Source organism: Phocoena phocoena, chromosome 4, assembly GCF_963924675.1.
Source record: "Phocoena phocoena chromosome 4, mPhoPho1.1, whole genome shotgun sequence".
Classification (NCBI taxonomy): domain Eukaryota; kingdom Metazoa; phylum Chordata; class Mammalia; order Artiodactyla; family Phocoenidae; genus Phocoena; species Phocoena phocoena.
Window position 1 is genome coordinate 69,169,726 of NC_089222.1, and position 60,948 is coordinate 69,230,673.

Below are 60,948 nucleotides of genomic sequence, written 5' to 3' on the forward strand. Positions count from 1 at the left end.
ACAATTTGAATCACATTTTGACAACCTTACAGGGCTGGGTGGATAAAAATTGGAGTTGAGGACCTGCTAAGGTGGCAGGTCTCTGTTTAACTCCTGCATATTTTTGGTTGAAATTTGAAAGAGCTATATCCTGGAAGAGAATGTGCACTCAATATAAACTGGCTCTTTCAGGGACTGTAGTCCACTTCAAATCAACTCAAAAATTTTCAAATATACATGGTCAAAATAATCAGGAACACATGGCCACAGAATGCATGAATTGCACCCAGCATAAACAAAATGTAATAGAAGCCTATGCAAGGGAGCTCCAGATATTGGAGTTGCTAGACCATTTTAATTATTCTTAATATATTCAAATAAATAAAAGATGAAAATCTATAGAGTAGAAATTCTGCAATTAAAATATTTTAAAACAAAATTAATAATTTAACAATAGAATTTAATAATTTAGACACAGTTAATAATAGAATTTAATAATTTAGACATAGCAGCAGCCATATGTGAAGAGATAATAGATGAGAATTATCCAGTGATAAAATTTAAGAAAATATGTGTGATCCAAGCAATTCTGACCTAACTATATTTTACTGATATTCCTGGAAACAATAACAGTGTGTAAAAGAAGCTAAAAGCACACACACACAAATTTTCAAAGGAGCAACAATTGGACTGAGAGCTGAATCCTCAACAAAAGTAATAAAATAAAATGAAATAAAAAAGTGAAGTATACTTTTACAGTACTAAAATAAATAAAACTCTAGATTGCTATACCCAGAAAAACAAAATAAAACAAACATTTTCAAAAATTAATGTGAAATAAAATTACCTTCATATAAATAAAAATTATGAGAATTTTTCTTACAGACAAGATGAATTACAAGGAGTAATTTTCAAGCAGAAAGAAAATAATTTCAGATGGAAGATCAGAGATACAGGAAGGAATGAAGAGCAATAAAAGTGGTCAATATCAGGCTGAATCTAGTAAACATTGACTATATCAAATAATAATAATGTCTTAGGGTACATAGAGAGAGAGAGAGAAAGAGAATTAAAATATGTAACAATTGCATTGAGATGAAATGTAGTGGTAAAAGGAGTTAAAGTGTTTTAAGTCCCTTGGATTTTTTTTTAAGGTAAAAGTGACAATTAATTTAGACTAAGTCAAGGACATTGTATTCCTAAAGTATTCACAAAAAGAATAACTACAAATAATTTTCACCTAACAGAAAAAAAATGGAACCAGATAAATATGTAATCTCCCCAAAAGAAGCAGAAGGTGGAAACAAGAAAAGAGAGAGGAGAGATAAATAGAAAGCAAATAAGAAGCTGACAGATTTTAATACAACTATATCAATAGTTATATTACTTATAAGTAGATAAGTGCTCTAATTAAAGGAAAGATATAAAAATCAAAAAATAATAATATACTAACTGCAAAAAACATTTCTAAAATATGAGTACTGCAAGGTTGAAGTTAAAAATTTGGAAAAAGATATAGAATACAAACACTAACCAAAAGAAATCTTTTAAGTTCTATCTGTATCAAAGTAGACTTTAGTACAAAAAAAGAAAATTTAGAAATAAAGCCAGACACATCAAATGGTAAAAGGTTACCCACTAGGATCATAGAGAATAAAGACATAAAATATACATTTTGCACAGTGTCATTGTATCAAAATATGTGAGAAAAAAATAACAAATGTACAAAAAGAAACAGACAAATAAGTGACGGGATATTTTAATGCAGCTTATTCACTAGCTGATAGAACAAACAGGAAAAAGAAAATCAGTAAATATAGAGAAAATTTGAACAATGTGATTAGCAAACTTGACCCTATTGAAATATATGGAACATTGCACCCAACACCTGCAGAATACACCTTCTTTCAAAAACACTTGGAATATCCACAGAAAATGACTAAACAAAATAATTTGAGAACACACTATTGGCATTTTCTTCTAAAGTTGAAATAACATGCCCTACCTTATGACAGAGGAATTCCACTAGTATATTAAAAAAAAATCATACATAGAGGCATCAAAAGACACATACAAAATTATTCATAGCAGCAGTATTCATAATGGTCAAGAACTCAGAATTACCCAATAGCAGAAGAATGGCTATTTAACTGACAGCACATTTATACACTGTAATAGTATATGGTAATGAAAGTAAACTACAGCCAAAGGCAACAACGTATTCGAATATCACTAACCTAATATTTATCAAAAGAATTCAGTCAAGGATAATATATACTGCATGTTTCCACTGGTACGAAACTCAAAAACTAAAGGGTTTAGTAAAAGCTAAACTAAAGGTAATATGAGAAAGCAGTATTATCATTATGTTTATTCAGAGGGAAAAAATAGTGAATGAAGGGAGAGTGGGTGCTGGCAATATTCCATTTCTTGAACTGGGTGATGATTACACAGATGTTCTCTTTGTCATAGTTAATTGAACTCTGCAAATATGTTTTCTCTGTGTTTTTTTCATATATGTGTCATACATTACAATTATGTATGGGAATGTATAACTATATATGTATATATAAAGAAAAAATATATGCATATATGTATATACATATAATGGAGTAAGAGATGACATTACTTTCTCTAATTGAAGTCAACATACTACCAAGTCTCTGACAACTGGTAATGGACAGCACTTGACCTTGACAAATAAAGGTGTCTCAAGCTCTTCTTTATAAAAATAGTCTATTTTGGATAGTTAGACTAGATATAGCACCAGCTGTCCTCTCTTCTTTGGCCCGGATCCCTCCCCTCACACTGTAGTCAGCATCTCCTCTAAATTAATATTGAACACATATTTAAAGGCTATAATATTTAACCAGTGCTAAAATAGTAGGCTTCATAATACAGCTACATGACTTGGTTGAGGCTATATATAAACTATCTGAATGTACCTATTCTAGTCCCAAAACCAATATTATTTCCTTTAAGTGAAGGTTTCATATCTAACATTCCTTTTATTTTTGATTCTCTTGCCTAAAATAATTTACTCTACAGACTAGGCATTCATCAAATTTTTGTATTAACCATTGTCATATGATTTTTAAGGTAAAGTATTAATATCTACATGTTGAATAAGAGGAAAATAAAATTTCAAGAGATAAACTACCCATGAGCACACAGGTAGAAAATGGCAGAGTTCATATTCAAAGTCTGACTCCACAGCTTAGGTTCTGTCTTCCAAGTTCTGTACCCTCCCTAAACAGAAAGTTAGACTCAGAACTTTTTTTTCTTAGTCCTCTCATTAAGACTCAAGAACATGTTCACAAGAGAAAGGACAAGAAAAATTTCCTCTTCCAAAGAGATTTGAACTAATTTTTTTACACATCTCAACCCACTCTGCTACTCAGAGTTCTTTACTATAAAACTCTTCGGTTTGCCATGCAAAGAAATTCCAGATGAGTCCCTACCGTTGATCCTCCAGACATCCCAAACATGTCTAAATTCTCTAGTTTATGCTAAAATATAAACTGAGTCCCTAATACATAAAAATGAAGTTTGTTTTTCTACCCCCAAAATAGAAATTTAACTTTGCATCATGTGAATTATTCTAGTATCGTTATTAAAAACTCATCTTTTCATCTGTGTCTCTTCTCCCTCTAGCTGGTGAATTTCTCAAGAGAAGAATGTTTGTTCTGATTTTTCTAATCATTTTCAAAGCACTTAAAACAGTGCCTAGTACAAATAAACATTCAGTTAATGTTTTTTGCTCAAGTTTTCATAGAAATGAAGAGAATTAAGTCAAGTCAAAAGAGCAACAGGAAAATCCACTGTTGTGTCTTTATTATTAAGGTTAATTTTTTTGGCTTAGTTTATGCTAAATAATCAAGGTCATTTTCTTTCATTCTCACATGCTTTTCATGTGTCAACATATTTAAAAAGGATGCTAAAAATCACCCCTAGTAATATGTGTAGAAATATTTCCTTAAGCAATTATATTTGCAAGGTTTTTCCACTTTTACCCTAAGAATTGGTAGTTGATGGAACAAGGAGGGCCAGTAATAACAGTTGCTAATGGTAACATATCCTGAGGACAAACAGGAGGGAGATCCTGGGAAGTAGCTTGGAGAAAACCATAGCGTTAAGGGAGGATATCAAAGTAAAAATAGAATACGTTAGAAATCACCATCTTTCGTTGAATGGCTATCCTGGCAGTCAAAGTCCATAAACAGAAGCCACTTGAGCCAAGACTTCCTTTGAAACCACTTCTATTTCATGGAAACTAATTTTTAACATGCTCAGTGGTTTAGGAACATGAAGAGTCAGTTTACAAATCATTATGCACTTCATGAAAAGGAAAAGAAATTGTCAAGAACCCAGATTTTAAAACCATATAATGGAGTTAAACATTAAGTCATGTGACAAATTAGACGGACACCAGAGTAATTTCAACACAGTCAAATCATCAGCCTTCAATCTTCATAGTGATTATGCTCTCAGCTTACATACATCTCTGCATTACTGTGGCGTCTTAATAACATCTGTTAAAAATCCTGACATGTTGGTAATGTGAGGAGAGAACATCCTTCAGTGTACCTATGCCAATAAGCAAATGTCTGTTCTAGTTACTGAGGTTTTTAGTCTTTCTGACTATATATAGCTCATACTTCTCTGATCTCCTTACTTCAGAATAGAGTGTATTGAATAGCTCAATGAAAATCAGCAAGTTGTGATTATTAACTAATTCATATGTTGGTTTGAAAACCCAGGTCTATGATAAAATGGAGTGAGGCAAGTGTACAATAAATCTGGATTTGGTAGGATAATTGCATTAAATTTATCTTAAATATAAGGCAACCATCTTGTTATTTGTTAAGATATTTTTTTATTTTCCATTTCTGATATTAAGAAATTATACAATTATTGTATATTCTGGACCAAATATAATACCCTCTTCTTCTAGAACATGCACTTTAATCCACAAACACCTCTGTATGTGTTTCTCATCACTGAGTACTTGTACACATCCTTCAAATCTTAACTCAACTCATGTATCTCCTACTTTATGAAACCGTCGTCCACTCCCCCAGGCAGAGGCAGTTAGGCTACTTCCTTTACGTTACCACTGAATTTACAGCAGCCGTAGCACTTGTTATAATAGTGTGCTTATTTTTCTCTTCTTTTGGAATGAGTTTCTCAAGTGTAGAAGTGGCTTGTTTAGCCTAGCTCTGGAACACAGTTGAGAAAAATAATAATATATTAAATGAGCCAATCTGTCTTCTGGATCTTATCTCCCATAATACCTCACACCAGTACCATGTATGCATTTCATTATGCTTCAGACACAGAGGAATATTTACCATTTTAAAACCTTTCACACTTTTTGTTACAATAGTTTGGTTCAAAGAGTTGTTTCAGTCTGCATGGCCCATCTCTTGACTGAGACAGAAGACATTTGTTGATAGACAGTACAGGACGCCTGTTCTCTGTCGTCTTTAAGGAACTCTAGAGAACTGCCTCCGTTGCCAGAGCTTCTTCCATCAAGCGTCTTCATTTCGATCACTGCCCAGTCCTACGGTAACTTGCAATTACTTCTGAGAAAGACCAACCATTCATTTCCCTGCATATTAGCACGCTGATACTTTCCAATATGCATATTACCTGAGAGTGAGACCACAATTTGCTCAAAGTTCAAGACAATCTCTACACTGTATTGGGTATGTGATTTGGAGCCGGCAACTTAACTTCACTTTGTCTCGTCAGCTGAAAAATTATGATACTGAAAGTAACCACCTCAAAATACTACCTATTTTATAAAATTCGATTGAATGTGAAACTGTGATGATAGTCACCATTTACTGAATACATATTAAGCATTTACATTTGCTTTACATACATTATTAAATTTAATCATCCCTACAGAATTACAGGATAAGTATTGGTATCCACTTTCTACAGAAATGTGTGTGTGTGTGTGTGTGTGTGTGTGTGTGTGTGTGTGTAAGAGACTATATCTAGTATAGTAATCTGGTCACAGTTAATTGAAATATGACAGGTTGGAGTAGGGAGATAAGACCCCTCAACTACTATGGATTTTTATCAAGTGTAATAATAAGGTTGTTAAGACAATAAACCAGCAATCAGCTTTCAATTGGGAACTGTTTTTTTTTTAACAAAATAATGTAAAATCTAAGAATATGTTAGCAAATAGTCTGGTTTTTCATGCCAGTTCTTTGGATACTTTTCTTTCCAAGCACCATCCTCCTACTTTCTTCACATATCTTACTCCACCTGGTAAAGGAAAATAATAATTTCTATCCCCTTGTCAGATAGAGTATGCGTGAAAGGTGATTCCAGGCAGGACATGTTCCCTATGACTGAAATAGAGCTCAGAATGGGAAACTTTTACCTTGATAACTTGAAAATAGGGGAAAGATTCTAGAAGTCATGCACCAAAGATTAAAATACAATGGCAAGTAAAAAATCAAATAGTCAGTCCAAGTAGTAAGGTACCCAGTGGGAATCAGTAACAAAACAAACTTGTGATTTGAGAAACCAGAAAAACTAAGGATAAAAATTTGCGGAGTAGACAAAACGGAAGTTATCTGGAAATGTTCCTGAAATGGAGCAAGCATGGCTCCAGTAGCCAAACCCAAGGCAGGTAAGGGTTTTGTAGGTCAGGAGTGTCTGATTGAGCCTGAGAAGAACAGAAAGCATACTTATCCTTCATATCAGGAGATATGAACAGTGTATGCCAAAAATAAAGCCACCTTTTCAATTTCAGTTTCCATGTATTAGCTTGTCTACTTGGTCTGTCTACAGGCTCCTAAGAAGCAAACCTCTTCTTGAAGCAGATGCAAGCCTGTCTTTTAAAAGAAACATTTGGAGAATCAAAGTTTTTTCTCTGCCCCAATAAGGGTGGTAGAGAAAACAAGCCTTCTGAGAAAGCAAAAGCTAATTTTTTAAGATGGTCTAAATAAGATGAAGTAATAATAAATGAATTATACTGATTATCATGTTTATACTCCCTTTTAATGTTTTTGAATTTAAGCATAAAATGCTATATTTTGAACGTAGAATCAGTATTTTTAAATCAACTAAGTAAATACTAAATTAAATAAATCAATTTTTGCTTACTGAGTTAATTCAATCAATCAATAAAGCTTTCATTGTAAGACATTAAATGTAGAAAAACATTTCTACACTTACTTCAGAGTAGTTCGCTATACTAATAGCCCTTGCATTCCAAATCTCCAGTTCTACAGAGAGCTTCCTATCTGAGATCTTGAATTCTTTGGACCAAGGTAAACAGATACTGGGCCAGATTCTATATCTCTACGTCTAATTTTTCCTTCCTTAATCTAGCCTGCCTTGTTTCTAAAAAGAGACGTTTATACACATATATGATCAGTATATCCTCTTCCATACACTTTCTCCTAATTTTCCCAAATACTTTCTGCATCCTAGCAGAAGTTTTCTGGAAGAAAAGAAAAGAAAGAATGAAAAGATACATGTGTAATTCTAGGTAACTTGCTCTAGTTTAAATGGTGAGTAGACATTACTTATATTTAGGAGGTTTATGATATGTAGTTAGAATATGGGCTGTGAACACATCAGGTTTGAATCTCAGCCCCTACCACTTACTAGCTGGTGAACTCTACTAAGGCATTTAAGCATTGCATGCCAAAGTTACTTCTTTTCAAACTTCTGGCTACTAGTAATACCCGCCTCTTAAATCTACTTTGAAGATTAAACCTGATATGGAATGTAACACTATTTGCAGAGTACTGGCTCTGAGGAAGAACTGAATAGATGTTAATTGTTATTACTGTTATTACCAGATGTCATATTTTGGTAATATAGAAATGAGCTATTCTTTGTTTCAATTTCTTTTGCCTTAGTCTAAATATCACCCTTCTGTACACAGGAACAGGGGGGTCATGAAGCTGTTTAGATTAGATAATCATAACCAAATAGATAATTAAATACATAGATAATTTTTCCTCAATAAGACAAGGTTCAATAAATCATGATTATTTAATAGTGTTATGCTCAAAGATCTATGAATAAAATAATGAAGGGAAATATGTTATTGGGAGTTTCATTGCTTAGTGAACTCAGAATCTTTGAAAATGTCAACATTTATTATCTTGACTGATTTTTACTTCCTTCTGTTTGTTTTATGTAAATAATGAAATTAATATTCTTCCAATAATTTAACCTATTTTTGTTGTTATTTCATGCTAGACTTTAAGTATGAGTAAAAAACAAAGATGAGATGATAGTTCCCCGGTGCTGTTCAGAGAGGATTGGACAGAACTGGGAAGTATTATGGGACAGACTGGGAAGAGGATGGTTTTTCTCCCAGATTTGACTTTCATTGACAACTCTCTGCACAGTTAAACTCCAACTTTACATTCAGCTTCATTACCATGTCCACATTTATAATTAGATTTAAGGCTAAAGCCTACATTGTAATGAAATGGAGATAGTTCTGCTTCACTTTGGCAGGTCAGTGAATTCTAATACCTTGGCAGGCAAGTGAGTGAGAGTTTATTTCAGATAATGAGCAAGGTTCACAAACGCTGAAACAGAAGTTCAATGTGAAGAGTAAGAAACAGTATTTTTTTTTAATATTCTAAGAAATATAAAGGAACAAGGCTAAGCACATGTGATTTCTATTCAAGTAAATAGTTAGTGGTGATAATGGTAGGTAAGATAATTTTAGGGCTGGACTTTATAGCTTCATTTTTTTTTTTACAGCCATGGAAGCTGAAAGATGATGTGAATCTTGAATATTAAAAAAAAGTTACTTTTGTTCCTTTATGATTGTAATCGTGTGGACCTTAAGGGCTTCTTCTAGTCTTGGCCTGTGGATGGTAAGATACATCCTTATTCAAAAAACATGTGTGCACACACCTACTGTTAGGGTGAGATCTGTCAGCCACTCTTCAGGCAGCCTGGCAACTAAAATAATATGACAGAAGGTAAATCTCTCAAATTGTGTTTAAAATATGCTTCTATATAACTTTTGCTATACCATTTGGATAGCACCAATCACATGGAAATGTCATTATTTTTCAAATTAACCATTTCCTCGGCAAGACCTTAAATTACATGAAGATGTGGGCTATCCTGTACAAACTCTTTACCTTATACCTTGACTTTCTCAGGACCTGGTACACAAAAGACTCGAAGGAGTGTTCTTCTGTGGAAATGAACACTCAATCATGTAGTCAATGTAGGCATATTTACAAATAAGCAGTTACTTGAGTTGGTAAGTCAAGGACATTTGACAATTGGAAAATTCCTTCCAGATGAGGATCTGGAAGCCCAGAAAATGTAGGACTTGTCCAGGACCTGCACAGGACAGGGAAGAGCCAGTCTCACTCCCCAATCCCAATTACATCAGTCTGTGGAGGACCAAATGGAGGCAGGGGGAGGTCATTGTTCCAGTAAGTATCTTACTTCTAATCTGCAAAGGGAAAGCCTGTGGGGTACTCCTAAGTTAAATCATGCTGGCAGCCAAAAGTCCAGTTTTGCAGAAGACCACGGGATATGAAGATTCTGCATGAAGCAAAAGGTAACTTGCTTGCCTCTGCTAAATATCTACTCACTTCCTGTGCACAAAGTCATAAAAACATTAAAAACGCTAGTGTGTGTGTTTGTGTGTTTGAGAGAGAGAGAGAAAATGAATGAAAGAGAAAAAGATTTGGATAAGAAAAGATTTCCCTCAAATTATATTAACTGTATGAAAATAAATTAATAGCATTTAGATTAGACATAAACGTTAACTTTACAAAAATAAAAAGGAAAATATTACCTTTACTAATTCCTGACTATTTTTTTTATGACTGAAACCTATTGCTATTCCAGCTAAAATTGACACTTGTCACTTTCTTGGCACTATGCACTTTCTATATCAATAAAAAGTAATGGCTAGGAATCTGGCCTCTGAACCATACTGAACCTGTTGACTAACCTCAGTATCCCTCAGTTTCCTTATTTTCAAAATGAATATAGTAAAAGGATTAACCTCATAAGATTATTGTGATGATTTTAAATAAACTAGTACATGTAAAGCACCTTAGAGCAGTATATGGTTCGTGGTGAGTGCTCAGTAAATGTTAGATATGTATTTAAATAAATAAAATATGTATCTTAAAATGTATTTCCAGTTCCTAAACATTGAGTTATAAACCCTTCCATGTACCTCCTAACTTGAAACTTGAAAGGAAAGGAAATTCAGAGTTTAAAGAACTTCCAAATCATTTGTACGTCATTCCTTCCTTTGTCCTCAGTTTGAGTTCATTATTAAAAAGACAGAGAGCTACCATGAAACATTTGTTTTAGCTTGAGAAAACAATAAAATCAAACGCAAAAAATTATTACTGTAGAGTTATCTGCTTGTGGTTTGAACAAAGCACTGTTATTTAATATATGGAGGTAGTCATCAGAGAGATGAGTGAAATCTGACAACAAATATTCTTGCCTAGGGCTTACATTTATACCTACACATGTCTACCCCCATTTGGAATGAAAATATAAGTTTGTGAGCGAATATAGTTTAATAAGAGAACTAATTCTGAACCAAAAGAGATGAACGATTGTATCAAATATTACATGTATGTTTTATTTGACCAGTGTATCTGCCTAGGTAACAAGATGTGAATTGATTATAGGGCAAAGATGAGCATTATTAAATGAAAACTTAGTTTGACTTGCCCAATATGTCTGTCAACCTCACTAGGGTATATGTTTTATATTTTAAAACTTTCATATGGTAATAACTTTGATCAATAGATGACAGGTTATATAAGCAAGCTACCTCTTTTTCTATTTGAAAATAAGTCTGTATATACTTTTCAATTTGTTGTTAATAGAATCAAAAGGCTTAGGAGAACATAACTAGTTCTCTAATCTGAGATTAGAAGTGATAATCATTTCTTCAACACCTGTAATAGATCTGCTTTTTCTTAAGTACATTTTGATGTGGAGGATCTTCTTTGAGGGAAATAATTCTATCGTCAAAACATCTAAATAAAGTGTTATTGACAGTCTTTTTGCTCCTATTGAATTCAAATCTCTCTTCCTGTATTTTATGACCCAAGATAAGGATGAGGACTCTATAATTTTTTTGTCCTTCAAATTAAACATATCCATTCTTCTAAATGGTTTTTAGAGTAACTGTTTTCCAGGTGCCACCCTGACCTGGGTCCCCACTTTGGGACACTGTAGTTTACCTGTATCTCTCTCAAAGTATGATACACTCTGACAAGCATAGAGTAGAGTAGGATGATTACCTTCATCCTTTGGATATCATCATGTTGATGTCAAAAGGTTTTACGCATCTCTATTATAGTTAATTTGCACTGGGTGTTTTTTTCTTAGAGTAAAGTTTTGCTGTATCAGATGCCTAAGAGAATTTAATAATCCTGTTAGTGGCTGTATGGTCAGGCCACCCAAAATGGCTCTTCTCTTGCTTTCTGTACATCCCCTGCTCAACCAGTCAGTGCCTGCTTCACCTACACCCTACTTACATGACTAGCCTTCCTACATACTTGCCCCAGGCCCCAGCTAGTGACTGTTCTTAGCAAAGGGGTGATGAGGGGCATACCCTTCTGCTAGTTTCCCGGTAACCAATGAGCCCACCTGACATCAATTCCCCCATAGCTGGTAACATCTCCCTGCCCCCGGAGCAAAACTTGCCGCCATGTCTTGACCTGCATCCGCAGCACCGGTGGGGTGTTTCTCCAGGACCTTGCTTCAGACATGTAAGCTCCCCCATCCAATAAACCATTGATATCTCTGTCTCTGACACCAGCCTCTTACTTCAGTCTTGAAGCTGGGCAAGCACAGGGCCTGTAGACCTGCAGGGTGCAGCCCAACAGTGGCATTTCCTACTTACTTAAGAGGTTCCAGCTTACTTATCCTAGTTACCACAGTATATTAAACAAAATTTATTTATTTTGTGATGCCTGAGGCTTCTTCCCAGTGTGAACTCACAGAGATGAATTTAAGGGATGTATAGTTCAGAGACATGACTTCTCCACAATGATGGAAGTTGATGGCCTAAATAGATGCATTCCAGGAATGGCAGGGATACCCAGGACTGTCACACTGACTTCTCAACATCATTGGTGTAACACAGTGGAAAACAGTGTTGAGGAAGGTTTTAAGAAGAGGTTTTGGAGGAGTCACTCATGAACACAAATCCCAGCTCTCGCATTTATACCTGCATGACTTTGAACATATTCCAAACCTCGTTTCCCCATGATTTAATTTTGGATAATTCCTACCTTGTAAGATGTGTCTAGAATTAGATGGAGAGACAATATAGTGTAGTTGTTAAAAGCATAAGCTTTAAGGTCAGAAAAATTTGATTTAAATCTTGGCTTTACCACTAACTAGTTTATTCGCTTTAGCTATGTTTTGGTTTCTTTGGTAAAAAGAGAATAGTAATTTCTCCTTCACCGTGTAGAAGTGAAAATTTAACAATAACATTGTCACATGGTAAGTTCTCAATGAGTTATGCTGATTATTGCAATGACTGTTTAAAAAACTGTAATACAGTACCTGTCTCATAGAAGGTCATCAAAAATGGTTATTCTTATTATACAGTGTCCACCCCTATAATTTCCTATAACTTTAACTTAAAATAATAGTTCCTGACTCAACATGAGAGACAAACACACTTGATATGATAATTGGTGAAAAACTTTCTAGAATATCAGGTGATCCATTAGGAAAAGAAGCCCTAAAAACAAAGATGCAAACACGAGCTAATCAAGGGTTGAATTCCTCACAGGATAGTATGGAGTCCGTCCTGGAGTTATTTGCATTTCAACTTTGCCTTCCCTATTAGAATATATGTTCCTAGAGAGCAGAGTCACAACGTCACAGACACAGCAGAATCCCTTGCACATCCAATGGGACAGGTAAATACAATTCTTTAATATTCAGCGTTTTCATCTGTATAATGGTGTTAATAGTAGTTGCTCTATTATCTAAGAGTATTGCATCACCAACAAAACAATTACTACAGCAGTAATATAACTTATAAACAGATTTGTAAATTTTGATGTGCTATTTGCTGATAGGTTATTATCATTATATTAGTACCTCATTGTACTAATATAATAATCAAGTGATTTTCTCCTGGAGTGTGTGTGTGTGTGATAAAATGACAGTTTGGTCTTCTAGTGTAGCTTCTGGTGTTTCCTACATTTCCATGTCCTTAAATTGATCAAGTCAGTAATTTGAACTGTTACAATTTAGCAGATAGAATCCTGTAGTTAATGTAACCAGTAGGGGTGATCTTAATAAAGGAAGGGTGTAAAGGGTGGAGGTATCAAATGGCAAGGGCATTCCATCAGGGTCAGCCAATGTTACGCAGTAACAACAGTTCTTGAAATAAGGCCAACGAGTCTAATCGAGGCTCTAGGCCCATAAAATAAAGGTGAAAGCCAATGCACTTTGGCTCAAAGGTGATCTGTAAACCTCCAGTTTGTTTTAAAATCTCCCACAACTGCAACTACATAAATACAGTGTGCCCTAGACATGGGATACATCCAAAATCAATGCAGGGACTTCCCTGGTGGTCCAGTGGTTAAGACTCTTCACTCTCACTGCAGGGGGCCCAAGTTCGATCCCTGGTCAGGGAACTAGATCCTGCATGCCACAACTAAAGATCTCGCATGCCGCAGCTAAAGATCCCTCACACCACAATGAAGATCCCACATGCTGCAACTGAGACCAGTGCAGCCAGATAAATAAATAAATATTTTTTTTTAAAAAATCAGTGCAGACCAGAGTAACATGAGGAGTTCTATAGTGTCTAGAGGTAGAAATAAGTCTTCTGACCTGGAAATGTGGAAATGTAGCCTTTTGGAGTTCACTTCAGGATAAATACAAGGGAAATATGAGGAGGTTTGTGAATGCAGTTCTTACACTTCTGAATTTCATCATTAAAGGGATGATTTATACAGATGAAAAATGCAGTGGAAAAGGTAGGACAGGGCTTCCCTAGGGGCGCAGTGGTTGAGAGTCCGCTTGTCAATGCAGGGGACACGGGTTCGTGCCCCGGTCCGGGAGGATCCCACGTGCCGTGGAGCGGATGGGCCCATGAGCCATGGCCGCTGGGCCTGTGCTCCACAGCAGGAGGGGCCACAGCAGTGAGAGGCCCGTGTACCGCAAAAAAAAAAAGGTAGGACATAGCTAAGAGACAGGCTTTGCAAATTATTTCTATAATATGAGTGCTTTATAAGCTGTTTTCACGTCTAAAAAATTGGGATGATAATAAATAGAATATTGTCCAAAAAATGTAAAGGAATTATTGAAATATTGTTATACAGCAAAACAATCATAACAATATAAGGAAGAAGACTTGTGTTACCTTTTAGTATATAGGAAACCACAAGACAACGTCACTTTCACAAAATCATGCAAAACTTTTAACTGCTTTTGAGACCATCAGGGATTTGAGGTCAGTAGATAACCAGGGTTAATAAATTTCAAATACTTGCAGTTCCTCTGAGGGGAGAGAGGGCATACAAATAGTTTCACCCTTGGTAGAACATTTGAAGAAAAGGAAGCCAACGTAAAAGTGGTGAAGAACAAAAGAACCGTTGAAATTTTAACAAATTTTTAAAGTAAATGTGTCAGTGGCATGAGAGTTTAGAGTTCCCAGAGGCCCAAGATGTAAGTGAAATCCTCATTCATTTGCTAGGCCTATAATATATTAAAATTAAACACACACACACACACACACACACACACACACACTACCAGAGATTAGAATAAGAATAGGAAACAGTAAATGAATTTAAAGCTAGGTCAATAGAAACTATTTCAACTGAATTATAGGGAGAAAAGATGTAAAAAAAATCAGACCTTCCAAGAGGTGTAGGACAATATCATATGATCTAACATTACATGTAATTAGAATAACAGAAGAAAAAAGAAAGAATGAAACAAAAAATATCTGAAGAGATAATGGCCATTTTTTTTCCCAAAATTAATGAAAGAAAACAACCAGGAAACTCAGAAACCCTCAGGATGAATATAAAGAAAAACACAACTAAGCACATCATAAAGCACATCACAGGTGAAGAGGCTTCCAGTCAGACTACACAATACTAAAGAAAAGCTATCACCTCAGAATTTTACCATGAGCTATAATAAAATTTTAAAATGAAGATAAGTTAAACACTCTCTTGGACAAAAATACAATGAGACATGTTAAGGAAAGTTCTTCAAGCAAAAGGAAAGTAGTACTACTTGGAAATGTGAATCTAAACACACACACATACACAAACACACAAAAAGCAGCATCAGCAATGGTAAATATAAGTTTAAAAATTTTTTTGAATCACTAAAAATTATTAACTGTGTAAAACAAATATAGAAAAAAGAATTGGGTTTATAAAACAGAAAATTAAAATGTGTATGATAATACCATAAAGAATGAGAGGGATAACATGGAAGTATACTATTGAAAGATTGTTACACAATATGTGAAGTGGAAAAATATGATTTGAAGGAAGGCTGTGGCAATATAATGATGCATACTATAAATCTATAGCAACAACTTAAAAATAAAACACAGGTATAAACTATAATCCAAAATAAAGTAGAATAAGAGGAAATAGATGAGACAAAAAATCCCAGTTTTTAAGACAGTAGTTTTAAAAATAAGTATATCATGTTAAAAAAATAAAGTATATCAATAATTGCAGTAAATGCAAATGATCAAAACACACCAATTGCAATTTAGAGATTGTCAGATTGGGAAAAAATTAGCAGAAACCAATTCTATTCCGTTTATAGGAACACATTTTAAATGTAATGGTATAGATTGACTGAAAGGAATATGATGTGGGGAAAGATATACCATGCCAAAAATAATCAAAAGAAAGCTATATGAACATATTAATATCACACAAGGTAAACTTCAAAACAAAGAATTTTATTAGGGTTAAAAAGATAAATTACATAATGATAAAGAGATATGCACCTAATAAAGAGCTTAAGCATTCATAAAGCAAAAGCTGATAGAACTGAAAACAGAAATAGAGAAATTTCTCAATGTACTTGAAGATGTCAGCAAGTCTTCTTTAGTAATTGAAAGAACAAGTAGACAAAAATCATTAAAAAAATAGATTTAAACATCATCAGCCAACTTAACTTAGCTGAGAATTATAGAACACGCCACTCAATAATAATAGAACGCACGTTCTTTTTAAGCCCACATGAAATGTCACCAAAGTAGACAGCTATATTGTCAGCCATAAAATAAATCTTGACAAATTTAAAAGAATTGAAATAAAACAAAGTGTGGTCCCTGAGTACAAAACAATTAAATTAGAAATCAATAACAGAAAAATATATGGAAATATCACCAAATGTTTGGAAATTAAATGACAAATATCTAAATAACCAATAGTCACAATTTTAAAGAAAATCAGAAAAAGTTCCAAATCAAATAAAACCTGAAAACAGAGCATATCAAAATGTATAAAATTTAGCTAGAGCAGTGCTTAGAGGAAAATGTATAGCACTAAATGCCTATATTAGAAGAAAAGAAATATCTATAATCAATAATCTAAGCATCCATGTTAAGAAAATTGAAAAAGATGAACAAAGTAAACCCCCATCAGAAAAAAAGGAAGGAAACAAAACATAGCCAAAATTAGTGAAATAAAAGGATGGAAATCGAGAAAATCAATGAAAACAAATGTTGATTCTTTAAAAACACAAACAAAATTGATAAAATTCTAGAATAACTGATCAAGAAAAAAAGACTGAAGAAAAAGAATGCCAGAATTAAGAATAAAATAGAGGATATCATCACAGATTGTACAAATAACAAAAGCAAAAAACAGAATATATAAATCATTTTAATTTAATAGTTTAATGAAATGGACATATAATTTGAAAAATGCAAACTATAAGAGTACACTCAGGAGAAGAAGATAAAATGATTAGCCCTACACCTATTAAAGAATTTGAAATTTTAGTTAAAAACCTTCCCACAAAGGCAACTAATGTCACAGATGACTTCATTGGCAAATTCTACCAAACATTTCAGGAGAAAATAACACAGATTCCATACAAACTCCTCCAGGAAATAGATGAAGGTTGTTATGGGCTGAATATTAGTTCCCCGCCCCCCACCAAATTTCTATGTTGATATCTTAACCCCCAATGGGATAGTATTAGGAGGTGGGGGTATTTGAGAGGTGATTAGGTCATGATGGTGGAACCCTCATGAATGGAATTAGTGCTCTTATAAAAGACACCCCAGAGACCTCTCTCATACTTTCTGTCATGTGAGGACACATTGAGAAGTTCATCATCTATGAACCAGGAAGTAGGCCCCCAGTAGACTCCAAATGGTCAGACACCTTATTCTTGGATTTCCCAGCTTCCAGAACATGAGAAATAGATGCTTGTTTTTTAAGCCTTCCAGTCTATGGTATTTTTGTTTTAACAACCTGAAGGGACTAAGACAAGGGTACAATTCTTCCCAATCATTTTATGAGACCACCATAACTCTCATACCAACACCTAAAAAAATATATTTTAAGGAAGTGAAAAGCCTATCTCCCTCATGAATAAACATCCTTAAAAAGTTTTTGCACTCCAAATCCAGCAATGTAGAAAAAGAATAATACGTTGTGATCAAATAGAGTTTATCTCAGAAAAGCAAGGTTACAATTCACTTTCAGAAAACTAATAACAGAAGGGAACTTCTGCAGCCTGATAAAGGGCAGCTATAAAAACCCTACATTATCATATTTAATGGTGAAAAATGAAAGCCTTCTTCACCCCAAGATCAGGAACAAGGCGTGGATGTTCACCCTCCACTTCTATTCAGTATTGCACTGGCAGAGCTGGCTGAGGCAATAAAAAATTACATACAGGTTGAAACAGAAGATACAAAACAGGTTTTCTTCCCAAAGAAGAGAATTTTATATACATAGAAAATCCTGTTTAATCTATAAAAGCCTACTAGAACTGATAAATAAGTTTACCAAGGTCAACATACAATAAGATCAATATACAAAAAGATCAATATACAATAATCAATTGTATTTTTGTAAACTAGGAATGTCCACTTGGAAATTGAAATTTTAGAAACTACATTTATAATAGCATCAAAAAACATCAAATAATTAGTGATACATTTAACAAAATACATACAAGATTTGTACAGTTTTGAAATTTTAAAACATTGTAAAGAGAAATCAAAGATCTAAATGAAAGAGAAACATACTACGTTCACACATCAGAATACTTTTTTTTTTTTTTTTTTTTGCGGTATGCGGGCCTCTCACTGCTGTGGCCTCTCCCGTTGCGGAGCACAGACTCCGGACGCGCAGGCTCAGCGGCCATGGCTCATGGGCCTAGCCGCCCCGCGGCATGTGGGATCTTCCCGGACTGGGGCACGAACCCGTGTCCCCTGCATCGGCAGGCGGACTCTCAACCAGTGCGCCACCAGGGAAGCCCCAGAATACTTTTAAGATGTCATTTTTCCTCCAATTGATCTATAGATTGAATAAAATCCCAGATAGTTCTTTTTTGTACATTGATAAGCTGATCTTAAAATCTATACGGAAATGTAAAGGACCTAGAATAGCCAAAAGAATTTAAAAACTTCTCGAAGGAAACACAAGAAAAAAATCACTACAAACCTGAGTGAGGGAAAGATTTCTTAGGGTACATAAAGCATGCTCCATTTTTAAAAGATGGCTAATTGTACTTCATCAAAATTATAAATGCCTGCTCTGTGAAACGAAACTATGAGAATGAAATGACAAGCTACAGAATGGGGAAAAAAATTGCAAAACACAAATCATAAAAATTCTTGTATCTAGAATATATAACGAACTCTCACAACTGAATATTAAGCAAAAGTTTTAAACAGACGCTACACCAAAGAAGATATACAAAGGGGAAGTAAGTACGTGAAAAGATTCTCAACATCATTAGTTTTTATGAAAATACAAATTAAACACAATAAGATACCAGTATACATTTATTAGAATGGCTAAAGTTTTGAAAATGGCAATGACTGTCCAATGCTAGCAAGGATGCTGAGTGATTGGATCTCTCATACATTTCTGGTGGAAATGCAAAATGGTAGAGCCACTATGGAAATCAGTTTGACTATACCCTATCAAGTTAAACATACACTTGCCACGTGATCTAGGAATCCCATTTCTATGTATTTGCCCAGGTGAAATGAAAACATATATCCACTCAAAGACCGCTATATTAATGTTTATGGCAGCTTTATTCATAATCACCAAAAGCTGGAAGCAACTCAAATTTTCACCAACTGGTAAATGAATAAGCAAATTGTGGCACATCCATCCAATCGAACACTCTCATTATTAAAAAGAAACCAAGTGCTGATACATTTAACAATATGGATAAATCTCAGTCAGAAGCATTATTCTAAGCGAAAGAAGCGAGACACCAAAGACTATATACTGCATAATTTCTCACAGCCTTCTGGAAAAGGCAAAATTATAGGGACAGAAATCAGATTGGTGGTTATCAGGACCTGGGGGTGGGTTAGAAGATTGACTGTAAAGGGCAGGAGGGAAATTTGGGAGGCGGGGTTATAGACATGGTCTTTATCTTGATTGTAGTGGAGGCTACATACTGTCTACATTTGTCAAAACTCATCAGACTGTGCACTTTAAAAGGGTGAATTTTGTGTATGTAAATTATCCCTCAATAAACTTGACTTGACAAAAAGCATTAGGAAGTATGGCATAAGAGTGTGGGTAATGGTGGCATTTGCAGTCACGTTGATCTTTACAAAGGAACCCATTTGTATGTCTCAGCGCAATTTTGAGGTTAAACAATGTGCTGGGTCCTTTATCTCTCAGGGTTTGACCAGAGGTAAACACAATAGGAGATTGTATCCAGGAAGCAAAGTGAAATGTCAGTGTTTGTCTCCTAGGTTCCCTCCCCTGTAGATCACTCTTGACTACCTGTGTCCCTTGATGAAATGTTCCACTTCTACCAGGCAAATTTCTCCACTAAGATCCCTCTGTTCTGGGTCCCTGTAATCTCACTTTTAATCCTTCAGGTTTAGGAATACCTGGCTATTAATGGGGTTTCAGTATACTGCATGATACTTTCTGGTTCCTCCACACCTGCCCACATTAAATTATTCTCAAATTTCTCAATTTGAGTGTGCCACCTCTTTCTTGCCAGAATCCTGACTGATAAAGAAAGCGAGATTCAGCTCCTATTCTCATCATCAATTTTAAGCTGTGAGCACTTGGGCTATCCCTTTCACATATTTGAGCTTTAGTTTTCTCATCTGTTATATATGAATAATAATACCTCATTAGCAAGGTTATTATGAGAATTAAATAATGATATAAGTTTTCAGTATTTTTTTTCTTTTTCATGTTAATCTCTTCATCTATTATTGGGTGTTTATTCTCTTTCTATTTCTTCATATGCTTCTATTTTAGTCTCTCTTTTAAGTAACAGAATTTCTTTATCATGTATAAATGCATAAGTCATTTACATAGGGGTTTATAATGTGCAGAAGCCCATATGAATGGCTTAAATGTACCATGGTTTTGTTCCTGGAATAAACTGTTGCTAAAGAACAGTTAAGTCAAACTTTTGAATTAGGTCAACAAAATCCACAAATAGGGTGGAATCTTTGGACTGTCTAAGCAGGGACAGATCTGGAATAAATCAGCCACAGATATCACTTGTCAGCATGCTAAGGGAGGCGTTTCAAATAAGGGTAGAAGGTACGTCAAGAATATTGGCTTCTAGTAGCATTATGATGAATCCGTTAAATCTATATTGAGAGTTTCCAGCATGTGGATTCGAGTTAACGTAATTGTTTTATGGCAGTAATGTCTAAACAAGGACACGATTAGGCTGTATTTTTATCTTGACTTGTGAACTATCACTGCCAACTACTCAAATTTCAAGCTTGTTGAGACATATGTTATCCCTGGAAGCCCTTCACAAAAATGAAGCATTTTACTGTCCCACCAATTCAGTGTGCTCCGGTCAGTTCTCCATCTAGATCTAAATTAACCATGTACTAGTTCCTATACAAGCGAGTAGCATTTTAAATGCCTTTTAAAGCAAAACCAAAAAGAACAAATTTATTTCTATTTGTGCAAAAACGTAATCTGATTTGGATTCTCTTTTCCAGCTTTTTAAATAGTGAGACAGAGTGAAGTCGTGGGAAGAAAACTGGGTATGGAATTACAATCCGTGTTAGAAATCTGGCTCTGCTGCTACTTCCTAGCTGTGTGATCTCATTAACTCATGAGACTCAATCTCTTTATCTGTTAAATGGGGATCTACTGGTGAATTAAATGAGCTAATAATCATCTGACAACATATTACCTTTAGGACTTAATAACCTATAATAACTTATTTTTTATAATTTGTGTATGTAAAGTTACAAATGTGATTAGTAGGAAATGGGAATGAAGGAAAATTTCAGACACAAGCAGGGATGTTTTGGTTAAAAGGAAATTAAAATACTGGAGAACAAGAGCAAGATAAAAATGATTACAACGACTGCATTTATAGCCCACATGTCCAGTTCAGTATTTATAGGTTTGTTAGTGACAGCCTTCCCAGTATAGCAATGTTAATTACAAAGTAGCTGTCAGTTTCACTGACAGGGCTGCCGCACCTGACTGAGGCTGAAACTACTCACCATTTCCATACATGATCATTTATTTAAGGGTCCAAAATATACATCAATAAATCAGTTTGCATTTCTGATTTTGTTTCCCTAAATCTTACTTTGAAATATCCTAGTGACTTTCTTTTTAATAAATCTTAGTGCATTTTATTTCCCAAATATGATTTGTAATTATCAGAGCTGGACTAAAACCTCAGGAAGAAGTGATGGGTCTAGGGCTGAACACAATACTAAATGTATACTTAAATTTTCCGGAGCCCATGCTCCTGTTGCTACTTAAATTCCATGATCAAAGCAGTAGATAGAATAAATATGGAGAGGAAGGACAGGAGAGGGAAACAGAGAAAGAGAGATAGAGACTGGGAAAGACAGAGGGAAAAGGATGAGAGAGAGAGAGAGATTGAGGAGAAGCTTGGGAAAATGTTCAGTGGAAAATCTGTAGAAATGATGTAAGAGAAAGCAAAGGCAGGGATTGGAGTAAGGGGTGTATAACTGAGACTATAAAAACTCAGAGCAAAATCTCACCATCAGAGCTGAGTTTGGGAGAAACTGCACAGACAGGACTCTAAAGTGAGAATCTCCTGATTTTTCACAAGGTAAGTTGAATATAAAAGCTGATAAAGAGTTAGGCTTTTTCCTTTTAACTTTTTAAAAAATTTTCACATACTTTTTAAATGTTTTGATTTTATCTTGATTTAGCTAAAGTCAGAAATGTTTTTGGAAATATTTTCCTCTCTAAAAATGAGTAAAAAATCTAAGATATTTTTGTAATGCAAACTTAGGGTGGAGATAATTGTTTGCTCAGGCATTTTATATTTATTACATTACTTTTGCTTTTATATTCTATTTTAAAACAGAGAGAAAGGGAACTCAAGATAATAATCCTATAGTGTGTTAGATGTATTAATTTTGCTTTCATCAAATATATCCAGTGTTAGGAAATTCTTAAATGTACAAAGTAGCCTCATTTTAAAAACCTAGCTAGAAAAGAAAGTTTTTCTCTTATCTGTATTTCTATTACAATTGGAACTTAGGAAACATCCCTAAACTAATAAAATTCTGTATTCTATATTCTTCAAACCCATATTATCATCTGATTTTATGCTTACAAAACTCAAATAGGCAAGTATAATATTAATAACATAGCTTAAAGTAGACTTAGATCAATGTCTATTCTTCAATATTTGAAGTGCTCTTACTATTAAGTTATTGAATTAAGAGTTAATCTGAAACATACATTTGAAGTCTGTTTAAGAAGAAATTTAAAATTTTGTTTCAGGTTTTGACCTGTGGAAATAGTGTACACTCAATAAATTCAGTTCTAGCAAAACAAAATATAGCTCCTTTGAATTACAATTATAGATATTATAGGTTTAGGAATGAGATTATTATTTATTTATGAGTTATCTTTCTAGAAATTACATAATTTAAACAATGCTTTATGATGATTTCAGTGCTCATGTAAGCTATAGAATTGATAGCACTATATTTAATGGTCTCCCACAAGCGTCAGCACATTTTGTGTCTTCTCTTTACTTTGGTACTACTCTTCATCACTCTTCATAGAACTTTTCTAAGAAGAGCTTCCTGCAGATATGCATTCATCTCCTTTTTCTAAGTGAATTGTACTGTGGCTTCATTCAATAAGTTATTTAAGGTATTTAAGGTTATTTGCTTTCGCCCTTTATTTCTCAGGGTTTTAAACTGATTCTGATACAACGAATCATGGGCAGTAAAGAAGCAGATATGTTTAGTAGACTAGGTATGGGGACCTCAGGGCTATAATTTTAACTTCTTATTCAAATACTTTCAATGATTTGGACATTAATTAATACAATTAGATTGGTTGAGCTTGTCTCAAATGAACAGAACTCAAAGTAAGCAGTCTCAAAATATTACCCCAACCGTGTCACTATGTAGTTGTGCAACTTCATGCAAGCTTAAGCACACAGTAGGGCTCGACAACATTTTGTTATTATTGAAAGAGATGAAAGAACTAAAAGTGCCGGTGATACTGAATGTGAGAATGACCTGGGGAAGCTCCCATATCAGTCACTTTTCCCTATATTAGAGAATGAGGATTCAGTATCACAGAATCTTGGGGCTAATCCTTAGACATCATCTAACTTAACCTCCTTGCCAATATTTCATCCACTGTGATCTCTCCACATCAGACAATGTTTGCTTAGGTTCAATGGTGTTATCAGAGGAACACATGCTTTGGAGTCAGGAAACCAGCTTTGTAATCCCAGTCCTGTCTTCAACAGCTTTTACTCAGCTTCCTAGGGGCATTTTTCTCTCCTCAGTAAAACTAGAGTCCGTGTGGGTACAAATGATGAGTCACAAGTTCCCTCCTAACCCTAGGCACGTCTCTACACAGGCCAACTCCCATGTGCCTAAAGATCTCTCTGACTAGAGATATTTTTAGCTGAGTCCTCCTTCTTTCTGCAAATAATTTTCAGGGTACCTCTCTGGAGCAGTGGTTAGCATCACCAGCCAGTAATTGCTGGTGCCTTGGCTGGTTTGAACTGGCTGTTGCTCAGCCTTGCCTCTTCTCCCTTATCAATGCCTCATCTGCTCTGGTCTCAGAACAAAGCACCCGCTCCCTCCAGAAACAACCCCTCTTCCATGCCTCCTCCTCTTAATCCATTTTACATCTCCCCTTCATTTCCTCTCCCTCGGACAAGTTAATTACCTCTGAGTCTGGCTGTCTCCATCTATTGAGGGTGGTAAATTCCACAGTTTCTAATGAGAGCCTCCTTCCTTTCTAAAACCCTATGTTCCTATGACACATAAGACTCTAAACATGTGAAAAATGCACCTTTAAAATATCACCTGGGCCACCCTGAGAACTTGGCTGCTGACCCACCAAGTGATAGCTGTGGCTTTCCATGGACCTCTCCATGGACCTTTCCATGGACCTCTCCATGGCTTCCCTGTAGTCCCACTTTGGTGGTTGCATTTCCTTGCAAACTCTGACTTGTCCATCCATGCTGCGGCACTAAGAGGTTTAGGAAGTGACATCTCCTCCTCTACCTCCTTGGCAGTCCATCCCTCCCTGACTGTTCCCATGCTTGTGTAAGGTCTAATTCCTGTAACAAGCTCCTTAATTCCCATAACACTCAGGCTGGCTCTGCTTCCATGACACAGCCTGACTATGCTACACTGTCAATATTACAAAAACTATGGGAAAATCATGACTGTGACAACATAATTAGTGATTTTTAAAAAAATGTTTAATAGAGATATCTTATGAACTATAAAACAAAATATAAATGATATAAAATCATATTAAAATTCAATTAAAATTTAGTTTTGTTAATATAATTAGAGTTTGAAGAATAATTATGTTTTAAGTATAACAGATTTCTTCCCTTTGTTTTCTTCTCATTATAATATTCTTTATAGTTGTATGCTAATATTTTCATAAAATATTGTGGCTGAAATTAATGATAATGCATAATATACTGTAACATTAAATGTTAAGAGTGATTTCCATTTATAACTCTCTTTAGTAAAATTTCCTTCCCCCAATCAATATTACTTTCTTTATTATATTTTATTTTCTATCACCCTGCTATAATTCTATTTTATTAAACAGTATATATAAGTACAAAGTGGGGTAAAGGGTGAAGGAGGTGGTAGTATTCCACACTACCCTGATGCTAATATATGCCATGTTTAACTGCAGTTATCCAACTTTACCCTTTGAAAGCCTTTTTATACCACATAAAAATGACCTCCGTATCAAATGGCTAAACAGAATGTTTATGTGCAACTCTACCAGTTTTTCCCTATCTCTAGTTTTGAAGATTCTTATTTTTCCCATTATTCATTATTAGAATTAAAGAACAAATTCCCTTACCAGAATTGCACACAATCATACACCAAGTTCTCTTGTCTTTCTAGATAACATAGTTTTACATGAAGAAACTTATAATAATTCAGGGATCTGAGCACAAATTAGTGTTTGATAAGGAGAAATCTGAAACTTTACTGGTATAATGATTAGGGAATAATGATGCATGTCTCTTTCATTAGAATGAGAATCTGTGATGTGAAACATTAATGGACATACCGGGATTTTGGCATGAACTTCATCATATATTACTGTAGGTGTAAAACTTGGGCAAATCTCTTCCCATCTCTAAGCCTAAGTTTCCGTATCAATAAAACTGGGAAGTTAATACCTGTCCCACATTTCTGTTTACCAACTACATAGGGCTGCTTCATTCATTCATTCATTCAACACATAATGTTGACTCTCTGCCAGGCGTTATGTTCGTTGCTGAGATACAATAGTGAACATGTCATAGTTCCTACCGTCAAGGAGTTTACAGTAACATTTAAATAGTTTGTTAAACATACATACCTGGGCTTCTTAATAGTGGGATCTTACTAGTGTTATTGTAGGTTTCTGCCTTCTTAACTTTGTGCAAGAAAGATACTAGTAGTATGATTGAGAATTCCAAATAGAAAAAAAAATTGAGATATTTAACAACAAAATTTTATGATTTTGGAAGGCAGTAGTGTCTGAAAAAGAACAAAAATGTTGTCAGACAGAATAAAATCAGTTAACACATGTATACCAGTAAATAATCATTCTTCCTGATTTTTAGCATTCAAGGAAATTCATTTCAAAGAATTTTTTTTTTTTTTTTGGCTGTGTTGGGTCTTCGTTGCTGCACGCAGTCTTTCACTAGTTGCGGTGGGCGGGGGCTATTCTTTGTTGCAGTGCGCGGGCTTCTCATCGTGGTGGCTTCTCTCATTTGGAGCACGGGCTCTAGGTGCACGGGCTTCAGTAGTTGTGACACTCGGGCTCAGTAGTTGTGGCTCGCGGGCTTAGTTGCTCCGCAGCATGTGGGATCTTCCCGGACTAGAGCTCGAACCCGTGTCCCCTGCATTGGCAGGCGGATTCTTAACCATTGCACCACCAGGGAAGCCCCCCAGGGAAAGTCTTTTTAAAATGCAGGTGTCTGCCACATTAAGAACACCTCACCCATAAACATTTGACTTTATAAGCAATCTGTTTTGGAGATGGGAAAATGTTTATACTTTTACAAATAAGTTATACTTGAAGGAGCATGAAACTGAGAGTCTGACAGCATTACATTGTTGTTCTGGCTCTTCTTCTAACTGGCTATGTGGCTTCGGAAAATTAACTACTGCCAACGGAAGAGCAATGAGAAATGAGAAAGAATACATTCCTGACATTTTCATTTCTTAAAAAAAAAGGAAATGTTAAATTTCTCAGTCTCAATTTGCACCTTCCTTTCAAAATCACACTCAAAATATAAAGCAAATACCCATCACACAATCTACTGAAAATAGCAAATTTCATAAAGAGAATTTTAAACAAACGGCTAAACACCATGAGTATTTCTCAGATGTATTTCTGTGAGAATGATATAGATTATATGTATGCTAGTGACAAAAACTACCAGTTGTAATTCAGTTGCTCTTGGGTGAAAATCCTCAATGATTTTAAATCTAGTATTTGACTTTATGAGGATCCAAAACTAATCCCCACTTCTGAAGTTATAAGTGCCAAAGCCACACTTAGTTCGCTTGTTTGTGGAGCCGATTGCACCATAGGCAGTGGAATTGCAGCACCAATAAAGAAGAGACTCCAGCGTCCAAGTCTCTGCTTTCTAGCAGGAAAGTGTCTCAAGCATCTGGTTGCTTCTCTCATCAATGAAAACTAGACACAAACTTAACACCCTGTTCAAATGTCACTCATTGAAATATCAAGATTATCTGTATCATGTCAAACTGTTATGTATCCTCTTGATTGTTTAACATAAGCTTTGCTGATTGTCTCTATGAATGGCCCCAGATTCCCTAGGTGGTGGTTGAGTATAAGCTTTACTTTCCTTGGAAGGACTTGTCATCAAACACTTGCCTTCAGCTCAGAAATAATCATTTTTATACCATGTAGTTAATCTTTCCATATTATCTTATAGTTTTCAAAATGTTTTCATGCAAAATTTAGAGTCTCCATTGAAAAGTTCACCTATGATAAAATAAGAATAAAAATGATGCAGTGTTTTTTCACAGATACATGTATATCTTTATATGTTTTAATAAATAATATTAAATATGAAAGTAAATGTTTTTATTGCTCTTATCTGGCAAACAAGGCAAATCCATAATGATTTGTGCTATTTGTAAATTAATTAAATAATTTTAAATTAAACAAAATTAATTAATTAAAATGTGAGTTCATAAAATGAGTTTTATTAGACAATTTTGACAGTTTAAGCATCTTGCTCAAGGTTACCAAGCATAGCACGGACACTTATCCCTATCCTTCAAGCCTAATTCTGAGTTTTTCCTCACCATCATAGAAATATTTTTCTGATGATGAATGTCCATTTATTGACTGAAAATTTTTATTTTTAAAATACTCATTAGTTTATCTAAAGATTTTTAGAAAAACATTGTGTGAAAAATATATGTACATATGTGAAAAAATATGTGTATATGTGAAACTGGTGGTGTTTCAGATATCTGAAAATTTCTATTTTCAAAAATTCCTATTTTATAACCCAAATAGGAGCTTTTGATAATAGTGATTTTGTATCCACTAATACTAAGACTTGTGAGTACTCTGAAAATATACAAATGATTATTTTCCTTTGATAGACTATTAACTACAAATGCAGAGGAATAAGGAATCAATCAAATCTTTAAATTTTTTAACATTATGTGATTTTTAAAATTTATAACTGATAATGTGTTAAATATCGTACAATGCTTTCTTTCTCTGACCCCATAAGAGCAGATATAACTGCTGCATGCTAGGGAATCTGGATCCTCCCTCAGCTCTAACAATGTTTGTTTTGAAAGTATGGGGGAATTGAGTATACTATCTTAAGCATGATGAAAAAAAATCCAAGTAAACATTTGAAAGTAAATAGATATAGCATATTTCATCCATTCTGTGCACATTTGACATCTCTGAAGTTGGAATGTCTTACACTTGATAGCATGGCATAATTTAATCGGTAGCATTTTTTCTTTCTTAAAATACATTTATAAAATGGGATTGCTTACCATAAATAAAATCTTAAAATCAAAGATTTGAAGGCCCTGTCTTTTCAGCTAGAAATACTTAAAATTCAAGAGGAGCATATTTATGTGAAAACCTAGGTGCAAAATCTTATGTATAGACTCAGCTGATTTGAGGGACAGCAGAAAGGTTTTCCCAGCCAAACCTACACCAACTATTATCATTACCTACATACAGAGTCTGTGCTTCCACCAGAAAAGAGCCGGATTCAGAAACGGACTTTACAAAAGCTAGAAGCAACTTTAGAGGTCAGGGAGGCTAACCTCAGTTTACTCAGTCTAGAGAGGAAAGGGTTTGTCCAAAATCATACAGTGAATTAGCAGCTGAGCCAAGGCAGGGCCTGAGTCTCAGAACCTCTAGATCAGGTCTCTTTCTATCACAGCGAGCCACACAGACTGTGTTAACCACTGCCCCTTTTAGGCCCGTCTTTAAAATAAAAAATGATAGTTATTCTGCTATCTACTATCCTGGAAGCTTTCGTCTATTATCAAAAAGACCTGGGTGACCACGACTTTATGGGGCAGGGTAAAGGGTAGATTGAAGAAGAACTTACTCCGTTTTACAGATTTACTGCGGGACCAAGATGATCCACCACTTGCCTAGAAGACCACCCCCGTTTTCAGAGAAAGAAGATTTGGGGAGTGTTGTGTGCAGGTACACACGGTCATTTCCCAATGTCAGAACTAGAGACCCTTCATAACATGTCCTGTTAAATCTCACTTAAATGTCTGCAATGCCAAAGCAGAAGAAGAGGATTAAAAATAATAATAATTACTTTTTCAAAGTCCTTCATCTTTAACTAAGGCTTTATTTTTAACTTCTGTTGAAAATAGGGTGGATAGAGTCTATCTGGAATAGTTCTAATCAAGAAATTATCCCAGAAGTTATCAAGAATCAACCCCCAAACTCAGTCCTTTTGTGAGTTTCTAATGGTTAGATCTACTATCCCTAAGTCAGACGTTGTTGAAGAGAAATTTCCTTCGTCACCTGAGTGATTTGTTTTTCTTCAACACCAGCCCTCAAAGGCAGATAGTTTGGATCAGTGGGAACCAATCTTTTCTTTTTCCCACAGAGCCCACTTGAGAGATCATTCTTCACAGTAACAATGACTCATTGCAGCACTGATTCTCAATAATGCAAACATCTTTCTTCATTTTAACAGACTTCTCATTTAATCCTAGTTTAAATATAATTAAACCAGTTACTTTACTGCTGGACTTTCAGAGCTTAATCTTCTTATAAGGCAGATCCCATGCCCACTGTCTCTTTTGAAGCTCCTCACATTAGAGGAATGTTATTCAAAAATTACTCAATGAAAAGTATAGCTGTACTAAAAGAAATTGCAAACACCTCCATTATCATGTATTCACACAATGAACATCCTTTGAGTGTTCTTTCTGTGATCTGGAGTGTACATGGGGCTGGGTAGATTTTTAGTCATGGGCTATATTTATCCACTATCAACAAAATAGGAAAATGGAGCTGAACCTGGTCTTTTCCTTCCCTCCCTATAATTTCCTCTGTTTCTAATTTTGTAGCAATCAAGTTTCAACTAGTTAATCAAATGTCTTTTGTGTGGCAGGTGCCAGGGTGTTTGTTTTCATTAGTGTACCAAATGCCATATTTAGGAACTTGGCCTTTTCGTTAACTGGCTGCAAGCATGGCTTTAAACCATTAAATGGGTGTATTTAAACTCAGCATTTATTTTTATATCTCCCTATCCAAATAATCAGGATGTGGTTATCTGTAAGATGATACATTATGACTTTTTTCCTATATACACCCAAGCACAAAAATATATGCCTCAGACATAATCATCAATATTACAAACACTCATCATCCTGTACCTTTTATAAGATTGCAGAGATGAAGAGAAAACTGGTTAGTAAAATGTGCATAAAAATAGTTGAAGGCAATCCACATGGGAAAGCTCATAAAATTGAGCAATTTCACACTTTGTAACCTGTTTTTAGCAGGATAAAAAAAAGTGGAAGAAAAACATCACAACGGTAGTTTATCTTTGATTGAATGAAAGAGCTATTTAAAAAAACAGATATGCCAGAAATACGAGCTCATTGTAAAAATACACTTATGTTTTTGACATGTGTTCCCTTTTGCTGAGGGAAGTCAGAGACAGCAGCAAAATCAGAAGGAAGAATGATTCAATGGCTGATTTTCTAAAGAAATAAGTAATGCAGTGTTTGGTTGGTATTTTTACCAGATAACTTTTACATTCATGCTTGTTATTTTTCTCCTGTCTCAATTTAGAGAAATAATCATGATTAGCTGTTTTTAGATACTTATCAAAAAACTCAAATATTAAATATAAGTTTGTCAGAAAGAGAACACAGAATGTACTGCTCCCTTCCAGAAATTGTGGAATACAGAGAAACAGCTAGTGAACAACATTGCATGACTAGATTGCAAAGTAGAGTAATTGATGACATAATGAAGAACTAGTTTAGGCTGCATTACATGAAAATTAAGATTATATTTGATAAATAAATGTTATAGACAATACTAAAATATTTTATCTCCGTTTTAAGTATTAATACACATTTAATACAGATGTTACTCTGTCTAGGTCTTATTTGTCTGTATTCTAGCAGATACATTTATAACTAAAATCCACACTGAGGTTTCACAATAACACCATTTTAAGGAAATGTCATAAAGAAAATCTTGGATCACACCAAAGAGAATGTAGTTATTAAAGAAATATTTAGTAATGTCTCATAAATGTTCTTTCACTTAAAAATTATAAATGCTATATGGGATAAAGAGGTTATACATGAATTAATCCAATCCTCTCAAAAAGTTCTTCTGAGGTCAGAATTACTCCTCATTTCACAAATATGGAAAATAAAGCTCAAGTAGGTTAAATGACACACTCTCAACGTCACACTATTACTAAAGTAAATATGAGTCAAATCCAGTTCTTCAGATGGATCCTAGGATCCCTTTCTTTTTGCTCCCTGTAGGTTTCCAAATGGTTTTTTTTAAGGCAACAGAAGTTTACTGAAACTTCTCATTCATGAAGGATGGCCTGGGGGACTTCCCAATGTCATGTGCTAAGTGGTGAAGTCAAGCCCGTTCTGTTGGTAGCTCACAGCCCGTGAGCTTCTCCCAGCAGGGCAAGGCCTTCTGCTTTAACCAGTGGCAAGACTGGCATCCCGCAGGCCTGATCTCAGTTGTAGATAAGCTTTAATTGGATTTATAGTTTTTTTTAATGTAAAAATTCATAAATGATATACCTTTGTGCTTACTACACAGAATTAACAAATGTAATCTTTTAACATGTTTGCTTTACTATGTATATAGGGAGAGATAAAAACTGAGTTCCTTATGTTTTCTCCATAATCTCATATACTCCCCACCCTCCCCAGAAGTAATCATAGTCATGAATCAAGTTCCATTGGTTTATATTTTAATTATATGTATAGATTTCAAAATATATGAAATTGCTTTACGTACTTCCAATTTAGGTAAATGGTAGCATGGCATATGTATTGTTCTAGAACTTCTAATCTCCCCTCAAATCTGTTTTTTTAAATCCTTGCATATAATAACATTCAGGTCATTTGTTTTTAACAGTAGATAACATCCATATTTAATTTATTTGCGTAAAGTCCATAGTATGAATTTACCTCATTCAATCAATCCATTTCCTCTTGAGTAGGGTACTTGAGTTGATTCGTTTTTTTACTACTATCTAAAATGAAGCTATGAACTTTGAGATACATGTCTCCTTATAAACTTTGGCCCAGTTTTACTTAATTGTGAGTCTGTTTTTAAAATTTTATTTATCAGAGTTATTTAAATGTTTCAAATGCTAATCTTTCTTTTTTATATCTGTTGAAAATATATTCCATTTTTAATTTGTTTTTTATTGTAAATTGTTTATTGTATTTATCATGTAGAATTTTTCAATTTTGATATAGTGTAATTCGTTAATTTTTTCCATGAGATCTACCTTTTTGTATCTTGCTCAAGAAATCCTTACATATCACAGGACATAAAGATAGTCTCCTATTGGAACTGTGATGTTTCTGAAATTTTGAATTGAATTGCTTTTAGACTCAGCACATTCTCTCTTGCTCACCACAAATCCCACCAGGCCTTAGTCTCTCATACCTAGTCAATTTAACACATTTCCCCTTAGGTACATGAGGTTGTAGTCTGTGGATTAGAGAGTCAAAGAATAAAGTTACACAAACTAGATTTTTCAGACTTGGCTTAGAGTTAAATTATGATTATAGCTCTACAACCCCAGTCTAGGTTTCCATGAAAATGAAGTCTTGATAGAATTCATTCTGGGAGATTGACAGCTTCTATTAACTACTATATAAGTTTTGCAGAGGTGCATTCCAACGTATAGTAGTTGAATAATTTGGTTTATTACCTGCCTATAACAAACTTTATAGACATTTTTGTTTTCTATCTTGCCAGACTAATCAATGTTAACCCTGATGTGTATGACCCTTAGATGCTGGACTGGAGATTGGCAAGTGCACATTTTATCCTGGCTGCGACGTTGGTGGTCTGGAGCTCAGGAAAAGTGCTCTCAGTGGATGTCACAGCAGAGGTAATGGAAACTAGCTTAAGGGACCATACTTCTTTTATGAACATAAGCCATTTTGACTAATGTCAGAAGCAGGTGTTGCTGACAAGTAGGGAGAAGGTTTGATAACACAAAAATCAAGTAAATAGGCATTTCTTTCTATACCTTGTCTTCACCGTGGATTCAGAGAAAACCAGGTATCTAAATGTTAAAAAAAAAAAAAAAAAGCTGTAAGTAACAACAAAGATTTGTATTCCATAGACCAAAAACTATAGGAGAAAATTCATTATAATTTCAGTCATATTTATAATTGAATCAATTACATGAAGATAAAGTGCTTTTATGTGAAATTTGAAGTCATTTACATGTCAAGATTTGAGTAGTTGGGCCAAAATTTTATCACTCTACAGATGTTTTCTTGCTGCCAAGACTAAACTACAAAGGAAAAGAAATGTGAGGACATCGCCACACAGAGAAAAGTTAATTTGGCTCATTTGATCTTAATAGAAACATACATTCTTTGTGCTTCTTAAATAACATAAAGTGAGAATCTGAAATGTGTTTTACTGAAGGACAAGTTTTATGCAAGTTTTGTGAATTTTTCCTGATGATTAAGAATATTTTTAAAAAGAAACAAAAATCTACTTTGTATATACGTCAGTTGGAAGAATGAACACATAGTTTTTGGAAGAAGCTCTGAGAGATAATAAAAGATCTCCTCAATTTGCCCTTTGGAGGTTTGCCTCCTGATCTTAAGAGTTTCTTTCTCATGATTATAACATCCTTCCCCTCTTTAGTTTCTATGCTGCCAGGCTTATGTAGGGAAGTAACAGAAGTTGAGGTTTTCGTTAAAGTTGTGGACTTTGAACTATGAGTTACAAAGAGCTATAGAGATTTTTAATGTTTTTATATGATGAAAGTAGTGTTCAGGGATAATTAACTTCATGGCAGTATTCAGGACAGAATAGAAAAAAGAGAGAGAGAGAGAGGAGATAAATAAATTATACGGTGATTGAGAGTGTACACTAAGCAGTGAAGAGGACCTGATATAAATCTCTCCTCATGGGAATCAGAAAGCGCAGGGCAAGAGGGGTTTTCCAGAAAGAACTGGCCAGACTTAGAGCAGATTTCACTGGTTTAGGAAAGAAGGAGCTCAATGACTTTAGGTCTCAGAGCTTTGAGGTGGACTCTAAGTATTGCAAAAGAGAATTGTGTGAGTCAATGATGAAAAGGCTTGGAAAGTACTACCGTTTCATTTTATTGAGAAAAAAATGAAGGGAATAGAAAGAGAATAAGAGAAGTAACTCAAAAATAAAGACAGGAAGTGAAGAAAAAGAGTCTTTCCCAGACCAAGAGTCTGGCAAGAATGTGACTAAAGGAGGAAAGGGAAGAGACCCCTGTAGTTATTAACCCTTCTTCCCACGGGGGAATAGTCTCAGGCTCTTGGGAAAGAAGTAGCATCCCCTGCACAACAAAATGACCCCAGATTTCTAGCAGGAACATTTTCTGAAATGCTGTGACTGCACCTGAGAAAGGAAGACAGACTTCACAAACTGGAAGCTTACACTTTTATGGTTTGGATGACATGCCAAGTGGCAATATGTGTAAACAAACAAATAAACAAGAAATCTGACATGGGACAATAAAGTCCTTGGGATAGCTCTGACTCATCGTAGACACTCATTAATATTTGTTAGTAAATCACATGGGTGGAGATGGTAAGCTCCTTCAGGGCACAGACTGGATTTTACTCATTTTTGGATCTCTTGGGTCTAACGCAGGACCTGCACAGTGGATGTTTAGTGGCTTGAATCAGTAAGGAATGAATGAGTGGTGAAAAGAAAATAACATGAGGTTTAGACTTTTTCAGAATTCATTCAATAAATATTCAGCAGAAATTTACTGAGTACTAACCATGAGCAAAATACTGGGATAGGCATTGAATAGAGCAGATAAAAGACTAATTAGACATAGTCTTTGCCCTCAAGTTACTCACAATCTAATAGGCAATACAAATATATTGTAGCTAATCTAATACAAGGGAAAATGTAATGATGGCAGTGATGAAAGAAGTATAGATAAAGTGCTTTTGGAGTAATAAGGAAGGATGCAGTTGCTACTGGGAAAGAATCTGAAAGAATAATCAGTTATACTAAATATTAGAGGCAGGCCTCCTTTAGAGGAGTTTACCTTTTTTTTTTCTTTGTGTGTATGTGTATGTGTGTGTGCGTATTTAGTTTCCCTTTCATTTCTTTTGGATAAACCTCATCTCTATGTGTTTTTGTCCCCAAAAGTCTTTCTCTCTGGATCATAACTCATGAGAAATCAAGGTTCATGACAGGCATGTCAGCTAAAAATAGCAAAAGCCAAATGCAGATGATTGTATGTATTTTCTTCTCGTTAATGAATGGAATCACCTTTCCTGCCCTATAGGCCTTTGATTCTAGAGTCTTAGACGTTCAGTCACCACCCACAGTCAAGGAAGAGAAATCAGCCACTGATCTGGCAGCAAAACTCTTACTTCTTGATGAACTTGTGTCTCTGGAGAATGATGTGATTGAAACAAAGAAGAAAAGAAGCTTCTCTGGTTTTGGTTCTCCCCTGGACAGACTCTCAGCTGGCTCTGTAGATCATAAAGGTAAACAGAGGTAAGTGAACTCTTAGAGAAGGAACATTTTCATTTTCTAATTCTTCCACTCTGGGTTCAAAAACAGAGAAGTCCACATTAAAAAAAATACAATGAAAACCTTGTAGGTAAACAGATTTAAAAGTGTCTTAGCTAATTTCTGAGTTTAATGGCATCATTTTAGAAATAATGTTTAGGGAGCAAAATAACTGCTACGGTACGCACAAATATTTTTGTCAAAATGTTTTCTGGAGAAGATTCTGTTGCATGTAAATATAAAGTAGTTCTTACAAGACATAACAGCATTTGGGAAGCAAGGGGAAACGTGCGTCCTATGAGATAAATGTTCCGGTCAGTTGCATTTTCTAGTTAATAAAGGTAACCACAATACCATTTTATTTTTACCCTTGTTACACAGCATTCCAAATGATGTGAATAAGTCCCCTCTCCTATACCAAGAAGGCAGTGAAGAGCTCTCAGGACCTGGAGTCAGGACACATATGTTTAAGTCAAATTTCTAAGCATTTCTAGCCATGTGACTTGTGTAAGAATCTTATTCTCTGTGATCCTCAGCTTATTTATCTGGAAAATGGGGATAATTACTTACCTCTATAAAAAATCAAATGAGTACTTTGTAAACTGTTAACTATTATAACAGAATTAGAATAATTAAATCTCTCTTTAATCATTGAGTAAGTGTCAGTACTTTAAAGCAGTCATTCCAAACTTAATTCACTTTCTACCCCCTCAGTATCTGTTCCTCATGCTGTACATTTCACAGCAGCAGTGACACAAAAGATCACCCAATTCCCCAAAGTCTGGAATTTGGGGAATTTACTAGGATCCGTTTTGCTCACCAGCATTCCATTTGCTTACATTAAACGTTCCATTATTCACTAAATTCTCTAAATTCTACTTGTTTTATATGTTTAATATCTCCAGAATATCCTTTTACATTAAGGCTTTCCTAATTCTGGCCTAAATCATCTCTTTGACATGTTTTCTTTCTCCAGTCTTTCCCCATCTCCAGTCTTCCCCCATCTCCACTTCCACCGCCATCCTCACCCCTTTATTGGTGAATGCATCCTTTACTCTGCTACCAGGGGGATCATCTAACACAAAAATCTTTTTCTGAGGGCTTCCCTGGTGGTGCAGTGGTTGAGAGTCCGCCTGCTGATGCAGGGGACACGGGTTCGTGCCCCGGTCCGGGAAGATCCCACGTGCCGCGGAGCGCTGGGCCCGTGAGCCATGGCCGCTGAGCCTGCGCGTCCGGAGCCTGTGCTCTGCAACGGAAGAAGCCATAGCAGTGAGAGGCCCGCGTACCGCAAAAAAATCTTTCCATGAAAAGTTCCCATTGCTTACAAGATAAAAGCAAACTCCTTAAGGAAATTCTATGAAAATTTTCATAATCTGGCACCTCTTTTCTTCCTGCACTCATTTCCACATCCTTTAGTCCAGTTTCACTTGGTTACTTGGAGTTCTAGGACACATCACATTTGTTCCTGGTCCGTGACTTTGCTTTTGCTCGATGATTCTCATCAATACAGGATGCAATTTGCTAGACTTCTAAAAGATTCTCAGAGTTACACTAGTAAATAAAATCATCACTTTGGGACTATAATTTATCCAACATGTACTTGAAAAAAATACCACACATGTATTTTGAAATTCAGATCGTATTCTAATTAAACAAATACAAGTTAGTTCCACTTATGTTCTAGGCACTGTGTTGGGTGACGGTGGAATAAAGGAAAATACAGTCTTTGTCCCTCAAAGAGATCACATACCAATAAGAAACATAGAAATATTTATAACAAATTATAACACAAAGCAAGAAGAGAGGCAATTTTTAAAGAAGGTTATAGAAAGCCAAAGGTTAAGTGGAGAAAATATTGTGCCTTCTAATAAATAGTATTTCTTTGATTCCTGGATCTTGCAGTACAGTCTACAAAATAATTTGAAAGTCAACATGTAAACATTTATGTAAATATTTATATATGAATTTATAATAGCATACATAGCATATACACCAAATATTTATTACATAAATCTTATAAATATATATAATCTACATTGAGATTCCATCATACCAATTTCCTTAGGAAGTGTCATAAAGAGATACTATATTAGGAGATATAATCTATCTAACATAGCTTGGCTTGTAAGAAAAGGAAATTGGCAAGCACTTAGTCATTTGAACAGATTTTCACATACAAAGGCTAAAAATAAGCTATTATAAGTGTGTAAAAAATTAGGGAATATTGTTCTCATGAATACTTCCTGAGGAAGCTACTGGATGAAATTCTTCAAACAATCAAAATGACTGGAGAGGTAACATCATAAGAATTGGTGTGAACGTAACTTTAGAATTAAAGTGTGATGATGGTTACAAAAAAAAAAAAAAAAGAGTGCCATGTGTTATAGTTATGCAGTCTGACAATATAGAAACAGCGAAGTATCAAGCAACTCAGGGACAGTAGGGGGAACATATGAAATTTAGAATGAGTTTTTGATGGCTTCGTGGCTATTAACTGAGCATAAAAGGATATTACAACAAATCGTTGCTTGCAGACATGGAGAAGAAGGAAAACGTGGAATTTTCTCTTTATAGAAATTGTGAAGAAACAATTAAAGCAATGAAGAAACAATAGAATTAGTAGATGTAGAAATTCTCCTTTATAGAATTATTCCAGCTAATAAATGGAGAAGGAGTGGTAGTATTAGAATGTCTCTATTTTGCAAACCCTAATGAAATGATGGCTCTAGACAGTGATTGTCAGTTTCTGCTAACAACACAAAAGGAAAAATAGTGAGTCATTATACGCTCCCTGATGGAAGAACTCAACACTACCTATATAACAGAACTGAAAAAAAAAAAAATTTCTTGCCTCTAGTTCTACCTGCCAATTTCCAGGAAATACAGAGGACAAAGAAATGACTTCAGAAACATTATAGGGAAGCAAACAGCAATTCAGACTGTAGAAAACAGCAGAATAAATAACCTAGTTTCTTCAATAAATAATTTACAAAGATTTGAAGAAAAACAAGAGATGGAGGAGGGAAGGGATCCAAAAGATCAAAGTAGATTTAAGGGACTTATTAACTAGTCACAATTTTGGGGGGTTCTAATTCAAGCAATGGTCTGTTTAAAAATTAACACGTGTAAAAGACAATTGTGAACGTGCACTGTGGCTACTTAATGATTTTAAGTAATTATTGTCTCTTTTTTATTTTATTTTATTTTATTTGGCTGTGTTGGGTGTTTGTTGCTGCGCGCGGCTTTCTCTAGTTGCGGCGAGCGGGGGCTGCTCTCCTTGTGGTGCTCAGGCTTCTCATTGCGGTGGCTTCTCTTGTTGCGGAGCTTGGGCCCTAGGCGCGTGGGCTTCAGTGGTTGCAGCACGTGGGCTCAGTAGTTGTGGCTTTCAAGCTCTAGAGCGCAGGCTCAGTAGTTGTGGTGCACGGGCTTAGTTGCTCTGCGGTATGTGGGATCTTCCCCCACCAGGGCTCGAACCCGTGTCCCCTGCATTGGCAGATGGATTCTTAACCCCTGCGCCACCAGGGAAGCCCTACTGTCTTTTTAAATATGAAAATGGTACTGTGGTTACATTAAAAATTAGATTTATTGTTATTTAAATATTTAGTTGTAAGTATTTGTCTGGGATTTGCTTCAAAATAATACAGGAGTGGGAATGGAATAAATGAAGCAAGACCTACCATAATCAGTAATTGTTGACTTAGAATGATGCATACCTGGGAGTCTTCTATACTATTCTATTTTCGCCTGTGTTTGAAATGTTTCATAACAAATTAAAGAAATGAAATGAAACTATGAGATAAACAAGAGATTAGACCTGGCAGAAGAGTAAATACATTCACCAAATGATAACGCTAAGAAAATGACTCAGAATATATCACAAAGGTATGCAGAACACAATGAGAAATTATAGCATACAATTTAATCTAATTAGAATTTAATGGTGATAAGTAGAAGAGAATCACTATTTAAAGAAATTATGGGTATTTTTTAATAATTTTCCAAAAATGGTGAAAAAAGATGATTTGCCGAATTCCGTAATAACAGCAAATTTTGACCCAAATAACCACTACTATTTTTGAAAGGTTAATTGGATTAAGAAAAATTATTCTGTTAAAAGGAAGTCAGGTAAGAGATGGCTTAAAAGCATGAACATTCAGGGCATGTTCTTGGGATGACTAAATAGCATGGTGTAGGTTCAGTATCAACCTACAACCTAAGAAGCAGGGTTAAAAATAAAATTGGGAAGGAGAGTTAGGACCAAACAGGGATGCTGTATTCAGCAATCATTCATATTGTTACCCTCTGGACTGTGCAGTACAAAACCTCTATAATCTTAGTCAGTGTCTCTGGAACCAGATTGTGATGGTCCCACTGAGTGTTGTATAAAGAAAAGATATTAGTAATTAATGATCTTCAGAGGTCAAAACTGGTCAATTTTCTTTTGCCTTTTTCTCTACCTTTCCCTTCACCTCCAGCTACTTCCAGAAGGTTGGAAGTGTTAAGGACAGCTACTGCATTTGCACAGAAGTTTACGCATGAGCTTGAAAAATTGAGGATTTCCCCTAATCAAGACTCTATATTTTGTTTCACGACTACAGTTAGAATACAGAGACTCTGCTCCTTTGTACTCTATGGTTTAACAACAAAGGTGACCTCCTATATCAGGATTGTTTTATTTAGCATTTATTTAGAATGACATATACAAATTAATCGTTTTCTTTTTTACATATAATTTATGTCTTTTATATTTTTATTTTTGATAGTGGACGTTTTACCCCTTCGAATTAGATTCCAAGGACACTTCTTGTGAGATTTTCCTTCAGGATTCATTTTTTATTCAGGAATTCCTGTTCTTGGTCTTAAAGCAAACATTAAATTTGTCTATTAGAGATTTGGAAAACAATGGGAGATAAGTAATAGATATTGCATAATATATTTCTATACACATTCTTGAATTTTAATTGAAAAAAATTTTAGATTTCTTTCAAAGTATAATGCTAACTCAAAAAACATTAAATGTTAAATTTTTCTATCATCTGTTGCAAAGATATTTGAGAATCATTTAAATGTATATGATAAAGTCACAGGACTAAAATGAATGTTTTCCTACATTTAGTAGCAAGAATATACAGGTTAGAGTTTTGCAACTATTTTATTAAAAGATTTCTAAAAATTATAGTAATTTTGCTTAGGAGAGCTGTACATGTTATTTGCTGTTCTTTGATTACATTATATGAGATAAGACCTTTGGTCCTTTAGTCCAGATAGTTTTACTACTTCTTTACTTGCTTTTGAATTATTCACAAGGCCAGGATTATCTTGTTACCTTACTATGCATGAACGTATACAAAACAATTTCTTTGTTGCTTACAAACACTTGTGATGTTCATGTATATGCCATCATTTTTTCTCCTTCTCAGGGCATGCATTTTCTATTTTCTCATACTCACCGAGAGAAGGTTATAGGTCTGAGATCCATTTTCCATACTGTAGCCCAAAGATTTCACCCATAACTAAATCTAGGAATTCATAAGCTCTTTCTGTGTCGTGGGCCACTGTGGACCCCTTCTCAGAATATTGTTTTTAAATGGACAAATGTCATGAGTTCAAAGGTTACTAATATATAGAAACAGAATTATCATAATACTTAAAATGAGTTTATAATATGACAACATATATGCTTCTTTATTAAGGCATAAAATAAGATCTAAAAGACATGTCTAAATAACAAGAAATTCAAGTAGTGCTGAACATAAAAACAATTTCAAAGTATCTGTAATGACAAAAATGTGATCCGAATGTATCTGTGATTTCTACTGTGACAAGGGTTTACTTACTACTAACACCTTTGTGATTTGTTCTCTACATTCATAAGTGAAACAAACGCTATATTTCAATTAGAGGATAATGAGACTAAAGGTGTAACATTTCCCATCCATGTTTATGGATCCTTGAATTACATGAGTCCGGATTTTAAAACTCTGTCTCACGCATATGAAATGCATTATTTTATTTTCTATTACTATAAAATATTCAGAAAAGAAAAATTTTTAACTCTGCTTTTGAAAAGGTCCATAAGAGATGGAAATGTGAAGAATGAATGAACAGCTAGGGAGCAAGAAAAAAGAAAACAAACAAACATAAAAAATACCAGGGCAAAGTCCATGTCAGATCATCATAAAATGAAGCAAAGAACCATCTGTTGTTTCCTATTTTACATCATATTTAACATTTTTTTCACCTGAATATGACACTAGCTTCATTTTCAATTGGATGTGCAAGTTACTTTAATTCTCAGGGTAGGGTTATCTCAACTATGCTTTGAAGTTCAAAGTATTTCTTCATTCGGTTCACTTGTTTAAAGCCTGAAGTTAATGGTCATTCAGCTTATGAAAAATAAAAGGAAGCAGCTATGACCATATCCCTAGCAAAATCGTATCTACTATTTGAATGACACTTTAATATTAGAAGGTATTGGAATTTTTCTGAAGGGTGGTTTCTCTCACTTCTTCACACAACCCTAAAAATGCCTTGTAAAATATTAACAAAAATAATAATACTTTATATTTGAATTTAATTAGGATAATCATTTCCACAACTATTATTGTTTTAATTCTCCCATTAATATTTTGAGGTCAGCAAAGCAAGTAATATCATTGTGTCAGTCGGGGTTCCTGCAGGAAACAGGCAGGAAACAGGAAACATTTGAAATAGGAAAACTTGAGAAGGATTTAGACACAGGAAGACTATTTACAAAAGGCTGGGTAGAAGCAAATCATAATGGATGGCACAACAGCCCAGGACCCTGGTCTGAAGAGTCAGATGCCTTGGGAGAAGCCGTGACCTTCAGTTAGGAGGAAGTGATCTTGCAAGGAGGCAGCGAGGGGAAAATTATCCTGACTTCACTTCCTCTCTCCTTCCACTCTCTCCTGCCAAGGCTGCCCATTAGGCCTGTCCCAAACCAAAGCCAGGGAGCACAGGCACTTTTCCAGGATCCAGAGAGGTTAGTTTCCTGGACTGAAAGCAGGGTGAGAAAAGTCAGAGAGTGTATCTGGAGAACAGATGGAAGACACCCAGCACAGTTATATACATTCTATAGATTCAGGTCAATAAACACTTTGCTCTCTAACATTGTTATTATAACCACTTAATTGAAAGAGAAGACTCCACAGAACATAATTAGAAAAGCAACTTTATCCCTCACCCACATGCATTCAAACCCATTCAGTAGGAGTTGTTTCCTATCTCTTGCGTAAAAACACAGGCAGGTACTATGACTCTACAGGTCACACTGAAATAATAAAAATTCGTCTCATCGCTTTTATTAGAAAAACAATCATATTTCAGTAATTAAAATAATAAAAATAATATGTTTTAGCCCAAACTATGAATATTAATAATGTTTCTCCTTTTCAAGCTGGAAAGCTGCACTGGGAAGAGGTGTGTGGTCAGTTTGTCCCATCCCTTCCTCTACCACGCTGGGCTGCTTTATGTCTCCTCCAGTACTGGGGATGTGAGTGCAGAGAAGTAAAGAAAAGTCTTACTTGACTGATGCTATCATGACTTGACTTTTGTGCTCTCTGGCCTCAGTAAATGCTCAAAGATGATTCCTCACCATGGGCGGGGTCACTGCATAACCCCCGTAGTGAACATTGACATAAATACAAATACCTTGGCTCCAGCAGCGCTTCTCTTTCAGCAGGTCAGTTTTACTCCTCACCTTTATCCTACCCGCTCAGTTTCTTCATTTGTCACCACCAGCAGTATCCTGGTGCCTCACCCATAACCCCTGGCCAAAAGCCCTTCAGGGAAGTTTCCTTTTATCATTAACCTAGGCCAACTCAACCCACATGCTCGCTCTACATCTGTTCCACAGAAAACCCACATCCTTGACTCTGGTCACTGAAAGTAAAGCTGTTGTTTATATAACCATCTCTTCACTCTGGCATTGAGCCAATTCTTACAGCATCCTGCCCTTTAGATTTCATAGTCTGTTCTGTGAGGTCTACCCTGCTTCAATGGGTATATGTCAAGATTTTCTTGAAGCCCTTTCTCTAAAGAAGAGGGAAATGTTACTGTTCTCCAAAAACTTGCTCCAGAGAAATTCTCCTTCTTTACCTATTCAATATCAATGTTTTTATTGGATGAAGGTTGAGAAAATTAGTTTGTAACAACCTCCTTTACAAATAGTGCATAACTCTAGCACCTTACTTTGGAATGCAAGAGAAAATACCACTGTTTTTTTCTTTTTTCCCCTTCAACTTTTCTAGGCCACAGCCAAAACTGAGATAGAAAGAATCCCATTTTAACATTCTGATACACTGGGTTTTTTTTTATTCCTAACACCCTAAGAAGATATTAGCCCCATTTTATTAGTATATTTTCACAGATATAAAATGATTTCCTTGGCATAATGTAGCTAGAACATCAAGTTGTTGAACTCCAAGTTCAATGACTTTCCACTGAAATAAGCTGCTTATGATAAAGAAATTAAAGTTATATGTGAATAAGGCACTTGTCCAAGGCCAGGAAAAGTGAGATTCACTTAGAATGCATGCATTAAATAAATCATTTTGAAAAACTGTACCAACGGTATATGTGTTTCTGTCCAAAGTCAGACTAAAGTTGAGAATAGCAATTCCAACTTCAATTTGTCAGATATGATTGCACTTCTTGATGACCATGCCAGAGATTAAAGGTGAAAATCCAAACATTTCACCTTTCTACTTCATTGTGAAGCAATGTTGCAGGCTGAGACCGACCTAGGTATCTCATGATTTTTGCTACTTTTTTCCAGCACTTAATTGTTAATACCCAAAGGAGGTAGTTCAAAATGGGCTCCATTTCATAGTGAAGAACACAGAGAAAGGATTCAGAATGTGGTGCCCTATTTCCATGTTTCCTTCCTCATATTTAAAAGCCTGCCTGTACTATAGGAAATGCCCTTGAGCATTGATCTTGGGTCATTTTTCCCAATAATTGTTCTTTACTGCTTGCCTCTTATACCCCAGCTCAACTCCATGGTAAAGTTCCTTTACCTTTTCTCTCTACCCTAACTCATATATGAAGGTTTGAAACTTTCTCCTAAAAGGGATAATACTTGATTCCATACATGGGCTTTGAAATGTACATTACCTACTCCCCCAAAAAGAAAATTCTAGAAGACATTTTTGTGTAAATACGTTTGCTGGATAGAAGTTTTGAATGTCATCAGACCCTCAAAGAGGCTCACGAGCCAAGCAAATGAAAATCCTTTCTGCCCAATCCTACAGCTCTACAGTAGGTTCCAAATCAAGCATGCCTGGGTTACTTTACAGTGAACCCTTTAAATCTCATGTTTTGATTCCAGCGTTCCTGGTTTATTTCTGAATGCTTATTCATATGGCCCTTTCCTTGGGATAATACTTCAGAAGCTGATATTATGCCCAGTCAGCACCATCATCATAAGTTTAATAGAATCTATTTAACATTGAATTACCACTTTTGAGACAGTACTCCAAAAGTCATAAGTCAACTGTGTGCTAATGAAGTAGCAGTTTCTTTCATCATTCTAAACATATCCCATTTACTTAGTCATATTTCTCAGCCTCGTGTTTCCACGTAGAGAAACTCCAGTTAATGAAAGACTGGCCCCAAGCCCCACCACTTGATTCACTCCTTCTCATAGGAGGAGTAATCACGTACTTGATAGGTCAGTGTGCGAGGAGTAGTTGAGCATGTTCAGCTCATCCCTTTTCTTTCTGTTTTTGTTTGATAATTATGACTGTGTAAATCTGTCTAATCCTCAGAGGAGATGTAAGAAAGTCATTTAAATGCAAATTAAAGTCTTATTCTACATTCAGCTTGATCAAAATGACATTTTGATTTCTCCACATTGATCATTCATATCTTATTTCTGTATTGTTCCTGAAGGTGGACTCAGGAAAAAAGGCATTATGTACTGGCCCCTAAAAACTACATCATCACTCAGACTTAATGTGGTCCTTCATCAGAACATTCTGGAATTTGAATTTGAAAGCCTAATTGTCTCTTTTAAATTTAAACATGACTGTGGACTTCAATGATTTCTCTTTTCATTATTTACAGGGCCTTGCTGAGTCTCCTTCATTTTACCCTGTCTCATACATTAGTTTTTCCAAGCTCATATGTTTATATCTAACTTCCTATAGTCATTTATTAATTCTGTAATTTTAAATTGTGGTAACCAACATTGCAGGACTCAGGGGTCACCATTTGTTTTATTGTTTTCATATGCCCCATAAGTTCTTCCTGGAGCCTCCAAACTTGGCTGTGATCTCTTCTCTTGTGGAATCCCAAAGCACTTTGAATCTTGCCGTATGAGATCTCTGTTGCTATGCAAACAAGTTACCCAAAACGTAGCAGCTTAAGACAATGACATTTATGTTCTCACTCATTTTCTCTGCAGCAAAAATCTAGGAAAAGCTTACCTGGGTGGTTCTGGTTCAGGGTCTCTCCCAAGGTTACAGTGAAGACGTTGGCCAGGGCTGCAGTCATCGGAAGGCTACATGGGGCCTGGGGATATCCATTTCCAAAACGGCCCACTCGTAAGGCTGATGACAGGAAGTCTCAGTCCCTCACTAGCTGTTGGCAGAAGGCCTTAGTTCATTGCCATGTAAACCTCTCTATAGGGCTGTGAGATGAACTCAGGAAATGGCAACTGACTTCCCCTAGAGGGGGTGATCCAACAAAGCAAGGCAGAAGCTGCAATATTTTTCATTACTTAGCTTTAGAAGTCATTTCCACAATATGCTATTGGTTACAGAGGTCAGCTCTGTTCAATGAGCAAGCAGACTGCATTATAGTAGAATTTTGGGGGTTTATCTTGGAGCCTGGCTGCTATACTCACCTAAGCTTTAAAGTATATTTATTTAATTCTGTGTTTTACTCATCTAAATTACTGAACTATTTAAATGAACATTCTCTGTTAGCCATTACTATACTTTGCCTTTTTGCTGTTACTCAATGTTGGTAGAGCTGCATGCCCTTCTTGAAAGGGGCCAAGCATTTTATTGTCCCTTTAAGATGTAACAGCAAACCAGACTATTGTTTTTAGGGAACACCTTCCACACTCTGATTCCTAAGTTTCTTTCCTTGGGACTCAAAACAGTAAGCTGGATCAATAAACATTGTTGTGTATCCTACAATTGGGGGAAGAAATGTTTAAGTTCACATGAAACGACTATTTAAATTAACGAAGGGGCTTCCCTGGTGACGTAGTGGTTGAGGGTCCGCCTGCCGATGCAGGTGACACGGGTTCGTGCCCCGGTCTGGGAAGATCCCACATGCCGCAGAGCGGCTAGGCCTGTGAGCCATGGCCGCTGAGCCTGCGGGTCCGGAGCCTATGCTCCGCAACGCGAGAGGCCGCAACGGGAGAGGCCGCAGCAGTGAGAGGCCCACGTACCGCAAAAAAAAAAAAAAATTAACGAAGTATCTGTTCACAAAATGAGCCTTAAAATTTTTAAAGGCTTGGTTATCATACAGAACATATTCTCAGACCATGACATAATTAAATAAGTAACAAAAGGATAACTAAAAAAGAAGCTACAGTTCTCATTTCATGAGAATAGCATTATCTGGACACCAAAACCATGTGTGGAGAGAACAAGAAAAGAAAATTACAGGACAACTTCATTAATAATTATAGATACGAATTCCTAACAAAAAAATCAACAAAACAATTCCAAAAATATATCAAAAAGATAATACACCAATATCATGTTGGGTTCATCACAAAAATACAGTACAATGTTGATTTGCTTTAGAAAGTCAAATAATAGAACTAATAAAGTGAAGAAATAAAACCATATCATCTCAAAAGATGCAGAAATAGCATTCAATAAAATTAAACATCTATTCATGATCTAAATCACCAGTGGACTAATAACAGAAGGGACCTTTTTTAACCAAATAAGGGACTCCTATTAAAAAATCCTACAACATATATTCTTAAATGATAAGCAACAACAAATCCAATAAATTATTGAAGGTCTTTATGGAGAACATTATAAAAATATATGAAAAGGCATTAAAGATAAGCTAAATAACTGATCTTGGATAGTAAGATTTAATATTATAAACATTTCAATTTCCCCAACTTGATTTATACCTTAGATTCAATACAATTCCAGGTAAAACTGCAAAAGGATTTCCCATGAAACTTGACAAGGTGAATCTAAAATTTATGAATACTTAGGTGTGAGTATAGAAAAAAAAGGAGAAATATGACCCCTATGTCACTCCATAAATAACAAATAATTTTAAAAGGTTTAAAAATATAAATGTGAAAGGCAAAACTGCAAGAGGTTTCAGGACAACATAGGATAATATTTTTGTAACATTAGAGGTGATTTAATGAACAAAATGTAAAACTATTGATAAATTTCAAAACAAAATTAAAGATTTTCATAAAAGACACAATAAAGAAGATTAACCACAAATGGGAAAGGATATTTGCTCATAACTGACAAGGTCTAATATTCAGAGTATAAGAAATTCTCCTACAAATCAATATTGAAAAGAAAAACAAACCAATAGAAAAACAGGCAGCAGACTTAGGTACTTCCAAAAGAAGAAACCCAAGTGGCCAATAAGCAGAGGGAAAGGTGAGCAACTTCATTAGTATTCACAGAAAGCAAACTAAGAACACAATGAGATACAACAACAAATGCACTAGACTGGCAAAATTAAAAGTCCACAATGGGAGGGTTGGCATAGATTTGAAACAATAGGAACTGTCATACACTGCTCTTGGGTGTGTAAATTGGTACAACAACTTTGGAAAACAGTCTGGAACTATGTAATAAAATTAAGTATAGGCATAACTAGCAATTCTACTTCTAAAAATATACTGTAGAGAAATCCTTAAATGTGCATTACAAACATGTGTAAGAAAATTTCTAGCTGAACAGTACATAACAATAACGAAAAAAATAAAGAAATACCTCAAATTCCCATCCATGGTAAAATGTATTAATAAGCTGTTGTTTATTCATACACTGAAATACCATACAACACTGAACATAAAAGAACTACATCTACACATGACAACATGGACAAATCTCAAAACACAATATTTGCTGAAAGAAGTCAAGAAGTATTCGCACATTTCTTTCAAATAATATTCTAGAGCCATCTAAACTAACCAAGAGACTTTTGAACAAAACATATAGATTATAAAGAAAATGAAGGGAGATATTAGGTCAAAATTCATCCTACAGATTACCTCTGAGACGAAGTCATGGGAGGGATTCAACTTGGGAGGAAGAAAACTGAGGACTTCTAAAGTACTGGTAATATTTTATTTCTTAACTTTGTGCTACTAATAGGGATGTTTATTTTATTTTTTAAACTGAACATAGGTGAATTTATAGACTCTTTGTATGTATGAAGTGATTCTAAATAAAAAGTTTAAATATAAGGTTTATAACAGTTGTTTTAGAATGGTGAACATCTTTAGAATTTGAATTATCAAAGAATATACTTTTATTTATTTATTTATTTATTTATTTATTTATTTTTGCGGTACGCGGGCCACTCACTGTTGTGGCCTCTCCCATTGCGGAGCACAGGCTCCAGATGCGCAGGCTCAGCGGCCATGGCTCACGGGCTCAGCCGCTCCACGGCATGTGGGATCTTCCCGGACCGGGGCACGCACCCGTGTCCCCTGCAGCGGCAGGCGGACTCTCAACCACTGCGCCACCAGGGAAGCCCAAAGAATATAAATTTTAAAGAAAATCCTATTTGGCTCAGGAAGTCTGTATTTTAGTCTGAAGTTTAAAATTATATTTAAAATAATCCATCCTTCTTATATTATTTTAATAGTTATTCTGTATCCTTAAACTACTTTCAGAATATTTTAGAATGGAAAAGGTGGATTGTTTTAAATGGATATATAATATAAGCCATGTCATACTGTTATTTTGTCACAAGAGGGACTAGATAGTCAAAAAGTACGGTTTTTCCTTTTGGTCTTAAAAATATTTTTCTATGTTAACACTTATGCTTTATACACTGTGTATTACTGTCAGTGTATGTATTGTAGATTGTAGTATGGTTATATATGTTTCATATCAGCAAAAATGTTAAGAGAAATACTAGTTTACCATTTTACTTCTGAATAGATAGAAACTGTGTAGAAATTATTTAACTTATTAAGGTATTGTTGTTTTTCGGTAAGTAGAAGTAATAAATAGAATCCAAGTCAACATCCCCTGGTTGCTAATACTTTTTGGATCAAATCTGGGGGAAAGAAGGGAAGGAAAGAGTAGGGAAGAAGGAAGGAGAAAGAGAGTTTATTTTTGCTTTTACCATACCACAACTCCCTCTAGTTTACTTGAGCAGGAAAAGTAGATTAACCATAGTAAAGAAAGAAAAAAAATGTTATTTTCATTTATTTTACCTTGACTTTTGAACATATACATTGGTAGTGTGGACCAATAAATGTTGTGTTCTAATTTATAATGATGCATGAAACCATCATACTTCTCTTTAAAAAAGTAAAAGGATTATTTTTTGTGACACTATCCATTCTGCAGAAGCTTTGGGAGGTCAGTTCACATGTGAGGCACTACTCTTTCCCCAGGTGCCATTTTCTTCCTCTTCTCATCAGTCCTTTGAACACCTGGAAGGGGCTGGTTTCTCACTTCTTCTGCTGCTTGTCTAGGACTTTCCCTGAGCATTTTCCTCCAACCCGGGATGGCTTCTACCTTACCCCTTCCCTGGAGTTATAACGGGGAGTGGTCCATGAAAGAATTTAGGGGCTCAAGGAATAAAAATCACATCAGTTTAATGTTTTTATGTATTAACCATTTATGCTCAGACATCAGCCCTAAATCATACAGACAAATGTATTCAGTTTTTTTTTTTTATTTCTATGGTAATAAATTACCACAAACTTCTGGACTTAAACCAACACAAATTATATTCTTACAATTGTGTAGGTCAGAAGTCCAGGATATCCTCACCAGTCACCAAATACCATTCTAGACCAGCGGTCCCCAACATTTTTGGCACCAGGGACCAGTTTCATGGAAGACAATTGTCCCACAGTGGAGACGGTTCAGGCAGTAATGCAAGCGATGGAGAGCGGCAGACGAAGCTTCGCTAGCTGGCCCTCCCCTCACCTCCTGCAGTGCGGCCCAGTTCCTAGCAGGTCCCAGATGGACGGATACCGGTCCACGGCCTGGGGGTTGGGGGCCCCTGTTCCAGACAACTTTGATATGATTGATGGCTAGCTAGTGGGTGGCCCCTAAAATTCCTTCTGTAAGCTGCTATGGGATTTCCCTTTCACCTAGTCTATCAGCAGGATACAGAGGAAGTCAAGAGATTAGCTGGCTGTGCTCCTTGGAGGCTCTAGGGAAGAATTCATTTCCTGCTCATTTTAGATGTTGGCAAAATTTGGTTCCTTTTGATTGTAGGATGTAGGTCCTCGTTTTCTTTTAAGAATGTCTAGAGGCCACAGCGTTGCTTGATTTGTGCCTTTCTCCTCCATCTTCCAGACTAGCAATGGTGGGTTAGGTCCTTCTCTGATTGCAGCTCTCTGACCCACTTTTCTTCAGTCATCTTCCACTTTTAGGACTCCTCTGACTACACTGAGCCCACCCAGATAATCTAGGATAATCTTCCCCTCTCAAGGTTTTTATTAATCCCATCTGCAAAGTCCCTTTTGCTATGTAAGGTAAATGATTTACAGATTCTATAGATTATGACAAGGACATCCTTTATGGTGGCAGAGGAGGAGTGACCATTATTTTGACCACAAGGAAAATAACTGCTTAAGTGAGGAGTCTGTAAATCTACTTATGTGAATAAAAAGTATTTTAAAATATCATGAAGACATTTTTCTTTTTTTCCCAACAGTCATTATTTATAATTACATCAGAAGACTTAAAGCACAACTGATATGCAAAGTTTCCTATGACTCTTGACCATTCACTCTATGCTAATTTTATAGCCCAATATGTTTCCCAATTAAATGTCAAGTTGAAAAATATGTAGTCAGTTGATTATCATGAAATCCAGAAGTGAAAACAATAGGCACCACTTAGGAGGGTGTGATTTTCAGAAACTTGAAGAATGGAGGCAGAGGTATGGATAGGTGAAGAATAAGCACTAAGTATTTTTTTTGTTTGTTTTTGGTTTTGGTTTTTTGCGGTATGCGGGCCTCTCACTGTTGTGGCCTCTTCCATTGCGGAGCACAGGCTCCGGATGCGCAGGCTCAGCAGCCATGGCTCACGGGCCCAGCCGCTCTGCGGCACGTGGGATCTTCCCGGACCGGGGCACAAACCCGTGTTCCCTGCATCGGCAGGCGGACTCCCAACCACTGTGCCACCAGGGAAGCCCACTAAGTTTTTTTTTTCCAGATTTTCCCGTATTGGTCATACTGTTGTCTAAAAGACAGTCCTGTAAGATCATACCTACAATGCTATCTACATTGACTAGCAAAACGAAGGGCCAACCCGAGAAGGAAGATAGATGTGAATCAGCAGAAAAGAAGGCTGAATTAGATTAAAAAAAAAAAAAGAAGAAGAATAACATGTGTCTATTCCTACCAATATCATTTGAGGGTAAGCTCCCCATGAGGTTCACTTCCTATTTTTAATATCCTTGTATACACAGCACTAAGCACAGTACCTGGCATATTGAACACATTAAATAAATATTAACTATCTTCAAATTAATTGTTTTAATTAGAATTAAACAATATTTATAAATTTTTTTATGTGTAAGATACAGTAATAAAAGTCCCTCATGTTTCCATTGTTCTCTATACTTTTCAGAGCTTTTTAAATGAATTATTTACCTAATAATGACATGAGGAACATTGATAAGACCTGGTAGTTAAGGCAAAAACTTGGTGTCAAGAAAAATGAGAGAACTTTGTCCTCTACTATTTGTATAATATTAAATCCTTGTCATGTAACTGGCTCGTTTGTGGGTTCGAAAAGTTGCTAGGCGTTTGCAGATGCCTGTTCCCTTGGTTTGGGTAAAAACTCAGGGCTTGTGAACAGTAAAAATATTTTTAGAAAAAAGTTACCTAGATAAATAGGCATCACTCCCATCTGCTGTAGCCCGTGTGACACTATTTAAGCAGGCAGTGACAGGCTGAAGAGCAGGAAATAGGTTTTAACCTGGAGGTCCTGGTGCTCAGTGCAGCTTCTCAAATAAAATACTAAGTGAATATAGGAGAAAATGAGAAACCTGCAGCGTTATGGTAGCAGGGGCATTTGAGCGCCTACTGTGACCTAGGGCCTGAGCCACACTCTGCAAGGATTCATTTAATCCTCACCCAGCATAAGAGGTTGTGGGATCTTAGTTCCCGGACAAGGGATCGAACCCGGGCCCTCGGCAGTGAGAGCGCAGAGTCCTAACCATGGACTGCCAGGGAATTCCTTCAAACGACAGTACAATCTTAAGCAAAGGTAATGTCGTTTCTCTAGTGCTTCAATCAGCCTGGGAAGAGTCTGCTCATCACTGATATCCAAAATTTCGCAGGATGACAAAGGTGGAAAACTCTGCAAAACCACTTCTGAAACCAGTGGTTCTGTACTGAGTTATTAAAAATAATAAAAATTTCCACAGGAGAGAGAGTTATTCAAACAAGTTTAACACTGTGATAAGAGCCCCAGTCCAGTTAACATTGTACCTTGTTGGGTTGTCATAATACTTCCTTAAAAATGTGTTATAAAGAAGGACAAATGAAAAAAGTTATAGTATATAATAAAAGAAATGTCACTTATAAAAAAAAATCCTTGTCAATCTGACAGTACTTAATTATAGGTTTTTGAAAGCAAAGACTACTTCTGACTTACTGATCCCAAGACAGCCACAAAAGGAATCATACAGTACATAGTAAATGATAATAGGAAAAAAAACATAGATTTTTTTTGTAGTTTTTATTTATTTTTAGTGTTTAAATTATTTACTATAATACTGACAATATAATGCAAGTAATTAGAAAGAACAAAAGAAGCTATTGGAAATGTTCTGAAGCAAACCTTTTTTAACTCTTTAAGCTGTTGAATATTGACAAAGTTGTCTTGTGAGGCAATTAGTTCATCACTGAGATTTTCAAGTGATGAGATTTATCATTGCTGGTCAAAAATTGAAGCAGAAATTCTTACATTTGGTGCGAGAATTAACTTTAAGACTCTTTCCTATTCCAAAACTATTTGATTACTGGTAATGTTCTATTTCTTGATCTGGGTACTTATTGTGCTTATAATCTGTATATGTCTCATATTGTTCACTTATAAAATACTTATCCTCTTTTCTCTATGTATGTCAATAAAAAGCCTAACAAACCTGTAAGTCAACTCCCTTCAACTGTGAGATAAGTCACTTATTTACATAGCCTTCTTAGCTTCTCCATATTTCTATCTTCATTAAGAAGACTGAAAACGTCTTTTAATTCCAAGGCCAGTGTATATTATGCATTCACAGCTCTTGGACCTCTTCTGTTAGGATTTTGACTTGATAGCACCAAGTGATGGCAATAACAAATCAAATTAAAATGTTTCTTTTTAAAGAGATAATTTATAGAACATACAAACTGTAAGGCCTCCTGTAGGATTTTTTTTAACTTTATTTTAATAATGAAGTATATTTTTCCCAAAGAATATTTGAGTACATATAACAAACATAGACCATCTCATACAAAGCTTCTCTAGGTAAAATCTGAGTGAAGACCTGAGAGGTACACTTACCCCACATTCAGTCTTGACATCAGCATCCTTTCATCTCCCTCCTTCCCCAGGACAACGATTCTAAGGGAGAGGTTGGGGAAAACTGCTGACCTAGTGCAATCTTCCTCAATTAACAGAGGAATACACTCAAATCTGAAGACGGGAAAGGGACTTACCCAAACTAAACACTCAGCAGATTGTTTCATCTGGGCTATTTGATTTTGGATAAGTTATTTAATTTCTCTAAGCCTAAGTATCCTCAGATGTAAAATGGAGGTAGTCAAACCTACTTCAACAGATGAATAGATAAGAGATGGTGTCTAATGCATAGTGGGTGCTGATGAATGAGAACTATCACAGTTATTCCAACTCCAGAAGAAAGCCCCCAGATTTGCATGAACTAAAAGAGCAAAACTAATGATTGATAACTTGGACTTTAGCTTAAAAATGTTCTTTTTCGCTTGTTTCAGGAAAGTAGTAGATCATCCAAAAAGGCGATTTGGTATCCCCATGGATCGGATTGGTAGAAACCGGCTTTCAAATTCCAGAGGCTAATCGATTCCAATCGTGAGTACAATTTGAAGAAATATAATACCTGCAGGCTTTGATTAACATTTCACAATGGGCTAACTGATCCATCTTGGTTTGTAAATCCCCCTTTTGATTCCTTAGCTTATAAATTTGCTTTTTCAAACGTTTCTGTACTTGATTAGTATATAGATGCTAAATAATTTAAATGACATTAAAAAAACATTCCCAGACCTACTTCACCCTAAAAGATTTAGTTATTCTCACGGACTTCTATGTAATTATTGAATATTAATATGCAAATAATAAAATTCTAATAAACAATAAATCACTTTCATAAATATAGATAAATGTGTAGCAATCCCTCTACTATGAAGAAGACACATTCTAGTGACACACAGAATTTTGTTGCTAATAACTACATTACCAGAATTATCATCATGAACACAGGAGAGAGAATGGTGTCCCAGAAAGGGTATTAGCCAAGGAATCAGGACATATAATCCAAACCCTGGTTCTGTCATTCATTATCTCATTTCTATCAAGATACCTTATTTCTCTACAGGTTGTACATTTAGATAATAACATAAGGGTATTGTAGAGATTAAATTAGATTCTTGTACTAGTCCCAGAATGTATCAGACACACAATACGTGCAAGTGATAACAGCTTATATTACAGTTCTGAAAATTAACTCTGTGCTGAGTCCTATACTAGTGCTATACATGCATTGTTTAATTTACTCATCATGTTCCACAAAGTAAGTACTGTTACTATCCCAACATCTTGAGAAGCAGTACAGTATAAGGGGTAAAAGTGCCAGGTAGAGAGGTCAGGCTTTTGGGGTCAAATCCCAGGTCATCTATCTGTTAGCTGTGGCAACTTGCTTAAAGTCTAAAAACCTCTTTCATAAAATGAGGACAAAAATAATTTCTACCGGGCTTCCCTGGTGGCGCAGTGGTTGAGAGTCCGCCTGCCGATGCAGGGGACGCGGGTTTGTGCCCCTGTCCGGGAGGATCCCACATGCCGTGGAGCGGCTGGGCCCGTGAGCCGTGGCCGCTGAGCCTGCGCGTCCAGAGCCTGTGCTCCGCAACGGGAGAGGCCACAACAGTGAGGGGCCCGAGTACCGAAAAAAAAAAAAAAAAAAAATTTCTACCACATTGCATTGTCCTGAGGATAAATGAATTGATATACATTAAGCACTTAGAATTGTGCCTGACATGTGTTAAGCACTCAATAATTATTATACAAATAAGTGGAAAGCTTAGATATGTTAATTAACCCACAATGCTACATAGCTAGTAATTGATACAAGTATAATTCAATTCCAGAAAGCTTAAATTGTAAACTTATATTTTAAACAATATATTTAATCACACATATTATATGTTTTAAACACTGAATATTTGTTGCATATAAAATCTAGGCAATGTATTTTCTCCCAATAGGGCTTACAGAGGGTGCATTCTTCCTCGCAAATAGATAAGACAACCCAGAACTGCTTTGACAATTTCAGGCTACAGAGAGAGAACTCTGCTTTCTGCTTTTCTCAAGATAATCCTCAGACCAGTGATGCCCCAAAAGCATCACATTAGCCTTGATCCTCTTTTAATTTGTCATGTCATTTTTTTTCTCCTCATCAAATACTCTCAACCACAATGAAAGGTCAATATTTTACCTCTACTTTCTCATTCTCAGAATGACTTAATTAAAATAAATATTTTTCTCTGTGGAGTCGTCGATCAATGCAGTTAAGAAGTTACTGAATGTCCATAAACACGGGAGGACTTACTGAATACAGCCAATATCACTGCCTTTTCAGCAGCACCATCTTCAAAACTCAGACTGAACTGTCTTTATATCTAGAGATATACCAAGTATGGTCACTCTTGGGGCTGTTAACAATCACCATATTATATTTGAGTAGGAACTAACTGCTATCAAAAATCAAGTAACTCCTTGAAATTAGGGCCACAATCCTGTAGTTTCTTGAAGTATTGAGAACGTTATGACACTGAGGTTAAAATAATTAAGTTCAATTGGTTTCCACATGTGTCCTATCACCTTTGCAACCCTTGGTTATCACCCATTTTAGTATTTCTGAATTCAACCAAAACAGGTTATGATAAAAAAAAATCATACAAGAAGCTCATTTTTCTATAAATTTTTATATGAAGTTTTAGACCATGAAAACTCCAGAGAGCTACTAAACTACGAAAAGGCCGTTGAATTAACATAATGTTTTCTGAATCACTGTTGAGTGAAATCCAAATTAGTATATTATGTCCTTCACTTAACAGACTTTACAGAGTATCATGACAATCACTGTCCTTATTATTATAACCTCAAGAGAGTAATATCACAAAAATATATGTTTAGCAAAGAACTTACCATCACATATTTTCTCTTCCTTTTTTCAATCATTGTGTGCTCACCTGCTCAACCATCGTTTCTATTCCTTACCTCCTGCTACTATCACCAAGATTTCTCAGACATTTTTTGACTCCCTCATGTGAAATTTCATGTTTTATATTTATGAGTAATAAAGGCCATCAAAATATATTTCTGATTTCCATTCAACTTTTCAAAATTATTTTTGCTATGTTATTTCTTATTGTCACAATATTCCCTTGAATTAAACAGATGTAATATGTGAATCATTTAACAGATAACTTGAGTCATTAAATAGTGTTCACATAATCATGCAGCTAAATCTTTTGAACATATTCTGAACATTTAGGTTAAAAGAACATAAAGTCTCATTTAACCTAAATCTTTTTTTTTTTTAACGAATGAGTACACGGGCTTTGAGAGGAAATTGATTTGCCCCAAATTTTACAGACTTTTGGACAAAGAAAGATCCAGGACCCAGTCTCTGGACTTCTAAGCCAACATTCTCTTCATGACCCATAGGGCCTGTGTGCTAAATTGTTATTGCCCACTTCACTGATTAACCATTTCTTAAGGAAACAGAAACAGTATCTCAGACTTTATGAAAATCTTTGTTTCACTTCTGTGGGAGTTGACGTACACTCATTTGGAGCAATTTTATTTGTGGGTTTTCACCTTCTGGGTTTCAATATAAGTCTTCACACTAAAAATGAAACTGATAGTAATCATGGAAGTTTTTCTTGGTTTGAAATCAAGTCTAGATACAGCTGCTGTGTGTTACTTAGTTTCCAGAACAAATGCTAATCTCTTCCCTGATAGGCATTTTGGAAAGGAAGATAATCTGATTTTTACACAATGTCCTTCTCAAATCATTAATGTTTTGGACCCAAGTTTTGAGTTTTTAATAGGCTTCAGTTCTAAGCAACTTGAATTAAGAGTGGTAAAGTTTCATAAGTTCTCTAGATGCAATTAGCAAGTTCTAGGTTGCTGCCGTTGAAATCAGAGTGCCCACTTGATGAAATGTGATAGAAATATGACCATTAATTGTGCTACCCCGGCTGCCACGTGCCTTAAGACTTTTAATAATGTGAGGCAAATGTTGCTGTATTATACTGACAATTTTTATTTTAGAACAATATTGACACACTATCATTCTGATAAATTAACGTAACTCGCAAATAACAGAAATATTGTGTTTAAATACCAGTATATGGTTGGACCCTTTAAAAAGAGCAAGATGTACAATAATTATCAACATGTTAATATAACAATAGAAGTAGTAATCAGATTTTCTTTATCTTTCACTTGTCATGGCAACATCCTTTGAACCAAGACTGAAAACTCAAAATAAATAGAGGTACTGGAAGAATGGAAGTGTGGTTTCAGCAGAAGCACCTAGCTGTTACATTAAAAGTATCCTTTTTTAATAAATTTTGATCTGAAATTATCATTTTGCATTATTGTCTCTGCAATAAAAATATGGTGCATAAATAAAAGCTATAATGAAAATCATGTAATTAGAGTTTTAGCTCTTCTCCACTGAAGTTGATGAGTTTCCCCTTAACTACAGAGTTCAGATTAGTTTAACATTTTCGACTTTCATTTTTGCAGACACAACTTCCTTGGGTGAAATGTCACAGAAATATGGAAGATGCTGCAGTGAAGTTCTTCACACTCCACAATGATTAAACTTCTAAGGAACCTTCTGTAATCCTTTCCAGAGCTTTAACTTCAGTTCATCACATCACAGTATTGTTGTAACTTCAATTAAATTGTGCAGATAATTTCAATGTATGGATATATTTTAAATATATATTTTAGTTATTCATGAATGGTTACTTGGCCCCAAACCTTACTTTTCTAAGAAACACAATACAATGAAACGCTTTCTATGTGCATTTACCATTTACATATATTACTGAAGAATAATAACTGAAGACTGATTTCTTTCAGTAAAATTTAGGTACAATCCATTTGTTCATCATTGGGGAACAAGGAAAGACAATGCTGTATAGTTTCTCTTGAAGTTTTACTTCTCTCGTATCCTTTGTCTGTGAGGCTCTTGGGTAATGATTATGAAACTAGACTTCTCTTATATTCAAATGTCAATCCGGTTCAACCAAATAAAACACAGTCCCAGTTCCAGAAACAAGAGAAAAATGTCTCTGAGCAGAAAAAAACAGCAGTAATTAAGCCCATAAACTTTATTCTCCCAATGAACTAAGAAACACTGCAGGTCAGAGTACATTGACTTAGAACTAGGAAATGAAGGATATTACTCATTTGCCAAGTTTGGCTATCTCATGTCCCCTAACAACTTTCCATTTCTCTAAATTACAACTTATAGTTAATTAAGAGTAGCACTGGCTGATTATGAGAACAACTACACACAGAAGTAACAGATGAAAGTATAGGGAAGTCAAAGAATCACCAAGTAGGAAACCACCAAAGCACTTGGGGCCAATTAAGTTCACCTAATTGTAGCACAGTATATTTTAGCACATTACAATAAACAGTCTTTTTGTTGTTAATCACTCATCTAAGAATCCATTTAATTTGTTTCATATACTGTGTTTAATAAAGCATTGAAGAATATATGAGAATGATTTCTTTAAAAAGATTCAAATTATTTTTAATTGGCCTATGAAAGCATAAGTTTTGGTATTCTGGAAAGCTCAACTCTCAGCAAAACTGTGTTGTTCTTGTAATTTAGATGCATAAGCCCATTGTGCATTGGATATGCTTTCAAAACATAAAGATAACTTATTCCTTGGACCAGAGATTTAGCATAAGTCAGCAGAAATTTTAAAACCCTCTGAAAACACTTCTTTAAACCCTAGTTATCACTGTCAAACAGACCTGATATGTGGGAAGAAAAAAAGTTCGGTCAGCAGAGCAAAGGTTTATTTTAGCCTAAAAAGGAAGACTGTGATGAGAAGGTATAGTCATATCAGAAGAAGGGGAGAGAAATGGGTTGTTGTTGATCTTACCTAAAAATGAATTAACGTACGATCCAAAGAACAAAATAAACTCTGACATAGAGATGAACATATGCACTTAGAATACAAAGTGGTTTTGTGTATAACTTCTCCTTGAGGGGGGAAATGTTCTAACTGCTGAAAAACTTTAAGCTTAGGAAAAAACTGAAAATGAATGATTCTTTTAATTGTAATAGAGGAGCCTTAGCAAAGAGAACTGAATTTTGCGAAATCTCACTGATTCTTCAATTTCTGTTCATAAACTTACATTAGAAAGTTAGTGGTACATGGACAGATATACTGCAGGACTCATTATTTGAAAGAATTATTTAAGTTATAATTGCTCTTGCCCAGCTTTCCCAACTTTCTGAT

General features: G+C 35.3%; 1 protein-coding gene across 1 annotated transcript; it reads left to right on the forward strand.

Moving 5' to 3' along the window:
• The first annotated feature begins 22,224 nt into the window (after positions 1-22,224).
• OSTN (osteocrin) lies at positions 22,225-60,195 on the forward strand. The gene is made up of 5 exons (XM_065876556.1): positions 22,225-22,275; positions 33,238-33,336; positions 35,746-35,960; positions 55,150-55,246; positions 59,210-60,195. Exons 2-4 carry the CDS (start codon positions 33,238-33,240, stop codon positions 55,232-55,234), a joined length of 399 nt encoding a protein of 132 aa, XP_065732628.1. The 5' UTR covers positions 22,225-22,275; the 3' UTR covers positions 55,235-55,246; positions 59,210-60,195.
• The last annotated feature ends 753 nt before the right edge of the window (positions 60,196-60,948 follow it).

Bases quoted from the DNA above. Each gene is read 5' to 3' on its own strand.
- OSTN (XM_065876556.1), top strand. From the start codon at position 33,238: ATGCTGGACTGGAGATTGGCAAGTGCACATTTTATCCTGGCTGCGACG. The intron at 33,337-35,745 runs GTAATGGAAACT...CCTGCCCTATAG, and splicing joins CAGTGGATGTCACAGCAGAG to GCCTTTGATTCTAGAGTCTT. The intron at 35,961-55,149 runs GTAAGTGAACTC...CGCTTGTTTCAG, and splicing joins GATCATAAAGGTAAACAGAG to GAAAGTAGTAGATCATCCAA.